Consider the following 72,089-nt stretch of genomic DNA (forward strand, 5'->3'; position numbering starts at 1 on the left):
AAGGGACAAAAAGAAAGTTGTGCCTATTTGTTGGAGATTATATTTATATTAATCTTGATACAGAGGAGATGTAGACACAGAGCCATTGATAACCATATATTCTGCTTTGTGTCCTATAGCAGAATAGAGTGAAGCCCTTTGGTAGAGAGAAAGAAATGCAAGTGGCAAAAATAGAACCTTGACTGTGTTCTGGGGTTGTTATTTATGTGGTGAAGACTGTAATTTGCCTTAATATCCTTTCTCGCATTCTTCCTTTTGGTAACAGAACCCTCCAGTTTTATGCAGTGCATAGCTTACCAGCTAAAGACTGTATTTCCCAGCCTTCCCTATAGCAACATGACTCAGTTCAAACAGACCTGTGAGCAAAAATGCTGGGAAAAACTTCTGTGTCACTTTTTTATAAGGAAAAATAGTTCACTTTCCCCATTTTTGTTCCAATCCTAGGGGTTGGAAATTCCTGACAGGAATTAATCCAGAATAAATTATGCAGAAAGTATAACAAATTTAAGTGTAGTGGAACAACCAGATAGAAGAAAACTTGAACTTTAAATTGTATGAACAAGATGACCTCCTCCCCCTGAACTATCTACTCAGTCGTGTTTTTATGTAAGAGATAAACCTTCAGTCTTGTTTCTATTCTCTAAAAAGAGCTGAACATACTAAGAAAATCCCTGGAGTTTCCCTAATTCCTGCCTTCCAAACCTTGCTTGTTCTTTAGTTATAATAACTCTAAGAATTATATCAGGATTTTAAAAAATAAATCATCAATTTGCTTAATTTATTTTCACTTGATAAAACTCTACTTACAAAAACAGGTCGCATTTAGTGCAAGTGTAGAACATTGCCTGACACATGGGTGCTTAATGAATATGTGTTAATGAATGAATGCTATTCTTACCCAGAACCTGATATTTGCAACCAAAAGGTTATTGAATGATATAACATATAATACTAGTACCCAGTTCTTCTTTCTATAAAGAGATGTTTTCTCTCCATTGTCAGGCTCACAAGTTATTATATCAATGAATGTGGCAATTTACTAACAAATACATTCAACAAAGTAAGAATAACTTTCCAATTCTAATGGAAGACCTTATCTAAGCCAGTGATCTCTTGAGAACAGAGGAGTAAATAATTCTAGAAGTCTATTAAATGAATGTATTTCCTAAAGCAACAATTTTCAAACTATTCGTGGACATTCTTCTAAGTATCTTCAAGGAGTTTCTTTAAATAAAATAAGGCCATGATGGATGTATTTAATTTATGTGCTTCATGACCTTTAGGAAATATCAATCACAAGATTATATTGGTAAATGGAAGTTGTAAACTATACAAACACACATATGCACAGAGAAATGAAAACCAATTGCATGGACTCTTATTTAGTTCCACAAACATTTAACTAATGTTTTATTATATACCTTGACAAAAATAAAAATACAAATAATGCACAATTGTTTCCTGATGGACCATTTGATATTTAGTGCAAAACAAAGCTAAAAACTAATGAAATCCATAATTTTTGATAGGGAAAAAAATAAAGTCAAGAACAAAATAGCTTGAGCCAAAAGTATCAAAGAATGTCAAAGAAAATTTAGAGTGTGTCCAAACACAAAAGAGACAAGCCAAGAGAAAAATGAGTAGTTCTCAATAAACAATAAAGTTAATATTGTTATTAGCAATTAAGCAGAGTATAAAGAAGTCACAGAAATCTAGACATTATGTAGATACCAAGCCCCTTACTTAAATTATGCAAACTCTACTCTCCCCAATACCGAGAGAGAGAGATAAAATGGACTTGAACAATTAGAAAACTATCATAATTCAAGTGAATTCATAAAATTAAATCAGGAAAATTCTTATAACAATTATAAGTTGATGATTTAGCAAATCCTGATGATATATAGATTGTCTTGAGACAAGAATTTACTTTATTATCAGTACATCCACATCATGTAGCACAATGCCTATGCCTGATGCATTCTAGGTGCTAAATCCATGAATAAGTGATTTATTAATAAATAATATGATTCTAGACCCTGCCCAGGTAGCTCAGTTTGTTAGAATGTCATTATAATATGCCAAGGTTGAGGGTATAATATGCCTGGTCAGGGCACATGCAAGAATCAACCAATGAATACATAAATAAGTAGAACAACAAATCAATTTCTCTTTCTCTCTCTTTCTTTTCCTCTCTCTTTCTCAAATCAATAAATATTTTAAAGAATATTAATAATACAATTCTAGAAAGTAATTATGCATGTAAAATTTTTACTAGTATCTTACAACTTTTCTTTTTTAAGCCCTTTCTTTTATATTCAACATCCCATGCTTTATATATGAGTTAAATAGACCTGTGAGATATATAGACCAAAATTTTTATTGCCAATGATATTTTAAAAAGAAAAAAGCAAGTAAGACCAGGCAGCACCAGACATAAAAATCCAAGTTTCCTGACTCCTGGCTTATCACTATGAACTAATCAGATAATATAAAGTATCCGTTTTGTTCATAGATGGTATCATCCTTATATTCTGCCATTCCCTAAATTTGGGAAATAAAACAAGGTTTCCTTCTTTTAAAAAGTTCCTCATAAAGCACATAAAAAAATAACTAAAACATAAAAAGAAAGTAGTCCAGCAGACAACATCTATAGATGAGAAAAACTAAGAGTTAGAAACAATTAGAGGGCTTTTTTTTAATGACAACAATATGTTGCCAATACAGCAAGCAAATTTTCTTCTGAAGAAAATAAAGAAAAAATAATGAGGAACCTTTCCCTTTCTATATAACTCTACTGAGAATGGATATGAAATAATGCTTTTTACCATTGTCAATTCTTTTCTTGTAAACAAAATGAGAGACCAGCATCTGTGTCTTGAATTTTATATGCTTAACCCACTACTTCCCTCTCTCACAGCTTCTCTATTAAAGTTGCAGTACAAGTCTTCTATAGATGAGGGGCACAGTTCAAGGAAGAAAGGAAGATTGGAGGGGGGAAGAAAAGGATGAAAGAAAGGAGGAAGAGAGAGGAAGAGAGAGGGAGAGAGGGGAGGGGAGACAATAAAGGAAAAGAAGTTTACTGGTTTTCTAGATCTCAATACTTATTTTTATAGAAATACTAGAACTTGTTTAATTTTAATATGTTTTTGATGGGGGAATCAGGAATTAGCCCATCTTCTTCATGTGAACTTGCTGTTGCTATCATATAAGACAACCAGGATAGACAAGTTAATTTTTGTGTATTCTAGTTGCCCTCTGTCTAGAGACAAAATAAAAAGTGCTGTATTGCCAAACCAGTCAATACTCATGCCAGAAAAACACTGACTTTTAACCAACTGACTGCCAGTAGCATGAAATTGAGTTAGAGAAGGTTCAAAAGATAATACAATTGATTTTAATATTGATTTAAGGGAATAAAGAAGCAAAGTTTTCCTTACTACAGCACAAATAGGTTTCAAATAGAGGACTATAAACCTTAATAAGCAATTGCTCCCACAACCACTCAATGCTCATAATGTGTTTGGAAAGATCCCCTAGGGAGGCTAACAACCTAAAGGGAGTAAGGCATTAGAGGGAAAGAGATTTATTTCAGGGTTAGGAAGCTTAGTAACAAGGTAAGGCCATCATTAAGATGACTATGTCAGGACAGCTATGAACGTAGAATGGGTATGATGGCAAGGCCCAGGAAAACATGAAGTTTTGATTGAGATGTCATGCAAAAACCAACAAGGGATCAGAAATTTTTATTAGCAATTTTTGTCATGTTCAAGACCAAATTAATCTAATTGAGATAATTGTGTCACTCTTATATTTTTATATTTATATTTTTGTGTGTGTGGGATGATAGAAGCTTATGAGAACCAACAAGGATAAGCTTGATTAGCATTTTTGAAACATGTTTTATGAGACATCAGCTCTGTAAATACACCACGGTGACGAAGAAGGGCCTAATTAAAGTCAAATTCAGGAAACACTCTGTATAATATGCCCCTATTCGTAACCTATAGTCCACAAAAGTATACTAAAGATTCTGAGAAGTCCTGCAGTAAAAACCTTATTTAAATATGTTTGGTCTAACACATGCTGGATATTTTTGACACAGAACCTCTTTTGTATATGAAACTTACATCCTATGGATCTAGTATTCCACAGCACACAGTTTGAGAAATATTGAACTAAAGGGTTTTGAGATACAGAGCTTGCCAGTGTTTGCAAGGGAAAATTTGTTTTTTGCTCTTTCTGGTTTCATGATTTTTATGGTTTGATAGGCTTGAAAAAATTAATGTCAATGTAATCAATTGCAAGGCATGTTAGGAGCAAATTGTAACCTTTTTAATGCCCCCTAGATAATGTTAACTTGATTATAAAGCAATACAGCATTATAATATGAGAAAATGTAAGCTTATTTTATTATGTTTGAAACACACTACAGGAAATTTAGACTTTTACATAAACTATGTTTGTTAATATGAAAGTTTTGTCAGAAGAAAGTAAAGTAACAGCACTTGTTTCATCATTTATTAGTCCTGAGTCAATAGCATTTGAGGCCTCATTCATTAATGAGAAAATGACAATGAATTCATCACCATATTTCTAAACTCTCAATTGCTCACTAGCCTCCTGTGGTTGTATTACAGAACTCAGAAAAATCCAGAAGGTCCATAAAACCTAACAGGAGTTGTAAGCCACTACGCCTGGAAATCTATGTGGCAAGGTAGTGATTCTGTCTGGAGGAGTAGGTGATTGTATGAGGGCCAACATTGGTACAATTAGCTGACAATCTGGGAGAAAATGAAGCTGAAACACAAATCTGTGTCATGTGCAGAAACAAAATCTTAATACAGTAAGCATCTAAATCTAAAAATGAAACAATAAAAAGTTTAGAAGAAATTTTAGGATAATACCTGAATAATCTTGGAGTAGGGAAGAATTTCTTAAGTCAAAGAGGAAACCTGGTAGTCATAGAGGAAAATTTAAAACACTTGACTACATAAAGAATTTAGAATTTTATGTGAAAAAACAAATAGACCAAAAGGAAAATGAAAAGACAAGTAATAAATGAAGGAAAATATTGGCAACACAAAGAGGACACATAGGGCTAGTATCTCTTATTCATAAATTTTTATATTATATAATACACACACACACACACACACACACATGCACACACATATGTCCAGTAAAAAAAGCAAAAAAAAAGTCTGAGAAGTCTAGGGAAATATAAATGGCTAATAAAAAAAAAGTTCTCGAGCCTGGCTGGTTGGCTCAGCAGTAGAGCATTGGCCTGGTGTGTAGAAGTCCTGGGTTTGATTTCCAGCCAGGACACACAGGAGAAGCACCCATCTGCTTCTCCACCCTTCTCCCTCTTCTTTCTCTCTATCTCTCTCTTCCCTTCCTACAGCCAAGGCTTCACTGGAGCAAAGTTGGCCCCAGCGCTGAGAATGGTTACATGGCCTCTGCCCCAGGTGCTAGAGTGGCTCCAGTTGCAACAGCACAATGACCCAGATGGACAGAACATCGCCCCTTGGTGGGCATGCCAAGTGGATCCTGGTCAGGCGCATGTGGGAGTCTGTCTCTCTGCTTCCCAGCTTCTCACTCCTGAAAAATATATAAAGAAGAAGAAGAAGAAGAAGAAGAAGAAGAAGAAGAAGAAGAAGAAGAAGAAGAAGAGCTCCATCTCACTAGTAATTAGGAAAATGAAAATTATATTCAAAATAGCACTTCTTTTTTTCACAAGTAGCAAATTGTGAAAAAAAAGATGGCTACTATGCAGGATGAAAGAAAGCAAACACTCTTCTACACTTTTGGTGAATATGTGGATGGTGCAAACTTTGCACCTAAGGATGCTACAATCTTTGGAAAATTATTTACAATGTTCATTCAAATTAAAAGTGTGTGTTTATTTTCCCCACATATTCCAGTTTTGAAAAATCTATCCTATTGAAGAAAAAAAGCATTGATGCATTAGAGTACATATGAGGATGCTTCATATAGCATTTTTGGCAATAGCAATAAAATGGAAAATACATAAATGTTTATCAATAAAAAAATTACATAATTATGAGGCTATTTACTAAATTATCTGGTTCTGTGTCTATTGCCCTGAGGAAGATCCATGAGTTACTAATATGTATGAGGGCAGGTAGTTATTCATCTTTCTGACAGTCGTATTCTCTGGGTCCAGAACATTGCCTGGCACATAGAGATATGCAATGGCTACTATTGAACAGATATATTTCAAACAAAAAAAAGGGACTTTGAAAAAGAAAATATACTACTCCGATGTTTTAAAAATATTAAAACATGAATATACATGCATATGTTTGTGTATGTGTTTATATATGTATGTATGTGTCTCTGGAATGCAAACACATATCTCTAGCTGTTAACATTGTCATTCTATTTAAGAAGAAAGGAAACACAGAGAATTATTAAATTTTCCTTTACAAAATGTTTTTTACACATTATAACAGTGCATTTATAATATAAAGTTTTTTCCAATATAAAAAGACTATAAAAGTTTTTAAGTCTAGAAGATTTATTAAAAACAAGTAATAAGACATGATACACAAAGGACAGTTCAAATTATATTCTTCATGGCTTCTTTTACTAGCGCCTGTTAGATCTAACAGCACCACACTCATTAATTTAAATAAAGAATGATCTACACCACAGAGGTGATTAGCAAATGTCTGCTTGCAACTATAATATACATATATCAGGACACCCTAATAAGGTAAACAAATGAGCAGGGAAATAAATATATGGATTATTCATTCTAGATAATACACACAGAGAGCCACCAAGGCTGTGCAAATGAATTCTTGTTCTATGTATTCATCGTTGCTGTTAATCACATGGCTGAAGGTTGGAAATGAGTTACTGGTGTCTCATCTGCTAGCAGTACTCCAGCCACTGTGGAGAAAGGAAACACAACATGCTGGGCCCACCTTAGCACAGAGAAAGGGGATAGGATGAGGAGACACTTTTGGTTGGTAATTTGTTGCTCATTGCAGAGACAAAAGACATGTGTTTGGAAGAAAGTCAAAGAAAGAGAGAAAAAATAGGCAACTCAGACACTGAAACCCCTTACCAAAGGAGGAGCTTGATAACACTGCTCTTAGAATAGCAATTAAATAGGGAAATGTTACCTGTCCCATAGAATACTGAATCATTTTAAGCAGCACTAAACGTAATACAATGTATCCATCTCAGAAAGAATGCAGACAGACTTTCAAGCATTTAAGAGACAATACCTTTGGGAGTCCAACTTTTTGTCTTCTTAATGCCAAAGGGATAGAATTAATCTGTTCTAATTAAAGATCTCCTCAAAAAAATCATCACCACTTTACTCCAAATTTTTACAAATTTGTCACAAAAAATACATATTGCATAACAAGCTGGAGAGCATTGTTTCCTTATAATTTTTTTTATTTTATCAATAAATTAATATTGTTAATGTCATTCATTTTCCAAGAAGGTGACATGAGGATTTATGCTACACTTTGAAACATTCTGCTTTCATCTCAGGAGGAACCCAGTTTAAGCTTTGAAATACATAGGCTTGATCATGGGCTTCTAGCCAACGTGCACCTAATTAATTGGAAGATCAAATGTGTGCTCAGTGGGAGGCACAACTACAAAACCACAGGTGGTAGCCAACGGTTCCATTTAATAAAGGTTGACAAACAGAGTGCTGTGCTGGGGCTCCTGTCACTGTGTGCAGTCTTTTGCCATTTTGTCATTGACATGAGAACGGTTACTGTGCTATGAAAAGACCCTGAGCTTCTTGTTCCACTGAAGTTTAATTCTTTACTCTTAAGAGCAATTCCGTAACATGCAGAGAATATAAAATCCATTTGTTTTGTTCTTTGTTGTGGTTGCTATTATTGAATTTATTACCTGTTAATCCTAAGAACATAAAAACCTATAATTCTACTGACTAGACAGGCAGGGTTGGTAGTTAAGTACAAATTTTAGAGTGAGATGAAACTGGAGTCCATAGTAATAAATTAGCTTTGCTCATTAGTAGCCATGTGGTATTAGAGAACTTAGTCACTTTAAGAGTCTCTTTGTTCATCTACAAAAAGGGGGGAATAAGATCTACCTTGTAGGCTGCCGAAAGGATTACATGTATAGCATATAGAAAGTAATTGTGTACAGAAAGCATTTAACAAATGGTAATGAAAAAATTGGAAATGAGGCAGTAGAGGGAAGAGACATAAATTTTCTCTCTAGATGAAGGTTAAGAAAGTACCAGCACTGTAAACAGATTTTTACTGTTGGTTAATTTCCTAGGACCATAATCCCATAAGAGTCCCAAAAGATCTACTTTTCAATCCTAAATCCTAAATGCATGCAAAGTTTTGACAGATCTTGAAAAATAAGCAAGTACTTTTGAATGATTACTCTTTCAATTGTTTCCTTTGTTGTATACTTATTTAATATCTATTTTCATTCAATCAGGAAAAAGTACAGTGATAAAAGAAAGAAAAATGAAAGAATGCATCATCTTTTATTGAAACCTGGTAAAAATCTAATTGCTATCAAAAAGAGAACAATAAATTCTATATGAGTCACTGGACTAAAAAAAAAGGGGGGGGTACTAAAACAAAACTTGTTCTTGATTGTCACAATACTCTCCTTTTTTGCTCTATGTATTATGGAGTCAGTATAAGAAATACCCAGGATCAGACTCTGACTCCTTGAATAACTGTAGTCAAGCCATTTAACCTTTCTGTCCCAGTTTCCATATTGTGGAAGCAAAGCTACCTACCTCATTTGAGTGGGCCATGGAATCTGCAAGTTTAGTGATCTTCTGCACAATTTTTATGCACATTAAAGTTTAAAAAACACTGTTCCTAAGTAATGCTTTTAAGAATAGCAATAAATCAGCAAATAAAGTATTCCTAATACCTGAAATAAGTGATTTAATGTGCCTTTAGTGAGTCATTACCCTGGGTACACTTAACAGCTAGACCCTTTATCATAAATAGGAGAGCTTGGCATATACAACACACTTCATAGGTGTGTGTGTGTGTGTGTGTGCGTGCGCACACGCTCAATAAGATGAAAGAAGAAAACAGGGAGAAAAGAAAAAAAAACAACCACAAGATTCAAAGTGGATTTTTCCATTAAGTGACTTGGGCTGTAACTGCATGATAACACTTGTGAATATGATACTAATGACACAGTTCCCTAATGGGCTCAACACAAATAATGCAGAAAATTACAAATAATGCACACTCAACTACCACTGCATGCAGGCAAAAGGCAGTAGAAGATGTAACATCTTTCCTTCTATGTTATGCCAATTTCTTCTACTCGGTGAAGATAGGCTCAGAACTAGAAAAAAATCCCTTTTCGATTTTTCATGTCCTTTCAAAGGCATATCTCTCCCCCAGAGTCTTTGACTCCTCCTAATAGCAAGGCCAAAAGTTATTTGTCTAACATTTGTATAGCCCAATCCCTATCATAAAAGAGACAAGGACAATCATACTGGTTTGGGGGGAGGGAATTAACCTGTCCTGAATGCTTATTAGAGCTGAAACTCGGTGATAGGCATTTTTTTTCTACAGATTAACTCAGTGTATCTTTAGGACTACTCTATAAAATAAGTCATATTATCTCCATTGAAGATGAGAAGCTGGAAGCTCAAAGAGTTTTAGAAATCTAAACAAGTTACTTAGGCTGGTAAATGACACAGTGGGATTCAAACCAGATTTATCTGATTTCTAAAATTTATGTATTTTTGACCATTGGGTCTATTAAAATGTCAAAAGTTCTTAGTTCCAAGCAACAAAAACCAGACTCAGTAGATATAGCTGACCAGGACTATACAAAAAGACTACCGGGCAATTCACAGAATGATTGGGAGGGCAGGAGAGCCACACTGGAATTTCCCAGACAGGGGCAATGCCTCCTCATACCACAGAACTCATCCAGTGAGGGGACAGCCACCACTGGAGCTGGCATGGCCACTAGGGGCTGGGCTGACATCTTTCCTACAGATGTGCTAAGAACTAAGGCTTGCTGCTTTCAATATCAATCCCAAAGAACATTCCCCACAATCCCTGCTTATCTGCATGACTAAAGTCCCAATTATTTAGTCCTTGATTTACACATTGTATCATTTAAAGTATTTTGTATGCATTATTTTATTTATTTATTTATTTTTATTTATTGTGTTTACATAGATTCTAGTGTCTCCCTGAATGCATCCCCCCACCCCTGTATTCCCCTCAACATCCCCCTTACCTCCTTCCAACAGCTCCCTCCCCCCCTTCCCTTCAGGTTTAATTCCATTCCTCAGTTCACATTGTTCCTTGGATTCCTCAATTGAGTGAGGTCATATGATATTTTTCTTTCTCTGCCTGGCTTATTTCACTTAACATAATAGTTTCCAGGTCTATTCATATTGTTGCAAAAGGTAATATTTCCTTCTTTTTCATGGCCCCATAGTATTCCATTGTATATATGTAGCACTGCTTTTTAATCCACTCGTCCCCTGATGGACACTTAGGTTGTCTCCAGATCTTGGTTATTGTGAACAATGCTGCCATAAACATAGGGGTGCATTTCTTTTTCTGAGTCAGTGATATGGTGTTCTTGGGATATATTCCTAAAAGTGGGATGGCTGGGTCAAAAGGCAGTTCGATTTTCAGTTTTTTGAGGAATCTCCATACTGCTTTCCACAGTGGCTGCACCAGTCTGCATTCCCACCAGCAGCGCAGGAGGGTTCCCCTTTCTCCACATCCTCGCCAGCACCTATCGTGTGTTATTTTGTTAATAAGCGCTATTGTGTCTGGTGTGAGGTGGTATCTCATTGTGGTTTTAATTTGCATTTCTCTAATGATTAGTGATGTTGAACATTTTTTCATCTGTCTATATGTAACCATCTGTATGTGCTCTTTGGAGAAGTGTCTATTCATTTCTTTTGCCCATTTTTTGATTGGATTGTTAGTCTTCCTGGTGTTCAGTTTTACAAGTTCTTTATAAATTTTGGTTATAAACCCCTTATAAGACATATTGTCAAATATGTTCTCCCATTGTGTGGTTTGTCTTTTTATTCTGTTCATATTGTCTTTAATATATTTGCTGATTTATCTCCATGGGCAAGTGAAATAAAAGACAGGATAAACAAATGGGACTATATCAAACTAAAAAGCTTTTATACAGCTAAAGACAATATATACACATTATTATATTTATTCCTTACAGGGGCACCTTACAGGTACACTCTTATTATCCTCAATTTTCAAACAAGAAGCTGAGGATGCAGACAGATTAAGGAAGTGACATGCCCAAGATCAAAAAGCCAGTAGGTGGTAAAGCCACTCAATTCCCATTTGTTAGTGACATGCCTTAAAGAGATGCCACAGGTTTGGAATCACAAAAATCTAAGTTTGTATCCTATCTCTTCAAATCCTCACTCTAAGAAAAAAAATGAATAAATAAAAAACCTAACACTCTTGGTGCCTAGGTCAAAATATCGGTTAGAGATGCTTGGGAGAGCTATTATCTGGTATTTTCATCTTCTTGGTGAGAGACTAGCTCTGCTTCTCAATTATGCCCAGGGGAATTACAAACATAGAAAGTGCATTCAGATGTGGACAACCAAAAAAAATAGTAGATGTCTATCACAATCCACCTTTTTTGGTGCCCCAACACCAATATATAACCTTCTTTCTATATTTATATATCCACCTCCTAAAAATTTCCTCTCTAACATACTGTATTTATTATAGAACCAAAAAATACACCCCTCATCTATCTAAACCAGCAATATCAATTACTATATCTAGTGTCAAGTGCAGAATCACTGGGTGACATCCACTCCTCATCTAGGTATATTTGGTCCAATTCTATTATTCTATAACCCATGGGCTTGATTGCATAGTTAACCACTACCAAAATTCTCTTTGTAGAAGTTTGAGAGAAAAGGAGTGAGAATGACAGAAAGTTCTGTTAATATTAGTAAAAATATACTCTATAAGCCAGGATAGCCTAAGATTCACTATAGTAACAATTCCAAAACCTCAGTTGTTCCAACAACAAAGATTTAGTTCTCACTCATTGCCTGTCATTTGTGGGTTCGATGCAACTCTCCCCACATAGTCTATATTCTGAAACTCATGTTAATGGAGGACCCTCTGTCTGAAATATTGCTGATGTTCTGGCTAAATGAATAGAAAATACAAAGAACTATTAACTAACACTGACTTAAATTTCCTCTAGTATTTATCTACATCACTTCTGTGCACTTTTCACTGGTCAAAGATATTAGTAGTTACATCTAAATTTAGTGGAGTGGAAAACATATTTTCTTTCCTTAGGGACAAGTAGCAAGTATTTGAAAACAATAATACTGTCTACGGCCATACCACCCTCAACGCGCCCGATCTCATCTGATGAAAACAATAATACAATCCACCATACCTACAGTTTTAAATCCTGGTCACAGCAAGGAAATTGCATGAGTGTTTCTGCATATGATCATAAGATCAGAGTTTATATTTGTTGATTTTACCACTCCTTATTCCAATATTGCTTTGCCCACAGCCAACACTTCATATTGTTGGGAATCTTTAAATGGTAGGCATTAAATGAAAATAATGGGAATAACCACAGCAGAAAGCCTAGGCTTCTCTATTCTTTCCTTACTTCCAAATCTCCTTGACACCAGTCCTCCAACTTCATTCCTTCCATTGGGTAGATTTAAATTTAACAATCAGAATCAGTCATCATAGCCAACACTATACCCCTTTTCTATCTATTCACCAGTAGAATCAGTGGCTAATGTCTTAGGTTCCAAATTATTGAAACTATACTAGTAACCTCAAGTGGGAAGAGTCCCTGCATAGGTAGAAAGTCTCTAAACCTACAAAACTAGAGTCTTGGGGACAATTAGGATATTGCTTATAAAAGGATCAATAGCCATAACAGACACCATCTCCTCCCTCTTTTACTCTTTGGTCTAGATCTGGATATTTTGGCTACTGAAGAAGCAATTCTATGATTTGGTAGATTTGGTGGACAAAACACAATCTGTAGAGTACATTAAATTTATGTTTTCTCCTAAATGATGATTTAGCTGAGTGTCTAATAGCCTATTTCATGGTTCTAGATAATTGGGAAAAATACAAAGACTAATGAGTATCACAGGCATTAGCCTATTGTTATATTTATTTCACTATTAATAATACTGAAAAGAGCATGACTTTGTTCTTTCACTGTGATGGAGTTCCCTAGTAAGAAGCATTATTATTTATTATAATAATGCTGTTTACAGATTTAAAAAGTCTATGGGTACTTGTTGGAAAAATATGTCATAATAGGAAGAAAAATAAAAACCTACAATATGTGTCTATTCCAAAAGGATATATCACTTCTTCTTAATAATATAGTAGGGCCACTGGGGTAGATCTTTTCAAGGACTAAGAATTGAACTCTGACACTAGCAGTAAAAGTAGCCAAGTCAGATTTGATGAAGAGCAATCAATCTTGTTGATATTATGCATAGCCACTATCTTCTTCACTCATGGCACCTTTTTTCAAGAGCCCATTAGAAAAGTATATCAAAGCATCTAGGCAAGAAGGCAGATGACTGGCACAAGGTTAATAATCTTGTCCAGATTATTAAGAGCCTTCTTTTCAATGAGGGTTTTTTATGAGCATTCACATGAGAAATTAGATAGATAAAATATAGATAGTGAAGATAGATGATAGATAGATAGATAGATAGACAGATAAATGATAGATAGATAGATAGATAGATATTATGAACCAATTCCAAACAGTTCAACTACATACCTTTTCAAATCTCCTTGTCACCAATCCTCCAATTCTATTTCTTCCAAACCTCTGATCATCTGATCAAATCATTTGTTACTGTCTATGAATATATATATAATATATATAATATTTGTTACTGTCTAAGAATATATATAATATATATTATATATATATATATGTATTAATCTCAGGTCATTTTCCCTTTCAGATAAATTAGATAATGGTGTGCATTATTAAAGTCTGTTCCCTAAGAAATTTCCCCTTTTCAATGTCTTTCAAAGCCACCACTGATAACATGACCAGGCAGTGGCGCAGTGGATAGAGCATCAGCCTGGGAAACTGAGGATCCAAGTTTAAAACTCCAACATTGTTGGCTTGATTGTAGGCTCATCAGCTTGAGCATGGGATCACCAGCTTGTGCACTGGATCACCAGCTTGTGCATGGGATCATAAAGATGACTCCATGGTCTCTGGCTTGAGCCGAAAGGTCGCTGGCTTTAAGCCCAAGGTCACTGGCTTAAACTCAAGGTCGCTAGCTTGTGCAAGGGGTCACTGGCTGTGGTGGAACCCCCTGGTCAAGGCACATATGAGAAAGCAATGAACAACTAAGGTGCTGCAACTATGAATTGATGCTTTTCATCTCTCCTTTTCTGTCTGTCTGTCTCTCTCTCTCAAAAAAAAAAGGCACCACTGCATGAGACATAACTAATGCCAGCATATTGATTTGTCATCTATAAAATAGGCTCAAATATTTCCTTTCTCAGTCAATTGATCAGAGGAATCCACAATGATGCTATGAATATAGATTGAAGAAAAGGAGACTGAGGGACTAACACACTGAAAGTGTGATCTACCTGATTATGCCTCTTAGTTTGCCTTCACTACTTTTTGAGGTCCAGTTCTCTAGGTAGTCCAAATTTATGGTTTGTGATTCATGAAACAAATAATTCAAACTGGGCAGTTTGTATGGCTTGGTCAACTTGTGTCTTTGGTCAGAATTTAGTTTGTATCAGGGTCCATAGCAAGACAAGATCTGTTTTTCAAAGAGAGAATTTGGAGTATGGCTTTGTTCCAAAATCCCAAATATTTCCACTCTGATTCTCCTATCTGCCAAAGGCTCTAATAAACATTTCAATTTTTTTTCAGACAATTTGGCTGCTACTGATTGGATTCACCAGCTAGTAAAAATCAAAAGAGTTGCTTTCACTGCAGTTAAGACCAGATGGGGAAGCATCTTTTGCTCTATATACTACCAAAAAGCTAGCAAGTTTTTTAAATGGGCATATATTGTATTGATTCCAATATGCAAAAATGTCCTTCAAGCATTACCTCTGCATTATTGATAGGGAAAAGTTGAGCATTGTGTCTTTCCAATTTGAAATCATTTCCAGACATTTCTCAGACCACTGGACCTTTGAAAACTTCCCTGAAATTATAGACTCTTTCATTTTGAGAGATTTGTCTCCACCTTTTGGCAATTACATATCTTCTCAAGGCATCTGCTCTCCGGGTCCTACCAGCATCATTCCATCAATACAGCACCCCAACATGATTCCTGTGGGATAGCACAACGATTAAAGTCCCTGCAAGGTAAACTGTGGCACAGAGCTGGAAAGCTGATATAACTCTAAAGTAAAGGTGATGACAGCATGTAGTTTTTCCTACATGTAGGTAAAAGCAAACTGCTCTTGGGTACTAATTGTGTATTGAGATAAACAGTCCAGGTAAAAGCTTCCAACTCTTGCCATCCTCTCATGCAAACCAGACACCTGGTGTAAAGCACCTAAAGTGGGGAGAAAAGTCATCTTTTGATCATTCACTTTTTTAACTCTAGCAGGACTTGGAGGACTGATGGAAACACAACAACTTCTAAGTCTTCCTCCCTCCTCTAGGTCTGATCTCTCACATGGCTGAAGCAGGAAGAATGGCTGAGTGTAAAAAGGAAATTCTCCCACACTTAATTTCCTGTAATTAAAGTTTTTTTCCTTGGTATCAGAGCTTTCCTTCGTCAAGAACTCCATGTAATAGATATCCAGACACCAGTTCACTCATGGGACACATGTATACATTCTTCAGTGAGTCACACAGGGCTGGCTGCTCCACCTTATAGTTCCCTAGCTTGAGAGACCAGGGTCCAGCTTAATCTCTTCTCTTCAACCTTAGTGTCTTCCATTTGTGATACAGTCCATCCTCACTTGCTTCTGGCCTCCATTAAATATGCTTCAAGTGGTTCAAGCTCAGCATTCTCCGTTGTGATATACTTGGTACATGGGAAACTAGAGTGGCACTGCAACACCAAATCTGTGGAATGCAGTCCTCCTCAAAGTGCCTGTGGGAACTCTGCCAAGTTCCTTAATGCAGGTGTCCTCAAATTCTGCAAGTGACTCTCTTGGACTCCCTTCACTTGACTTTGGGCAGATCTAAGTACTCTGTCCTCCTCTCATATTGCAAACCCTATTACTAGGCTGACGCTGAAGGCTCTTTATCCCCTCCCCAATCTTTTCATATGGGCGGAGAAAGGGGTGATTGGAATGGTGGCTCATGATAATTCTATACCCCTTATCAAACCCTGCAGACAGAAGTCTGTCTAGCCCCAATGCGATGGGGTTTTGTTTCAACGTGGAATGCCTAATACCTACTATTTTCATCTATGGGCCTTAATGCAAATTTCTGGGCAGCAAGAAATACCTCCTTATAGAGAAAGACAGAAAAACTGGCATACATAAAAAAAGAAGAAAAAACTGTAAAGGTTTTATTGCAAAATACTGGCTAACTCCAACATAATACCTAGATAAAAGTTTAAAAGGTAATTGTTTGAATTTTTTTAAATTTTACTTAGAAATTAAATTTAATGGGTGACATTGATCAATAAGGAAACATAAGGTTCCAGATAAAATCTCTACAGCATTTGAACTATTGATTGTGTTGTGTGCCCATTACCCAGTCAAATCATTTTCTGTCACTGTGTATTTATCCCTCTTCATTCTCCTCTCCTCACCCCCCCAATCCCTTCTCCCTGGTAATCACTTTGCTTTTATCTATGCCCATAGTCTCAGTTTTATATTATTTTAGCACTTTTATTAACCAACATTTAACTTGTTCCAGACAATATTCTAAGCTCTTTAGTACATCATTTCACTCCATCCAATTACACGCCATTAATTTTACTACTTCCATTTTACAGATGAGAAAACTGAGACTTGGAGAAATTAATTTGCCAAGGTCAGACAGCTTTCTTCCTAACACCAAATCACTACATGGTGTCTAAATCACTCCATTATATTACCTATCAATTATCTTTTTTTTCTAATAATTCTTTTATTTGTTTACTAACATAGATATATTTTAACACCAAAATGCAAAATGCCACAGAAGCACTGGAGAGATAGGTTTCTCAGCAATCCCCAACTTTTTGCTTATTACACTCTATATTTTGAATAAATATTTTTTCTTCTCCATTCCTAAACAAAAATACACATAGCTGCACATTTATAGAATAAGAAAGAACTGAAAAGTTTTGACACACAGACATACTGTGGACATATTTTCTTCCTCTTTATTTTCAGGCATTAATAAATCTGACCACACTGACTTAATTGCCTCTCTCTACCAAGTGGAGAAAGGGAGAGAGAGGAACGAAGTGTTTTTGTATCCAGAACTCCTGTCTCCTTAACCAATAGTCTGAGATGAAGGGCTAAATAAACTTGACCTGATTTCCCTGGGGTCGTCAGTTTCCCCCATGGCCTTCCTGAGTGAGAGAGGAGGATGGCAGCGGCAAGCTCAATGACATGACACTTGGTACACGTTCCAAAAACTCTTTGATTGCCCAAGGGCAGACAGCAAGGCCTTGAATAAATGCAGACTGAACTAAGGATTATACTTTCTTAGCTCCTTGCCAAAATTTGCTGTCTTTGGGAAAAGATTGTAAATGTAGGAACTTGCAGTTCCTATTACCATTAAATCTTCCGCAAAGAGTACCTCTAACGGGACGGCTTGCTGAGGATTTCATTTCAAAATAGTCTGGTTGCCAATTTTGAAGGAGGAAAGAGGAAAAGTAGAATTGGGAATTGATAAAAAGATTCTGAGTAGAGAAAGCAAGAGAGGAGGAGGAGGAGAACCTTGATGAGTAATGACATAATTAAAATGTCAGCTTTTGTGTTCTCCAGTGAAGAGTCTATGTTCTCCATTGTTTATCTCTGGGCATAATTTTAATTAAATGGAGCATAGTCTTTAACTATTCTAAGCATTGCAATGAGCGTAATTCTGCCCTCAAAGTTCACACAGTGCAGGCAGCTGGATACTACTTTGAAAGTCATAAAAAAAAATCTGGAAAATAAAATACTTAAAACCATCTATTTTGTTGATTCAGGCTTATTCAACCTTTTGCTAGTGGGAGCTTTTACTGTACACTTGAGTTGCTTGCTTGATAGTATTTGCCTCCAGTGAAATCCTGTTTGGGAACTCATATTCTTTTATATGCTGAGATCCAAACTGTTTTGTACAGGGCTACTAGCTTCATTAAAATGATTTCCTACCGTCACACTGTGACCTAAATGACAATTGACTTCTGCCTTCCATTAGCAGAATGCATTCAGATTTCATTTTCATGTATGAATGGAATTCGTGCTTCACATCATGTTATTTTAAACAATACCACAATGTAGATTTATGAACAGTGCTTTAAAATCTATTTCCAATGTTGGTATTTTTAAAGGATAAACTGTAAGAAGTTCTATGCCCTTATATGTTCTAATTAGGTGGGGGGAAAAAACCAAAAGAACAAAACATTGCAGCATTTAAAGATTAGCCTTATACTCTCTTACTGCACCATAAGCTTCTATTGGAATGTGTTATACAATCAAGAACAAAGGCTTTCTCCCTCTCTGCTACTGCCAGGCATTATACCACACACAGGAACAAGAGTTAAACTGGCATTAAAATGTGTTTCAAACAGCAACTCTTTAAAAGTGTTTCCCAATATCATTACACATTTTGGTTTACCCTATCTCCTACACTAATTAATAACCACAACAAACTGCTCATATCAGCCAGATGGATGACTCTAAGATTAGTCTGAAGTTTAACCTCAATTATAGAACTAGAAGATGGATTTTGGAAATAAATAAGAAACATTCCTTGAGTCTCCAGGTCCTTCATTTCTTCCCTTGTTTTTTAGTTCAGAGCTTATTTCTTCCCAACTTTAGAACAGAATATATGACTGCTTCTGAAATCTTAATGAATACAAAAAAGAAAAAGGAAAAACCCACAATGGGTGTTTATTTGATCTAACAAGTGATTAATGTGGTGAATTGCATGTAGTCCCAACCTTTAAATCTCTCTGAAGAATTACATTTCTGTCCACAGGCATGTCACTGTTAAAAAATGAGCCACCTAATAAAATCACACACAGTATATTGATATGTAATTTCTTTCCCAGTATGAATGCTAATTACTGACAGTGCAGACCTTATGCTTGCTCCTTGATATGGATTGGCTTTCCAGCTCTCTTGGTCTGTGTCATCGCTCTTTCCACTCTCATTCACCCACATTTTCATTTTAAAGGCTCCTCAAGAGAGACTTCCACTCTCATTCACCCACATTTTCATTTTAAAGGCTCCTCAAGAGAGGCTTCCACTCTCATTCACACACATTTTCATTTTAAAGGCTCCTCAAGAGAGGCAGGGAGGCTGTTTAGTGTTTTTTTCTAGATCAAACCCAATTTAGCTTGAAAACTTGTAAAAGGGGAAGGGATGAGTGTATCCTAATATACTTTCAGAAATTAATTTGGTTTGCATGAAAAAAAATGTCGTTATGTTAAATAATTCCCCTCTTGAAAGTACTTTCTCAGTTGTTTTCTGGCAGTCTTATTAACCTGTAAAGATAACTCAGTTGCCTAATGTTCTTTTTTTCTTGTTAGCTTCCAATTGAGTATTATGTAAATGTGAAGTTTCTACAAATTATAGATGCTTCAAATGTTCATTTTAGTAGTTGTATTTGGTTTTGTTTTGTTTTTAAGTACCAGAGTCTTGTGGGAGGAAACGATTCTCACAAGAGATATACACAGCCTTTTTCTCTGACCTACCTTTATCTCTCTCTTCTTCATCAAATCCTTATATTTACTCCACAGTCTGTATCCCACAAATTCTCCTGTCTCACTGGGAAGAGCTTTTCCCAAGATATTAAACTTCAAAAGACAAACTCTTGGCCACTTACTAGTTTTTTAAACTATGATATCAAAAAAATATATTCAAAGTTCTTTGAGGACTCACTTTGTTATAAGCGAGTTAAATTCATTTTTACTCCTCCAGTGCCTAGCATGGTGTCTGATATATATATAAAAGCTGTAATTATCTTGGCCTCCATCTCATTCAGCACTGAACTCTGAAATATTCAGAAATACTTATGATCAAGTACATGACCATCAATTTAATAGATACTCAAGTTAAGCCAGTTGTCCATTGTAAGTGGTTTAAAAATCAAACTTTAGACTGCTTTGACTAACATGTACCTTTGAGGGCAGAGAATGAAGCTGACCTCATCTATTTCTAAGATTAAAAAAAAGTGATGACTATAACACCTTGACCTTTCAAAACTAAAATGTTAAGTTAATGGGATCAGAGTTCAGCAAATTATATCAGGGTTTTCTTTAAGGGTCAGAAAAAGTAGAAAACCCATTACGGGGATGTCCATAATTTAAAGCAATACTGGTGAAGACTAAAAAGATACACATGGTGCCTGGAAGCTGAGAAGCCATCCACGGTGCCTGTGTAAGGACACTCAACAGCAATACTTGACAAACAATCATACAATGAGAACAGAAAAAGTATGTAAATTAAAGAAACTTGCCTTCGCCTGACCAGGCGGTGGTGTAGTGGATAGAGCATCAGACTGGGATGCAAAGGACCCAGGTTCGAGACCCTGAGGTCACCAGCTTGAGCGCGGGCTCATCTGGTTTGAGCAAAAAGCTCACCAGCTTCAACCCAATGTCGCTGGCTCGAGCAAGGGGTTACTCGGTCTGCTGAAGGCCCACGGTCAAGGCACATATGAGAAAGCAATCAATGAACAACTAAGGTGATGCAACGCACAATGAAAAACTAATGATTGATGCTCCTCAACTCTCCATTCCTGTCTATCTGTCCCTGTCTATCCCTCTCTCTGACTCTCTCTCTGTCTCTGTAAAAAAAAAAAGAAACTTGCCCTCAAGTAATTTCATTTTTCAAATAAGCAAGTAAGGAACTAAGCCCCTGAAATTGGCCATAGAAAGAGATAACAAAAGTATGTATTAATTGAAGTTACCTTCTGTGATTTGTTTATCTCTGCCTAATGTCCTCCACCCAAGGTGCAGGACTCCACCCCCAGGATGCAGCACAGTATCTAACGCATAGTAAACAAATCCATAATGATGTGTTGTTGAATAAATGTGTCTGTTCTTGTGCAACTAAACTTGCACTTGTCTTCTGTTAGCTTAAATAACAATGTGCAAATCGTAGCCCTTAAAATATTAAAGGCTAGTAGTCTTACTTTGATTAGTAACTGTGATAAGAAAGAACTCAAATGTGGATATAGTCTACCAGAAGTTAATAGACTGGTTTCAGGGTTGGTTATTTATTTGTTTTGTCTTAATCCTCAGTCAGTAGTTTAACTTCCAAGGGTGCTCTTAGCCTGCAAGCTTTCTTGCTCTCTGTGTTCCTGTTTTTCCTGTGAGGACAGGTTGTGAGGATCCCCTAGGCCTCCGTGAGCCCTCACATCATGGCTAAAACTCCTGCCAGACTTATCCTCACTGGGTCCTATAATAACTACCACCTCCCTCCTTCTCTTCACAGTTATTTAAGTGACTCTATTCCTTGAAACCCTAAGTTCCTAACCAACATACATAGAGAATGCTTTATATTTTAAATTCAGATAGGCTAAAAATATAAGATGGTGTTTCAGACTGATCATTAGTGTTCTGCCAAACATTGTCAGCCAAAAATACTTAATCCCTAAACTTCTACCAAGTAATAAGCATGTACTAATCCATTTTAAAGTATTGTCACATGTGCATAATATAATAAACCCCCCAAAAAAATCTGCTTGATATAATGTCTTACTAATTAGCCTTGCAAACTCCCCTCGAACAACACATTTTAAAGAGCCAAATCACTCTGTACTATCCAACACAGACCTACCTTGACCCCCAGATTGGTCCAATTCCATTAGCCCTTTTGTTTTATACTTAAAGGAATATTGTAGAAAGCAATAGCTAATGATCTCTAACTCTGCAGCATAAAATCATGAGAAAATGGGAAAAGGAAGGGGGGACAAATTTGGAAATGGGTAGAAAAATGCATCTGAACCAAAACTGGGTATTTTGTAAGAGCTGGCTCCATTTCATCATTTTGCCGTCCTATCTCCTTTCCCCATACCAGGCTATCCACGTTTTCTCACAATTTTTACAAGGCATGCATGGTTATCTGCACATTCAGAAAGAAAATATTATACCTGCAAGGGTGTCCAAGTTGTCTCCCAAGACCTGGGTTTGTTTGTGTTTATTCTGTCAGCTATAAAAGAGATCATGTAGAGCATCAGTGAGTCATTGGTCTCCTAATGTCTCTCTGTTGTTGTTTTTTTTTAGTTTGTGGCTGAAATATTTCCCTTTACTACTGCTTGGATGTAGAATTAAAAAATGTGTAGTCTACAGATAGATTTTTTTATTTAATTATTTTACTTGCTGATTGTTTGATTAATGTCTAGTAGTTCTGGCCTAAAAGTACTTCTTATAGTGTATTTTTTTATCTCGATAAAGCTAATTTTATATATATATCTTTGCCTGCTTTGAAGTAACATTCTGGTAATTTTTTTTAAATAAATTTTTATTAATGGTAATGGGATGACATTAATAAATCAGGGTACATATATTCCAAGAAAACATGTCTAGGTTATTTTGTCATTAAATTATGTTGCATACCCCTCGCCCAAAGTCAGATTGTCCTCCGCCACCCTCTATCTAGTTCTCTGTGCCCCTCCCCCTCCCCCTAACTCTCTCCCTCCCTCCCTCCCATGTCCTCCCTCCCCCCACCCCTGGTAACCACCATACTCTTGTCCATGTCTCTTAGTCTCATTTTTATGTTCCACCAATGTATGGAATCATGTAGTTCTTGTTTTTTTCTGATTTACTTATTTCACTCCTTATAATGTTATCAAGTTCCCACCATTTTGCTGTAAATGATCTGATGTCATCATTTCTTATGGCTGAGTAGTATTCCATAGTGTATATGTGCCACATCTTCTTTATCCAGTCTTCTATTGAAGGGCTTTTTGGTTGTTTCCATGTCTTGGCCACTGTGAACAGTGCTGCAATGAACATGGGGCTACATGTGTCTTCACGTATCAATGTTTCTGAGGTTTTGGGGTATATACCCAGTAGAGGGATTGCTGGGTCATAAGGTAGTTCTATTTGCAGTTTTTTGAGGAACCACCATACTTTCCTCCATAATGGTTGTACTACTTTACAGTCCCACCAACAGTGAATGAGGGTTCCTTTTTCTCCACAGCCTCTCCAACATTTGCTATTACCCGTCTTGTTGATAATAGCTAATCTAACAGGGGTGAGGTGGTATCTCATTGTAGTTTTGATTTGCATTTCTCTAATAACTAATGAAGCTGAGCATCTTTTCATATATCTGTTGGCCATTTGTATCTCTTCCTGGGAGAAGTGTCTGTTCATGTCCTCTTCCCATTTTTTTATTGGATTGTTTGTTTGTTTGTTGTTGAGTTTTATGAGTTCTTTGTAAATTTTGGATATTAGGCCCTTATCTGAGCTGTCGTTTGAAAATATCAGTTCCCATTTAGTTGGCTGTCTGTTTATTTTGATATCAGTTTCTCTTGCTGAGCAAAAACTTTTAATTCTGATGTAGTCCCATTCATTTATCTTTGCCTTCACTTCTCTTGCCATTGGAGTCAAGTTCATAAAATGTTCTTTAAAACCCAGGTCCATGATTTTAGTACCTATGTCTTCTTCTATGTACTTTATTGTTTCAGGTCTTATATTTAGGTCTTTGATCCATTTTGAATTAATTTTAGTACATGGGGACAGGCTGTAGTCGAGTTTCATTCTTTTGCATGTGGCTTTCCAGTTTTCCCAACACCATTTGTTGAAGAGGCTTTCTTTTCTCCATTGTGTGTTGTTGGCCCCTTTATCAAAGATTATTTGACCATATATATGTGGTTTTATTTCTGGGCTTTCTATTCTGTTCCATTGGTCTGAGTGTCTATTTTTCTGCCAATACCATGCTGTTTTGATTATCGTGGCCCTATAATATAGTTTAAAGTCAGGTATTGTAATGCCCCCAGCTTCATTCTTTTTCCTTAGGATTGTTTTGGCTATTCAGGGTTTTTTATAGTTCCATATAAATCTGATGATTTTTTGTTCCATTTCTTTAAAAAATCTCATAGGAATTTTGATGGGAATTGCATTAAATTTGTATATTGCTTTGGGTAATATGGCCATTTTGATTATATTTATTCTTCCTATCCAAGAACAAGGAATATTTTTCCATCTCATTCTGGTAATTTTTAAAGATTATCATGCCTAACCAGGTGGTGGTGCAGTGAATAGAGCATCGGACTGGGGTGTGGAGGACCCAGGTTCGAGACCCCGAGGTCGCCAGCTTGAGTGTGGGCTCATCTGGTTCTAGCAAAAGCTCACAAGCTTGGACCCAAGGTCGCTGGCTTGAGCAAGGGGTTACTTGGTCTGCTGAATGCCCACGGTCAAGGCACATATGAGAAAGCAATCAATGAACAACTAAGGTGTCGCAACGAAAAACTGACGATTAATGCTTCTCATCTATTTCTGTTCCTGTCTATCTGTCCCTATCTATCCCTCTCTCTGACTCTGTCTCTGTTAAAAAAAAAAAAAAATTTTTTTAGCCCGACCTGTGGTGGCGCAGTGGATAAAGCATCGACCTGGAAATGCTGAGGTCGCCGGTTCGAAATCCTGGGCTTGCCTGGCCAAGGCACATAGGGGAGTTGATGCTTCCAGCTCCTCCCCCTTCTCTCTCTCTCTCTCTCTCTCTTCTCCCTCTCCCTCTCTGTCTCTCTCTCTCCCTTTCTCTCTCCTCTCTAAAAGAAAAAAAAAAGAAAGAAAAAAGATTATCATAACCACATACAAACATACATATATATGTATGTATGTATCCATGTATATATGCATATACATATTCATTGAAGTTACTTTCTGTGATTTGTTCAATACTGCCCAAAGGGTGTGTATGTGTTCCTTGATTTCACCTATTTGACTTGCCCTGTCTCTTAAACTCTGCCCATTTTATGGGCTCTCCATGTCACATTATTTCAAATAAAGTCAAGATTTTTTTTTTTTTTGTATTTTTCTGAAGCCGGAAATGGGGAGAGACAGTCAGACAGACTCTCACATGTGCCCCACCGGGATCCACCCGGCACGCCCACCAGGGGCGATGCTCTACCCACCAGGGGGCGATCCTCTGCCCCTCCGGGGCGTCGCTCTGCCACGACCAGAGCCACTCTAGCGCCTGGGGCAGAGGCCAAGGAGCCATCCCCAGCACCCGGGCCATCTTTGCTCCAATGGAGCCTTGGCTGCGGGAGGGGAAGAGAGAGACAGAGAGGAAGGGGGGGTGGAGAAGCAAATGGGTGTTTCTCCTATGTGCCCTGGCCAGGAATCGAACCCAGGTTTCCCGCACGCTAGGCCGATGCTCTACCACTGAGCCAACCAGCCAGGGCCAAAGTCAAGATTTTTTTTAAAAGAACTTAGTATACTCAAGTGTTGGTTATTTAGTAACAGATTAACCTTATCTGTTAGGATGTGTTAATGTGAAACATGGAAGGAAATCCACACACTCAGTTTAAATCTTTATATTTGAAAACATTAAAAGATCATTCTATCCCTTCAGTGAAGAGAACAGGTACAGTCACCAAAGTGCATTGGCAGCGCACTTGTGTCCTGGGAGGCATTCCCAGTGATGGCATTATGTGCTGCCTTTTGTGGGTAGAATATGTAGACATGACTGGACTCTAAGTGCAGAGAAGCCTATTGTAGCAACTGTTATCAGGCAACCTGTCTACAGACCATGACCGTCACCCTGGAGTATGGGCATCCCGGCCCTGGGCTCTGGCTGGTGACTTAATGGCCATAGCACGTCCAGTAGCAACCACCTGGAGGTCATCAAAGCACATTTAGAGAGCAGAAGATATTTGTGTTGCTTGATTCTCTTTAGCTGTTATTAGTGTGTTCTCTCTTTTAACATTTTTAATGAATCATTTCAGCTTACTAAATTATCCTGATTCTCTAAAAATAAAAAATGCCTGTTTTATGCCATTTAATCTCTGAAACATTAGTGCAATCTCTCCTTTTAAAAATTTTTTAAGTGAGAGGAAGGGAGATATTGAGACACTCCCACATGGGCCCCAATCAGGATCCCTCTGGCAACCCCTGTTTGGGGCCAATGCTCCAATCAACCCATGTATTTTCAGGGCCTGAGAACACTCGAATCAATCTAGCCACTGTGAGAGAGGGAGAGGGAGAGGGAGGGTCAGAGAAGCAGATGGTTGCTTCTCTTATGTGCTCTGACCAGGAATCAAATTGGGGATGTCTGCATTCCGAGCTAATGCTCTATCCACTGAGCAAACTGGCCAGGGCTGTGACCTCTCCTTTTAATGGTGTTTATTCTCTTGTTTGGAGCCCTAAAGTATCCAGTTGATGAAAATTCAACATTTAAAAGAAAGGGATAAAACTAGGTTTATTAGTTTGTCACACTATTACCTACACTTTCTCAGTGCTTTATAAATAATACATGTTTAACACAGAATGCTTCCCTAGACCTATGAAATTAAACCTATTAAAATAGGGGGAAAAAAAACATTATTTCAGATTTTGTAGTAGGACATATCTTTTTGTTCCTTTTCAGCAACTGCTTTATTCCATTATACAGAAGTGAATACCAAGTCTGTCTCTTTTCTTTGGTGCTAGGAAACTCAGAGCCAAATTTGCAGCAACCTCAAGTGAATAGTTTGGATTTCAGACCACTTCTTATTATATTCTTTCTCCAGGGCTTTACCTTTATTTTTCTACCACTATTTTTTCTTCATTCTGACTTTAATTTTATTCTCCCATGTAGATAAACTCTTGTGGTCCTAATACTCAAGCATTTTAAGTTTGGCTTTTTGTAATGAGATAAATTATGCTTTTTGTAATGAGATAATTATAAATTATATATATATATATATATGCATATACATGTTGGGGAAAATTGCTCAGAGTATAATGGCACTTTTCTTCTAATGTCCCTTTATAATATGATAGCACTCAAGTATGGACAGACTCACAAAACCAAAACAAGATTGTGTCTTCACAGCGGCAGGTAACATTACTGTGTGAGATAACGTGGAGAATTTCTGCATGGGATCTGACCTGCAGGGATATCCACTGCCTGTTGTTGGGTTATCACTGTTCATTTGGTCACTACAACCTTGAGATATTTCAGATGTTCCCAAATAAGCAGTACTCCTAATTTAAAAAATGGATTAAAAGGAGAGATAAATGGGGAAGAGGTGCCAAGACTAACAAGCATAAGCACCAATTGCCCAAATACTGACTTCCTATTGACTAACGTAATGATAACTGAACTTTTCACTTCTCTAGTGTTTCTGCATGAGCCGCCCCCCCCACAAAGGTATATGTTTCCATGAAGTCTCTCTTAAAAGGAGTGAAGAGGATTTGGGGTTTGGAGCTTTAGCATAATTTTTGTCTTCTCTCTGCTGGTATAATATCCTCTTTTTTCCCTTGAGCGACAGTGACTAATTCATCTGGCCCTCAAGCCATTATTAAAACAAATCACCCAGCGTCACCAGTTCAGGAAGCATATTCCAGCCACCTTCTTAGGGGGTTAATGCAGCTGGAAGCGGGTCTACAAATTGAGGTGATTGTCCCTGGAAAACACTGAAGGACTGAACAGAGTCATGGCCATTAGCATCACTTCCTTGACAGTAGTAATTTCTACTTTGATTCTGCATGTCAGCTAGTGTGCCCGGCAACCACACGACAATGAAATAATGAGATGGCAACTGCTCCTCTGTCCAACCCATGGCCCAAGCCCTGTCTCCGGGAATCCTGCCAGCTACCTTTACTTAACAGTGGCCTGCTTCATGCCAAGGAGGAGGGAGAAATATTTGTCCTTTTACTACAAGATGCAGGCACTTGTCTTTGCAAGCACTGGTTGGGAAGGCTTTGTTGAAAATGGTACAATATCCCATGGGATTTGCCACATGACTTCAGTGAAACTTCAAATGAGGAACTTCCTCTTATGCATTCTCCATGATAAGAGAATAAATATTTTCAAGACTTTTGCTACCCTAATAGTTTAAATATGTGTTCTAAGTGAGGCAGGACAAGTAAATGATGGAGAATTTTCTTGATATATCAATACATAAAGAAGCAGTTTACAGATTGGCAAACATTTATTCTCCCAGATTTTCAATGACTCCAAAATTGTGACAATGAACCTGGTTTAAGTACTGAAAACAATATCTCTCCTTTTATATAGTCAAAACTGAGTCCAATATCCCTTCAGTTAAAGTGTATTCAGAATCACATTTCAGCTTCCTGGAGAAACTAACCCATCAAGAACCAGCCATCCTTCTGAGAAGGCAGTAGAGGAAGAATTGAATCACATACATCATTCTAAAAGACAAACGGAAATTAGCAGATGAGGAAAAGTAAGAGCTGGCACTGGAATACTTAAAAGAACATCAGCTTCTGACTTTGAGTATAGAGTAATATTTCCAGAGTATTAGACTTCCTTGGTAATTATGACCGACCCTGTAGCTTGGGCTCACTCGGTATATTTTCTCTTGTCTGTCTCTTCATTGCATATCTATAAAAGCTAAATATTTACTCCTCCAGCCTCAGTGACAGATAAAAATGATCACTGGACACAGTTTAGCCAATGAAACATAAGCAAAAGCAAAAATAAAACAAAACAAAAAACTTGAGAGGAAGTTGGGGAGGGGGCAGGCAGGGGGTGACTCTAGAAGAGAAATTGTTTCTTTTCTAATAAAAGAGGGCTGACACCACTGGCCTAGTTCACTTTCTCCATATCCCCTTCTTCCTGCATCAAATAAAATTTCCACATATGAAGCTGTGGCAACCACCTTGCAACCATGAAGCAGCAAGCATGGGACTAAAGCCAGCACACTAGGGATGTTAGAGTGCAAAGATAGAAAACGAAGACCTGCATTACTCACCGTATCACTGAGCTGCTAAACCAGTCCAGAAACTATACAATCCTACAGTTTTTGTCATGGTACGATAATAAATACTATTTGCCTAAGCCACCCTTAGTTGGGTATGCTGTTAGCTGTAGGTAAATACATTCTTAATTAATCCCATACACTTGACCACAGGATTGTACATTTGCAAACACCAATTTCACTGCAGATAAATTAGTGTATGCTCATATATAATTCTGGAGTCTGGAACTTGAGGAATAAATAAACTCTGTTCTGCCCAGTTCTCATCACATCAAAGACTCCGAATTAGAAAGGTAGGGCAGAATGTGAACAGCTCACTCTCTCCATTATTTACATCCTTCCTTTTGCAAAAGCATCAGTGGTTCTTCAGATCAGGGACAGAAAACCAAAAATTACTCAGGAAATAGCCCTCTTAGACTGACAAATTCTCTACTAGATATCTGAGGCCAGAATGTCTTCCTTGAACTTAAGATCCTAATAACCTGAGATTCCACTAAACACCCCCCGCAATACTTATCCATTCTTAGAAGGACTGTACATTGTGAGCTGTCATGCTATATGATTAAAAATAAGCTCCTTGCTTTGGATTTTTTTTTCTTTGGCCCAAGGGATATGGTACATATGAGAAAGAGAAAATCTGGCATTTAGCAGCACAAGTCGATAATGATTTTTTCATTTGGTTGTGGTGGAAAGAAAATTCACCACCACTGGCTATTAAATCCCAACGTAGAAGAGTTAACATGCTTTAGTAGTTGACAGATACATTTATTTTTGTCTTCATAAAAGAAAACAAGCTCTGGCTAGCTAGCTCATTCAGTTAAAAGTGTCATCCCAAAACAACAAGGTTGTGGGTTCAATCCTTGGTCAGGGCACATATGGGAAGCAACCAATGAATGCATTTTCTGAGTGGAATAACAAATGGATGCTTCCTTTCCCTCTCCCCTCTCTCTCCTTCTCTCTGTCTCTATTAATGAATAAGAAAATTAAACCCTGGATGGATAGCTCAGTTGGTTGGAGTGTTGTCCTGGAAGGTTGTTGGTTCAATTCCCTGGTCGGGCACATACAGAAGCAGCTCACTGTTCCTGTCTCTCTTTCTGCATCTCAAAAGAAAGAAGGAAGGAAGGAAGGAAGGAAGGAAGGAAGGAAGGAAGGAAGGAAGGAAGGAAGGAAGGAAAGAAGGAAGGAAGGAAGGAAGGAAGGAAGGAAGGAAGGAAGGAAGGAAGAAGGAAGGATAAAAGGAAGGATAAAAGGAAGGAAAGAAGGAAGGAAGGAAGGAAGGAGAAGAAAGGAAGGAAGGAAGGAAGGAAGGAAGGAAGGAAGGAAGGAAGGAAGGAAGGAAGGAAAGAAGGAAGGAAGGAAGGAAGGAAAAGGGAAGGGAAGAAAAGACAAGGTAGTAGGTACAGAAAGTTCAGGAATGACCAAATCTAATTCTTCTTGACATCCATGGCTAGTGCTCGACTTATGACCATGATTGGTTCCAACAAACTGGTTGTAACATGATTTGGTCATGAGTTGAGTAGGCTATATGTACAGTACTGTGAAATGATGTTATAAAAATTTTAAGTCATATTTTATCATAATTTTCTTTCATTATTGTTATATATCATCATTTTCTTCATTCATTCTATGCCATTTGTACCATCTCTACACCATTTTGTTTCTTATTTTTACATTCGTCAGGTTTAAGTAAAACACTGCATTACCAGTACAACTGGTTTAATATTTGCAAAGACAATTTTCTCTTGGTAGACATCTTGGGAGGGGTTTGATGAAAAATATCCAAGACACAAAACACAAATTGCTGTACCGAGTCTGGGATAACAGTTGAAGTGGTGCATGCGGAGATGGTAGTGCTGCCGGAAGCTGGTCCGCACTGTCTACACCCTGCTGGGCAACGCTTACGCTGCCAGATGCGGAGCAGTTGTGGCTAGTGATTGTGGTCGTAAAGTCGAGTGGTTGTAAGTTCCATAGGTCATAAGTTGATCAATATTTGTAAAGTTTGGAGCAAATATACATATTAACTCCTAAGAAGCACAGATTTCAAAGAATAAAAGAAAGTCAAAAGTGCTGAAAGAAGCCCTATAAAACTATACATTCACCCTCTTTTCATTTCATTCCAACTTCTCTGCCTTTCACCTTTGCCAAGTCTTATCAGATGAGTGCTATAAGCAATGTAATTTATGTAAATAGAATCCATTATGCAAATGATTCCAACTTGCTTGCTACTTAGAAATTTTGTTCTTTTATGTTTAAGAAACATAGCCTTTATCCCCCAGAATAGACAGATTGGTTATGTTTATGTTCTTAAAGCCTTCTGCTACTGTTCTGAGCTTTGAGGAAAAGTCACTTTTTTATTTTAAAAAATGTTTTGTCTTATTTCCCACCCCCTTCTGTAAAAAATAGCCTCTTTGTTCAATTTGATGGTTTGCACACTAGCTTCATGCTGCAGTGATTTAATAGAACTTTAGCAAGAAGGGTAGTATATAGAAATGAATGCATAGATCATACCCCCTACCCCACAGGGAATCTGTTGTTTCCCAGGGATGTATGAAACTGAATCATTCAGTTAATTCAGAGATCTCTGTAAGCTTTATTCCCTGATTTATTTCAGTTATTGTTCCAAACAGAAACTCAATGTAATTCTTGTTTGAGCCATAAATAAGAAGGGGAAAAAATATATATATTCATAGTTTCTCACACTTAAAATTACAAGCGAAATTATAATAAAATGTAAGAAAGCATGCTCCACTCTAAACATAAAAATAGACAAATTGTTTCTTCTACAAACTGCATTTCATAATTTCTTATTTATACATATGCACATACATGTATAAAGCATAAAAAAGACAGGAAAGGGGTATAATGTCACAAAAGGAAGGCATGTAAGAGATTATGACTGTGCTTTAATAAATGAGCATTGCAAGCAATGAATTATAAATTTAAAACTCTCCTCCGACCCTGAAGAAACACAGTTTTCAAGTTGACAAGTCATTTTAACAGAATTGTAAGCTTCAAGTCATTTAAAAATAACTGTTGTTTTCATTAAAAAAAAAAGAATATGACAGACTAAAACCTCCAATCTGACTGATGTTTATTTTGCTACTTGATCACTAACCCAATCCAACAGCCATGATTTAAGCCCATTCACTCTTGGACTGTTCAAAAAATAAATCCTGCCTGTTTTATTAGAACTAATCATTTCATCAGAATATCTTGCTTTCAGACAATGCACTGTGTTTTATTCATTGTTTTTAAATGATATTTGATGACTTGTTCTCATACTTTGTGGCTGTGTGAATGAAGCTGCTATAACTTCTGGTACTTTTCTTCAAACTCAAGAAATATTTATTGAGCTCTAAATAACAGGCATTGTTCTAGGCTCTGGGATTGCAGCAATAACCAGGAAAGCCAAGGTCCCTGTTCCCATAAAGCATATGGTCAGGTGGGAAAAGACAAACAATAAACAAAATAAATTAGTGAATAAGATGATTTCAGACAGGGATATTGCTCTGAAAATAAAGTTGACAATGAGGTAGAATGAGTGGGAGATAGGGGTGGAGGTGGGGTGTTGAGTCAGAGAAAACCACTCTGAGGAGGGGTTACTGAACTAAAACATCAGTCCTAAGAAAGAGGTAGTCACATGAAGACCTAAAGGAGGGGTCTTCTGGGTAGGGCAGACAACTGGGACAAAGGCCTTGAACTAGAGATAAACTTGTCCTGTTTAGATACAAAGGGAGAAAAGCTACTGTGGTCTAAATGCAGGGGTAATCATGGAGGGTGGGTGATAGCAGAAGGGGAAATCTGCAGGAAAATCTGGGACAAATCACTTAGGGCCTTTTGGGTCTTGGAAAGGACTTTGGATTCATCTTAATTGGATTTGGGAGCCATTGAGGGTTTTAAGGAGGAGTGATGTGACTTGAATTATCTTTGAGCCCATTATTCTGGCTGCTGAATAAAGAATAGGGTGGGGGGGTAGAAATGTGGAAGCAGGAAGAATAATTAGAAGACTGCTATAGTATTCTAGGTAAGAAGCTACATTGTTTTCAGCTAATGTTCAAATTAGGGATTTGATGAGGAATAGGAAAATACAAGACATATTTTGAAAGTAGGACTTAACAGATTTGGAGATTGAGAAGATGTAGGTAACATAAAAAGGGTAACATCTTCCATGAAGGCATTTCTTTCCTCAGCAATATGTCCTCTCATCCAACCACATGGGTCTTTACAAACCAAGTCAACATAAAACTACATGTCCTGATTTAAGTTTCTGTTTTTCATTAATCAACCCATAAGATCATTAGTGGAAAAACAATAAGCTCATTTTAATAAGGAATATTTTTTAAAGCGTATGGTTTATAGATGGGCAGTCTTAGTAAAAACAGTGATTTGGGGTGAATAGTAGAATCACTGTAGAAGCAGTGGCAAAAATTCTGATGTTAGATACCCTCTGCCTGACTTGCTTTCAAGCCAATTGCAAGCACATCAGAGGGTAAGTAATAATTTAAAACTTGCTGATAATTTACCTCAGAATTAGAGTTTATCAGATCTTTGTCTGTGAATATATATTTCTTTTTTTTTTAAGAGAGGGAAATGAGAGAGAGAATGGATCCAGGACTCCTGACGGTAAGATAGGAAATGCCTATCATGGGGTAAAGTGCAAAAACCAGAGCAGAGCCTTAAATTTCAAACATGAAGTTCACCTGCAATGTCCCCCTCTGGCCCTATCCACAGCAAAGAGAAAGGGAGAAGGTAAGCTGTATGGTAAGGGATCCTCTAAAATATCAATAGATGAGATTTTCATTCACTGTTTTACATTCTTTTACACACTCAGGAGTTAAGCATGGGGGATGGAAGGAACAGCTTTGCTGAGAATCAGATCTGGGCTCCAAGGAGAGGTGCTAGGGGTCTAGCATTGGCTCTGGAGCTGCTGTGAATGTTCAATTAGCAGCAACAGCAGCAGCAGCTCAAGATCAGAACACAGGCTGGGTCTCCTATATATGGATCCCCAAAAGTGACCCATCCACTTGCATTGGCACCAATGGTGACAGTGAAGAAAATGATCTCAAACACTCTCATTATGCCCCCCCGTGGATCTGAGCTTAAAAGAGATGCAAAGATAATATGCCTCTGAAACATTATTCCTTTTTAATATTTTGCTGGTAGCATCTTGTCTCTTGCCCTAACTCTTCTAATTTTACACTTAAAAGCAATTATCTCCACATTCCTCTTCAGTGAGCGCCCTAGTTTCCAGTTTATATGACATTCCTATTTGTGTATCGGATCATTATGAAGCTCTTTGTTCAGCTAATTTGGTTTCTTCTCACCCTTCTTATTTTTCTTATTGAAAAAGGTTATACTCTCTTTTCTCAGGCTAATTTTCAACTACAGTATTATTCTTCCTTTGTGTTGAATTATTAAAACACTTGCTGGAATTTCTATACAGTTTGAGAAATATTAACATGGAAAAAGAAATGCAGAACACAAATCTAAGGCAGTTTCTGCAACAGGAAACAGAGGCACAGAGAAAGGCTCTGGGGGCTGATCCAGTCTGCAACTATTATTTTTAAAGCAAACAACTGCTGATTGCCTTATTTCTGGACCTTTCCTTCTGAATTTTAAATATGAAAGGAGTCTAACCATATTGTACTAGCTGTGGGGAAAAGGGAGAGGAGAAAATCACCTGTAATTTTATGACCCAAAATAACCGTTGCTGTTTTGGGGTATTTTGTTCTTTTACTTCTTAATGTTTTAGCTCTTGTTCTTATTATTTTGAATATAATATGGTTAAAAGTGAATTCAACTATATAGGCTTCACTGAGGAGGGTTTTCAAACCTGTTTATGTATGGTCTCAGAAAATATGTTCAGTAGTGGAAGTAAATTATCTAACCATTATTACATGCCAGAATGTAGTGAGACGATATAAAGGACATTAAGGTAGCCAGAAGCATCTTTATCCAGTCAGCGGCTAGCTTAAATTAAACTAACAAATCAGAAAGTAAAAAAATACGGGGAAAATAAATGCTATATATAGTGGATAAGAAAAAAGTGTATGTCATAGTCAGCCTTTTCCAAAGCAATACAAAAAATAATTTCCAGGGTAGAAATGGTTTGAAAATAAACACCAAAGCACACAAGAGAAAAAGAACTTGACAAGTTTGCCCACGAGACATGAACAAAGATATATTATTCATGCATAATGTAAATACTTCATTTTTTCAATACTTGTTCAGTTGTCTGCATGTCTTTTTTTATAACCATCTGTGTCACATGTCATCTATCTTGGATGGTTAGTTCTTAAAGCAGTGATCTCCAGTCTTCAGTAAACTGAATATCCCAAATGTTTGTTATAAGACAACTGTTCTATCCCAACTTCTCCTCCCATAAAAAAATAAATAAATAATAATAATAATAATTGGAAAGAGGACTTAGGAATTTAAAATCACATGAGCTTTCATTTTTCTTAAATTAAAACTATTCTGATTTAGAGGAATTTTACAATTCCAGCTGGGATAATCAAGGAGTTCACTTCACTATCTTCCCACTAAATGTTATAACATCCAGGCTGCAAGCCACTGTATCAGGAGAGAAGTTGTATCTAACAAAAACTTTCTGTATTTTACATATAAAAAGAGTCTAAACATATTAAAGTAGTTGCAGGGGAAAAAAATCACCCAAAATCTTATGACCTACAATAAAAAGTATTGTTTTTTAGTATTTTGCTCTCTTTGTAATGTTTTAGCTTTTGTTCTGACATTATTTTGAATATTATACAAGTAATACATTATTATAAGCCCATTGTTGTTTTTTATTTCAATAGAGTACTGTCTAGAAAGTAATAAATGAAAGCTCCCATCATTCCCATTCCTCAGTCCCATTGTCATACCCTCCCAGAGTTCAGAACTGTTAACATCTCAGTATGTGTTATTCCAAAATTTCTTCTATGGATTTATATATAGCCATGTGTTTGAACTATACATGTATAGCTTCATTTTAATAAAATCGTACCATACTGTATATATTATTTGGCAACTGAATTTTTTTAACTTAACATATTTTAGAGATTTTTCCAGGCTGGCACATCACTCTTTTGATTAGCTACATAACATTCCATCACACTAAGATAAAAATTTAATTCAACCACACCCTTACTGGTAGATACTTAAGTTGTTGCTACTTTTTTGCTGTAAAACCAATACTCCTACAAGCAGCATTTATGTTGTACATACATCTTGGTGCATGTGCTCCATAGAACAGATATCTGGAAGTGAACTCAGTGGGCCAAGAGATCTTACAAATATGGTAAATACTGCCACATTACCTTTTAAAGCTAAGATCTTTTCTTCTTATATTATGTTAACTTGTAACTATGTACCCTGCCTTTTTCATAGTTGCATAATAATGGGCATATAGATAACAAATACTTTATTTTACTATTTTTTATATTAAATTTTAAGTGGCTTCTAGTTTTACAAGAAAAAAGTGCTATGTGTTAAAATTCTCTAGGTCTATGGGTTTTTAATGTTTTAAATGACTATTTCTTAGCATGATTTATCATTTGTACATATTTCTGAACTCTTTTCCAATTTTACTGTAGTATTAACAATTATATTTTCATTTGTCTTATTAATTAGACTTAATAGATAGATCTAGGGATGTTGAATATTTTTCCTATATGTGTTTTCTAGAGTATCTTCTTTTGTACATTATGTTTATGGGTCTTTTGCCTGTTTATTAATAATATAAACTCTTCAATAAAACTATTAACTTCATAATTTGTCATATTTCCTGTTTAAGAAAATTTTTTTGGCACTGGCTGGTTGGCTCAGCAGTAGAGCGTCAGCCCAGCCTGTGAAGTCCAGGGTTTGATTCCCAGTCAGCGCACACAGGAGAAGCACCCATCTGTTTTTCCACCCCTCCCTTATCTCTCTCTCTCTCTCTCTCTCTCTCTCTTTCCCTCCTGCAATCATGACTCAAATGGTTTCAAACAAAGATGGCCCCAGGCACAAGCATCATCTGGTAGGGACTTATTGGGTGGAACCCAGTTGGAGCACATGCAGGAGTCTGTCTCTGCCTCCCTACCTCTCACTTAAAAAAAAAAAAAAGAAATTTCTCTAGATTGATCTTTTAATTTTTATTTTGGTTATAAAATATAATACAAGTGTAATGCAGCATATCATTGGTTCCTTTCATAAAAACCTGTGGAGCCTACAATAAGAAAGACACTACTGTAGATGCTGGGTTGTCAGTGGCCACTAAACAAGCAGTCTCTGAGCTCTGGAACCTGTGCTATGGTGGGGAGCCCTGTGTGTTTCTCAAATAAATTATAACTACTAATTCTAAGTACTCTGGAGGAAAAATACAGGGTAGAGGGGACAGAGGAATCAAAGAAGGTGTCCCTAAAGAATGGCATTTGAAATGAGATCGAAAGCATGAGGGCTGACTAGGTGAGAAGGAAGATGGGTCAACAACTAAAAGAACGTTTATACAAAAGCCTCTTTTTAGTTCAGACGCACATCTTTCAAATGATCATTACACTGCCTCCAAAAAAGGCAAGAAAAAGTAATGGAGAAGTGTGGGAGGGGTGGTGAGTGGGAAGGAATAAGGATACAACTCTGCAATATCAAAGTAATTAACTGAAAAGAGTTTAATTTATTACTAGGTGTTCTAACCAAAGGACACCAAATAACTGATTTTTCTGTTTTTATTCTTAAGAGGCTGCCCCAATCCTTGTCATTGGTAGCTTCAGCCAATCTGGAATCCCAGCTACCTGGGATTAAAAAATTATTAAAAAATCTTTTGTATTAGAGAAATCTTTTTTTTTTAATAATTTAAAAAAAAAAATTTCCCAATAATTAGCATACCTTATTGACCCCAAGATGCCTGCTAGCCACATGGGTGTGGGTAACACAATGTCTTAAACCCAGTAAGAAGCGCCATATTTCCCCATGTATAAGACACACTTTAATTTTGGGGCCCAAAATTTGGGGAAAAAATATATTACATAAAGTTTTATTCATCATAAAATTCATACAACTCCTCATCACTGTCAAAACTCCCATTCATTAGCTTGTCCTCATCTGTGTCTGATGACGAATCACTGTTTTCAACAATGAGCGCAAAAACAAGTGCAAGAAAGCAAGAAATGCAAGTAAATAAACTACAACCACTGTATAAGACGCACCCAGTTTTTAGACCCCAAATTTTTCGAAAAAGGATCCATCTTATACATGGGGTAAATACAGTATATGTCCTCACAGAGTTGTAGAGATAAAAACTCTTTCTCATATTTCCTCAATTCCTTGCCCAGTCAACGCTTCCCTCTGTGACCACAATGACACATATTCAAAACAAATGGGGAAAGTATTTTTTTTGTTGTTGTTTTTCACCTAGGAAAGGGGGGAAATGGGCTAGAAGAATATTACCTTTACCCCACGTGGAGGATTCTTATCTTCAGAAGTGATGCTTCTATCCCTTTCATTGCCTCATACGCTCTGCGCATGTCTGACAAGTGGCAGTGCCTACACGGGAGCACCACAAAAGTTGGGGTGGATTCAGGAGCTCCTGAGATGTTGCTATCCTTCCATTTCAAGTGTTCTTCCCAATATCCAGTATCAGTCAACAAAAAAAGGAAATGTAAATTATCTAGAATACAGTTAGCCCCAGGTATCTTTCTTTTTTTTTTTAATTTTTTTTTAAGATTTTGTTTATTCATTATAGAGAGGGGAGAGAGAGAGAGAGAGAGAGAGAGAGAGAGAGAAGGGGGGGGGGAGGAGCAGGAAGCATCAACTCCCATATGTGCCTTGACCAGGCAAGCCCAGGGTTTTGAACTGGCAACCTCAGCGCTTCCAGGTTGACGCTTTATCCACTGAGCCACCACAGGTCAGGCAGTATCTTTCTTTAGAGATGAGAAGATAGAGGACATTATTAAGAATTTACAACGTTGACCAGGGAGAAAAGTAGAGAAGAAAATATAGGCCAGGGCAGGCTGAAGCCATATCTCTGCTCCATTTAATTATCTTCCTTTTCAAACCTACTCTCAATAATGGTTTGGATGAAGGATGGTTATTTTCATTGCATTCACTGCTTTCGTTTATCAAAGTCCAAAATAAAATGATCTTTCAAAGTGTCTGTTATATGTAACACCCAAGTTGCATCCCTTGTGAAAATCAAGGCAACTCTCCTATGCCCGTTTCCCAGCTATAAGAGAGAGTCTTTTTTTTTTTCTTTAGTGAAAATATGTATGGAAATACTTCACACTGAGGTGATGCACCATCAAGCAGGCACACTCTCACTGGAGTGGCATCTTTAGTCCCCAGCGGGGTGCTCAGTGTTAGAGGCTCCAGGCTTGATCAACATCCTACACATTTTTTTGACAGATGGATGTCTTTGGCACCTCAGCTAGTAAACAACAGCACCAGTGCCCATGATTACTTCCACATCTCTCCTGCCAAGCTATAAGAAAGAGACTTCTTTGACCTTAAAAAATGTTTAAACATCATTTCCTATTTTTAATGTTGTTCTAGAAGAGATATAAAGAGACCATATTCAAGTTTTAATTCTTACTGTATTTGCTTTAAACATTGTGTAGAAAACACCTATAAAGACTCAGCATCCACTGAGAAGAAAATAACATTGTTACAGACTCATAAATTGTGACAATCACTAAGTACAATTGATGCCTGCCCCTCTCCAGTCTGGGGAGCAGAAGCAGCAGAATGCCAGCATCTCTGCTTTTGAGGCTCTCCAGAATCAGAGGTCAAGAGTCTCACTTAGAGAAGGGCCTTGTGATATCAGACAAATAAATAGACTTTCTTTACCTCAGTCCTTCATCTGCAAAATGAAACACCGCTATTTATGGGGTGATCTTATGGAGCTATCATAAGATTAAATTAGATTTACATTATACCTGGTATATTATAAGTACTCCACAGTGCCATTTGTCTACCTATCACAGAGAATAAGAAAACACAGGTGTCAGACACAACTGACTATTCTTACTAGTAGACTGAGTTAACATTATCTTTCTCTTACAATGTTATGGCATTTGACACAACAAATACATCCTTTTTTACTTATATGTCAGTTTTACCTTTTATTTTAGGAAAAAATGTGCAGTAAAAAATAAATGAAGAGATTATAAGGTAAAGAGAAGCAGGAAGATGAAGAGAATTAAATTATCCTGGGCTAAGCTGGGCTGGATGCTTTGCAGATATTTGTATACTCTATCCATCTTCTAATGAAAGATAAGTCTTGTTATCCTTGGTTTAGATATAAAGAACCTGAGAATCAAAGGGGTTAAGTGACAGACCCAGTTCAGATCTGGACCATGTCAGAACCAGTCCTCCTCCTTCCAGATCCTGTCATCACCTCTCCATCACAGCACAATGCCTTGTCCCTCCCTCTTCCTCCTATAACCCTTCACGGTTGGTGGTGGCTGTTGTTTGTTTGTTTCCTGCCTGCATTCAACTGATATCAACAATATATTTCTAAAATAACCTAAAAAACATTTGCATTGCTTGAAATAAAAACCCCTGTAAGCCGAAAGCAAGGCTTCACCTGTAGATAATGAATTAATAATTAATATTGTTGCTAACGCCTCAGGGGACTGAGGGTACAGAGCAGGAATTGGGAACCTATGGCTCGCGAGCCAAATGTGGCTCTTTTGATGGCTGCATCTGGCTCACAGACAAATCTCTAAAAAATAATAATAATAACGTTAAAAATATAAAACATTCTCATGTACTACAATCCATTCATTTCCTACCTCTCATGTTCATGGTTGCAGGTGGATGGAGCCAATCACAGCTGTCCTCCGGGACAACACCAAATTTTTATTGGATAATGCATAACCTACACGGGTTGTTGTGAGGTCAGGAAGTAAACTTCCCTCCTTTTAATCAAGTAGTCAGCTAGCTAATTGCAGAAACCCTTTTGACGAAGAAGATAGCTTAAAAAAAAAGGAAGATGAGGAGTATTGTATTTTTCAGCAGGAATTCGCCTTTGTGGAGAGAGCAGGTTCTGCAGTGTGTCTAATATGCAATGATAAAATTGCATTGATGAAATGGTCAAATATAAACCGGCACTTCGACACACACCATACTACATTTGCATCGAAATATCCAGCAGAGGACAGCAGGAAGAAAGCATGTCAAGAGCTACTGTGCAGAGTGCAAGCTAGTCAGCAGCAACTCCGTGTTTCAACCCAACAAGGTGACTGGAATTCAGCTAGCTTTGCTGGTGCTTTAGCAATTGTGAGAAACAGAAAGCCATTCACAGATGGGGAGTATGCCAAAACATTCATGCTTGATGTTGCCAATGAACTTTTTGACGATTTTTCAGATAAAGACAAGATAATCAAACGAATAAAAGACATGCCTCTGTCAGCAAGAACTGTTCACGATCGTACCATCATGATGGCAAATCAAACTGAGGCAACACAAGTGAAGGATATAAATGCAGCATCATTCTTTTCTTTCTCTTTGGATGAGTCAACAGATGTAAGCCATTTATCCCAGTTCAGCACGATTGCAAGGTATGCTGTCGGTGACACACTACATGAGGAAAGTCTTGCTGTTTTGCCTATGAAAGAGACAACAAGAGAGGAGGATTTATTCAAGTCTTTCACTGAGTTCACTAAAGAAAAAATCTACCAATGGATAAACTTATTTCAGTGTGTAATGATGGTGCTCCGTGCATGGTGGGGAAAAACAGAGGATTCGTAGCGCTTCTTTGTGAACATGAAAAGAGACCCATCCTAACTTTTCACTGCATCCTACATCAGGAGGCACTTTGTGCTCAGATGTGTGGCAAGCAGCTTGGTGAGGTGATGTCGCTGGTCATTCGGGTGGTCAACTTTATTGTTGCCCGAGCTTCAAATGATCGCCAGTTTAAAACACTGCTGGATGAAGTTGGCAATAATTATCCTGGTCTGCTTCTGTTCAGCAGTGTATGTTGGTTGTCAAGAGGGAAGGTACTCAGCCATTTCACGGCTTGTCTGAGCGAAATCCGGACTTTTCTTTTTTTTTGTATTGTATTTTTCTGAAGCTGGAAACGGGGAAAGACAGTCAGACAGACTCCAGCATGCGCCCGACCGGGATCCACCCGGCACGCCCACCAGGGGATGACGCTCTGCCCACCAGGGGGCGATGCTCTGCCCCTCTGGGGCGTCGCTCTGTCGCTACCAGAGCCACTCTAGTGCCTGGGGCAGAGGCCAAGGAGCCATCCCCAGCGCCTGGGCCATCTTTGCTCCAATGGAGCCTCGCTGTGGGAGGGGAAGAGAGAGAGAGAGAGGAAGGAGAGGGGGAGGGGTGGAGAAGCAGATGGGCGCTTCTCCTGTGTGCCCTGGCCGGAAATCGAACCCGGGACTCCTGCACGCCAGGCCGACGCTCTACCACTGAGCCAACCGGCCAGGGCCGGACTTTTCTTGAAATGAAAAACATCAAGCATCCTGAATTAGCTAATACTGAGTGGCTCCTGAAGTTCTACTATCCCGTGAACATGACTGAACCAGCTCAATGTGAAAATGCAAGGCGTTGGAAATATAGTCTTGTCCCTTCAACAAGCAGTGTGCATTTGAAAACAAGCTGGAACTCTTCATCGTTGACATTGAAACAGGTCGTTTACTTAACAGTGGTCCCCAATCCCCAGGCCACAGACTGGTACCGGTCCGTGGGCCATTTGGTACCGGTCCACAGAGAAAGAATAAATAACTTATATTATTTCCATTTTATTTATATTTAAGTCTGAACGATGTTTTATTTTTAAAAAATAACCAGATTTCCTGTTACATCCGTCTAAGACTGACTCTTGATGCTTGTCTCGGTCACATGATACATTTATCCGTCCTACCCTAAAGGCCGGTCAGTGAAAATATTTTCTGACATTAAACCTGTCCGTGGCTCAAAAAAGGTTGGGGACCACTGGTTTACTACACTTTGAAAAACTGAGAGAGTTTAAAGATGCATGCACAGCAAGTGACCCTGCTGAACATCTTGATCTCCAGCAGCTAGCAGGTTTCACATCTAATCTCCTGCAGTCATTCAAAGCGCGCTTTGGAGAATTTCGTGAGTGTGCTCGTCCTTTTAATTTCATCACCCATCCACACGAGTGTGCAGTGGACAGCGCCGACCTGAGTTACATCCCCAGTGTCTCTGTCAGAGATTTAGAGCTACAAGCTGCTGACCTGAAGGCCTCAGACATGTGGGTAAATAAGTTCAAGTCACTGAATGAAGATTTGGAAAGACTTGCACGATAGCAAGCAGAGTTGGCGAGCAAACACAAGTGGGGAGAAATGAAAAAACTTCAACCCGCGGACCAGCTGATTGTCAAAACTTGGAACGCACTTTCTGTCACATACCACACACTGCAGCATGTGAGTATTGCTGTACTGACAGTGTTTGGCTCTATGTATGCATGTAAGCAGCCTTTCTAAAGATATTAAGACCAACATCTAAAGAATGTTAAGATCAACCTACGATCATGTTTAACAGATGGAAATCTCAATGCCTGCATGAAGCTCACTTAACCTCACCATGTATCAACCAGACTACAAAGCCATCAGCAAAACCATGCAGTACCAGAAGTTGCATTAATGGTAAGAAGTACTTTATTCATCATTGGTTAGTAACAGCATAACAACGTTATTAAAAAGAATTCAGAGACTTATTGTACTTTAAAAGTGTTGGTCTTACATAAAATGCACACATTTACTTGTATTTAGTGTTAAACATATTGTATAGCTCTCATGGAATTACATTTTAAAATACGTGGCATTCATGGCTCTCTCAGCCAAAAAGGTTCCCGACTCCTGGTACAGAGAGTTATAGAAAATTAATCAACAGTGAGTGTAACAAGTGTTATTTTGCCTGTCAACTATTAATAAGGTATATGGAAATCCATTCTAATAAAACTATTTTCTTTCAGTGGATTATTGATGTGATCCAAATATTGAAAATCAATGTTACATATGTCTATACTTTCAAAATATTTGATTCACTAGCCCATTAGCACATTTAGTACATGATGCTTGACAGAATGATTGATCACTTGTAATACATGTGAATATATAAAATTATAGTAAAACATAAGCCTTTAGACTAACTGATAAATTTACTTCTGAAGGGTTCTTTAAATATTCTTGTCATAATCTTTATGAAAAAGCCTATAAGAAAAAATCATATGGCCTTTGATGTGTAAATATCCTTTTGCTTTTCACAAAATTTCAAGAAGCTTCTAGAATAAGCCTTCAGTATCAGAGAAGGGCCAGATAAAATTTCAGAGACAAGGAATTTCATGGACAAGGTCTACAGCTCACTAAGGCACCCAGAAATGCCTGGAAGCTCAGTCCTCAATCTCTCAATCCAGTCCTTATAGGGTATGCTCTGTAGTAGAGGCACCATCTCCAGGGTAGAATTTCTCCCCTGAGCATGGACAGCTTTTTGAGCATGTCTGATTAGCCAGAATACAGAAAAAAATAGGCAAATGCTTGAAAGAATAAAACCCAATTTCCTAAAGTTATTGGTTTCCCACACTAAACAGCTCTAAGAATTATTCCTTATCAACACCACAGTGAGTAACATAGTAATACATGTGTTTCCCTTGCTCAAATTCATCTTCTAATGCAACAACTGGATGAAAGAAAGATTTATTATTACAATGGGACATGACCTTACCTCTTTAGCTTCACCTCCCTGGAGGATTATAGGTTTATTCCTAAATGTGCTAAGTACTAGGATGGGAAAAAAACTAAAAAAGCATGTACACAGAACACTAATGCACAGTATTTGAACCACATTAAAACCATATTTGAATAAAATTATGATATAAAAAATAGAATCCCATATTCCAGATTAGTCTAATTAGCTTTATCATAACCTCATTCAAACTGTTCTCACTGATTAATTATCTGTATATCAGACAAATAAATAGCCTTTCTTTACCTCAGTCCCTCATCTACAAAATTCAACACTGCTATCTTATGGGGTGATCATGAGATTAAATTAGATGTGCACTGTACTTAGTATATCATTAGTACTCCACAAATGCCATTTGTCTACCTATCTTAGAAAATATAGAAACACGAGTGTCAAACACAACTGACTGCTTCTTCTTGCTAGTAGAGTGAATTAACATTTTCATTTTCTTAAAATGTTGCATTATTTGACACAAATACATCTATTCTCAGGGCTCTCCATATATAGAAATCTTATTGACTTACATCGAAGTCCAACTAAAAATGTTACTTTTATTCTCAAAGTCTTTCTCTACCATCTGGTGCCATTTTTTCCCCATTTAATAAATGTACTCATTTATTAAACAAGTATTAAATTTCTACTGTGTTTCCAAATGATAAGTTACTCCTATAAACTCCAATTTGTCATTGATTCATTTAAAAAACATTTAATTCACAACTATATGTGTAGCCACTGTGGCATATGTAGGAAGTACAAATATAAATTGAGTGTCACGATCTCAAGGTTTTAAATTTTAACAGAATCAATTAGATTCGTAATTATACTACAATGAGCTGAATTATAGACTATGGGTTTACAGATATATGAGTTTCCAGAACATACTGTCTAACTTATATGTGCAACACTAATTTGGCCTCAAGGGATGAGGTCTAGTGACTCTTAATTTATAGGTTTTCTCCTTTTGAGTTTACATAGTAAATAAAGCTACTAGTTGTTTTCATATGTGGTTTCATATTTCCCAACTAAATTTAAAGTTTATTCCCAAGGTCGCTGGCTCCAGCAAGGGGCTACTCGCCTGCCCATGGTCAAGGCACATATGAGAAAGCAATCAATGAACAACTAAGGTGTTGCAACACGCAATGAAAAACTAATGACTGATGCTTCTCATCTCTCTCCATCCCTGTCTATCCCTCTCTCTCTGACTCACTCTCTGACTCTGTAAAAATAAAAAAAATAAAAAAAATAAAAAAGCTGAGATAAATTTAAAGTTTATTGTGGGCCAAAACATACCATTAATTTCTATAGGTTCCTTTAAGTATCCTAAATAATGTTTGATACACATATACACAAAGTAGCCCCAAGATTATGGCAGGTAGGTTGTTTAGTTTGTGTATCTGATAAATATAAATAAATTTCTGGAATTTTTAAAGCTAGATGTTGCAGAATTTAAGGCCAGTCTAAAAGAGTGCTTTGCTTGTTTTTATATTTGTTATACGAAGTTAAAGCCATGACCATTAATTCAGATTTGATATATTTCACATAAAAATCCAGAATTCTGTATTGCCTTAAAAAATCAGACAATCTGGTAGAACTCATACATATTCTCTCCTGGCAACAAATGACTGGATTTGACAAAGGGCTAACATGTCAGCTCTTATTCATTCATTGTTAAAGTCACCAATCTCTACCCAGACACTTTTACTCATTTGCATTACCTGTGTGGTCTCTGCATGTATGAGTTTGCAGCCTGTTTTAAGCATTAAGCTCTTGGTATCTTTAAGCTCTGTGTCATCTTCAAATTCCCATATGTCCCCAGTTGGACACATATTTGCATTCTGCAAATCTGAAGATGCTGCAATGGGCTTCATCATTTATGGGAGGATAAGAAAGAGGGAAGACAGACTATAAAGACAGGCAGTAAGTCCTGAGGGCACTCATGACTTAGGAAGAAATTGTTTCTTATTTTATTCTCCAAATGAGCACTATGTTCTCAGAGGAAAACAATCCCTAATCTAATTAGCAGCTATTACATTGAAAGCTTGACCTCATCTTGGGGCTCAAATATTTTATGGACTGTGCTGAAATTTTTCATGAGAGGAAAACAAAGTATGTTAACCTAGCCTTTTGTTATTAATGAAAAGTGGTATTACTAAACAATACTCATCCTTTAATCCTCAAAGAATCATGTTGCCCATTAAACTATAGTAACAGGAAGATATTTCTCTACTAAGGTCATAGATGTCTAATTTATCATCGACCATAAAAAATATTTATCCTGTTGGATAACTGAAAGGATAGTAAACCGAAAGTTGAGAGACTAAGAAGGCACTCATTTCTCTGGGCCTCAAGTTTCTTATCCATTAAATAAAAAGAATTGGATGATCTCTGAGGTTCCTTCCAACTCAAAGACTTAGAATTTTTTCAAGCCTTTGTCTTAGATGCTACAGATGAAAAGCAAAATAGGTATTTCCCTATCCTTCATGAGTTTTGTTGAAAAAAGGAGATACATAGAGAAAAAAGAATAAATCACATTACAAGTAGGATGTATTCTACTTCCAAGGAGAGAACAGACAATAAGGAGAATTTCAAAGGAAGAGGCAATGTCTGGGAGTGACGAAAAGAGGGTCCACAAAGGAGGCAGGATTTGGGCTTGGCATTGAAATATGGTTTTATACCGACAGGCACAAATGGGAGGAGGGGGCAGGCCTCTTAATTAAGGATCTCTTCCTTGCTGTGACTGCCACCTCAGAAGAGATAACGCTTCTTCTGAAAGCCCTGCTCTTTTCCATCCCCTCACATCCATTTCCCACACTGCTGATCCTTCTAAAAGCTAAAGCCATCTGATTTATCTGTTTAAACCCTCAGCGACTTTTACCTACAGATATATTACATACTCCCAAAAATAGCACCAGAGAGCTTCTGGGATCAGACCCAGGCCAAGCATTCCTGCCCGTGTCCTGCACCTCTCCCTGACCTGTTTTCACACTCCAGTGACACACAAACACCAAAGCCCCCAAAGGGATCCCATGTATTTTTGCTGAACAAATTCAGTACCAATTGTCTTGCTGAAGCTGCCCTCAACCCTCCCGATGCCTCCTCTATCCTCTTCATCTGGCTAATTTCCACTCATGTGATAAGGCTCAGTTTACCCCCTCTTGCTTCCCAAACTTCATTTACTGTATTTGTAATTGCTTTCTTAGTGTCTGTTTTCTCCACTAGACAGTAAAGTCAGAGACTAAATCTATCCTCCTTGCCCCTGTATCTCCAGCACCTATTAAAATGCCTAGCACAGTCCTGGCCGGTTGGCTCAGTGGTAGAGCATCGGCCTGGCGTGCAGAAGTCCCAGGTTCGATTCCTGGCCAGGGCACATAGGAGAAGCGCCCATCTGCTTCTCCACTCCTCCCCCTCTCCTTCCTCTCTGTCTCTCTCTTTCCCTACCGCAGCGAGGCTCCATTGGAGCAAAGATGGTCCGGCCCGGGCGCTGGGGATGGCTCCTTGGCCTCTGCCCCAGGCGCTAGAGTGGCTCTGGTGGCAACAGAGCGATGCCCCGGAGGGGCAGAGCATCGCCCCCTGGTCGGCGTGCCGGGTGGATCCCGGTCGGGCGCATGCGGGAGTCTGTCTGACGGTCTCTCCCCATTTCCAGCTTCAGAAAAATACAAAAAAAAAAAAAAAAATGCCTAGCACATAGCTGTCTCTTAAGACATATACTGCTCACAAAAATTAGGGCATATTGCATAGCTTCATATTCATTTTGAAATATCTCCTAATTTTTGTGAGCAGTATGTTTGTTTATTCCAAGAACGAATAAATGAGTTAGGAAATAGCAAGACAAACAACAAACAGGACAGTAGAGCAAAGAGCACATCCAGTACTCAGACTCGGAGATCCGATAACTGTGAGCACCTTAAATTGTCGCTACCTAACTTGAAAGAGTACAGGTGCATTAGGCAACTATACATAACTCCTCCGATAGCTGAGACACAGAAGTCAGGAAGGCTCAAACGCTGTGTCGTATCAGAGTGCACTCACTCTTCCGACAGCATTAGAGCTGCATCGCTCAGGCACTTCAACATTAGCTTCAGACTTCACTATAAAGCCCAACAATGTTGCTATGGGAAAACAAGATTCACCTTTGCTCTTACCATGTAAAACTTAGAGTCTATCATTGCGATATTTTAGCTATAATGGAAAATCAGGCTTAGACAAATAACTCATAATTATGGCAGGGGCACTGACAATGAGCTAAAAATTCAGTATTTTAAGTGCCAGCACATCTCTTATTCTATCATATATCATTGTCAATTCTGTTTTTAAAGAAAAATGAGAGCATCTTCCAAGTGATGGGCACTTACAGAGAGAATGCAGATGGCCTTAAATATTGTAGACTGGCTGACTTAACATGTTTTTGACTTTTGTTTTCTCCTTTTCTTGGTGGAAGTAGAATATAGGCTCAAAATTCTCTCTAATGTCCAACAGCTGCTGCTTTGCTTTGTTTCAGTTAAAACTGAATGTGGCTGCCCCAGGTGCCCTGCCCATGTTGAGCTGCATAAGATGTCACTGAACATCACCACGGAGCCCTGGAAAATGGTGTTATGCACGCATATTAATGAGCCACAGGGTGTTTGAGAAGGGAAGGAGAAGATGGGGGATGCTGACGTTTTTTTATACTACAGCACTATGTACAATAGTTCCCCCCTCCCCTTATCTGGTTTTCGCTTTTTAGTTTTAGTTACCCATGGTCAGCCACGGTCCAGAAATAAACAACTCGTAAGTATTAAATTATATGTCATTCTGAGTAGCGTGATGAAATTTCTCATATCGTTGGCACCACCCCGCCCCGATAGGAGCCACCCCTGCCTGAGAGTCGCTTAGACTCTGTCTCAGTTATCAGATAGAGTGTGCAGTATCAGAGTGCTTGTGTTTAGATAACTCTTATTTTACTTGAAAACGCCACATTCATGAGGCTTTTATCACAGTATATTGTTATAACTGGTCTTTATTATTAGTTAATATTAATTGTGTACTGTACTTAATTTATAAACTAAACTTTATCACAGGTATGTATACATAGAAGAAAACATAGTATATACAGGATTTGGTGCTATCCTCAGTTTCAGGCATCCACTGGCCATCTCAAAATGTATTCCCCGGTGGGGGGAGTGCTACAAGGCAATCAGCATGTTAAATCTTCACCTTTGTGGCTCGAAATTAAATATTTAGAGTTAAAACAACTTAGAAATCACCTAATCAGATCCTTTTTCATGATTAAAAAAACCTGGGACCTAGAGAATCTTACTGACTTACCAAAGTTACATATCTGGTCTGTGACAAGGCTTCACTCTTTTTATTTTTTTCATTTTTATGTATTGATTTTAGCGAGAGAGAAATGGAAAGAGAGAGACTGGAACATTGATCTATACCTGGATGTGCCCTGACGACTTCACTCTTCTCCCTTGACAATGCGCCAAGCACCGGGCATCACAAAAGCACATTTTTAACATTTTAACTTTTATTCAGTTGTCACTACCTGAGAACAAAGTCAACAGCGACTTACACTTGCTCTCTCTTTCTCTCTCTTTCTCTGCACTGCTTTTCCCCTCAACCAGAAATTTGACTTTGATATTGGGAAATGGTTTTTACATCTTAAAAAAAAAAAAAAAAAAAAAAAAAAAAACAGGCAAAAGCAACAATGGTAATTTTCACTGATGGGAATAATTTTGTCAGTTTCATTCCAGGCACAAAGGGAAACCATCTCAATGAACTTGAAAAGAAAATCTTAATATTATGAATACTGTCAGCTGAGAAAACATGGTCATGAAATATCTTAAGTATTCTTTTATGCCTCTTTCTGCCTTTCCTAAATCTTGATTTCTTCATGAAACCCGGTAGGCATCTTGTTACTGACAAAGACATAATATTTGGATAGGTAAGACTTAGAGGCATTTTCATGAAAATTCTAGTTCATGGTAATAGAATATGTGTAATAATTAGGGTAGGCTAGCTGTTATAATAGATAGGTTCCAGAATGCATATTAATTCTAATGTAACAAAAGTTTATTTCTTACTTAATAGTACCAGGCAATAAATAAATCAGTAGCTGGACTTCTTCTAAATAGTTCTTCAGTGGCCTGACCTGTGGTGGCGCAGTGGATAAAGCGTCGACCTGGAAATGCTGAGGTCACCGGTTCGAAACCCTGGGCTTGCCTGGTCAAGGCACATATGGGAGTTGATGCTTCCAGCTCCTCCCCCCTTCTCTCTGTCTCTCCTCTCTCTCTCTCTCTCTCTCTGTCTGTCTCTCCCTCTCCTCTCTAAAAATGAATAAATAAAAAATTTAAAAAAATAAATTAAAAAAAATAAAAATAAAAAAAGGCAAATGTATGTTTTAAATAGTTCTTCAGTGAACAGGCTGACATCTTTGACTTAATCTTATTTTTACTCAAATTCTCACATGGCTTTAAAATTGGAAACTCAGAGAACCACACTGCTTCTTTCAGGCCAGTTAAGGATTTCTAAGATTAAAAGATGTGGCTAGGCCCTGGCCGGTTGGCTCAGTGGTAGAGCGTCGGCCTGGTGTGCAGGAGTACCAGGTTCGATTCCTGGCCAGGGCACACAGGAGAAGCGCTCATCTGCTTCTCCACCCCTCCCCCTCTCCTTCCTCTGTGTCTCTCTCTTACCCTCCTGCAGCCAAGGCTCCACTGGAGCAAAGCTTGCCCGGGTGCTGAGGATAGCTCTGTGGCCTCTGCCTCAGGTGCTGGAATGGCTCTGATTGTGGCAGAGCATCGCCCCCTGGTGGGCATGCCGGGTGGATCCCAGTCGGGCGCATGCGGGAGTCTGTGTGACTGCCTCCCCATTTCCAGCTTCGGAAAAATACAAAAAAAAAAAAAAAAAAGATGTGGCTAATGCCATAAATTAATAAATGAGAAATGTCACCAATAACCAAGTATTTGTAGTGAATATTATAGCTCATGGTGGCAAATCACTGCTTTGCCTGATATTCTTCCAGGAAAATTATATATCTATACATATGAAATCAGGCTTTTAATCAAAATTTTAGGTTAGTTTAGCTTTAAAACTAAACATATTTGTATAGAGCAAGAGCAGAGCAGACTTTTTGGATACTTTTGACAATTCAATATGGAGTCACTGTCAGCCATGACAGTTATGCCAAGTGCTATATCAAGACTGAGGTGATGAGGTATAACAAGAATGCCCCTAAGAGGCACCCAAAGTGCCCAAACCACACATCTGGACACTTGGATAAGGACTCCATCTGGACACAAATAAAGTGGGACTTCCACCCCTTGTGGGCTAAGAACTCTGAGCTCCAACCACCTAATGCTCAAGCTTGGCTATACCACAGGTCACCATGCAGCCATGCTGGACTCCCACTCCACCTGACACATAGCACCACTCTAATCAATGGCTTGAGATCAACACTTCCCTCTCTACCTGTGGACATCACCAATCACAGGGATTTTGCACTGGATGCTTGCTCTGCTCACTTCTGTTGCATAAGCTCCTCTTTTCTGTGTGTGGCCTGCATGTGACGCTATTGACTTACTGGGGAAGTCTCCTCTAATAAACCTGGCATTATGAAAAGACACAAATGTGTTTGAGGACTCTTCAAATATGCTGCCTTGTTTGCGACAATATTCAGTTAGTCATTGAAACCATCCTATTTGATTGAATTGACCACTTCCCTAGAGGCTTCCATCTACCAAGCAACCACCCTCTCCATCATACACAAACCCTATGGGACATGATACCTCCTGCCTTATTATGCCATTTTGAAGATGGGAAACAGGGTCTAAAAGATTAATAATTTGTTGAAGTAAGTTACAAGGTTGAGAGCAAACCCAGGTCCACCCAACTCAAAAGCTCCAGGATTTCCATTGTGATGCACTCTTCCCCAATCAGTTCTTTCAGCTGCTTAGAGGAAATACACGTACAGTGAGCCTTTTGAGTATTGAGAGATTCTGAATATGAGCTTGAAAGGGTTTGCCTGGGCTTAAGTGTAAATAGCACTGTCATGACCTGATTTCTCTTTATGCCCACCCACTACTTAGCAATAAGGGGAAAGACAAGGCATAAGGAGAAATCTTTCTTGATGTGTTATTCCTGACAGTCTACTTTTCATCCAGCTTTAGGCCTTTCCAGCCTCTGCTTTGGGGAAATGCAGACTGGGAAGACAGGATCAAGCTTACTCAGAAATACAAGTCAAGGTATTATCCTATTAAGTCCCTAAAGCAACTGTAAACATTGTTTGCCTATGTCTTAAGTGCCTCTGCCTAGCAGTGTATAATACAAAGTTCAAAGGTTTGCTCATTACTATAATGGGATAAAGCCTTTGCTGTTGGCTGTGGAATAATGAAGATAATTTCTGTGGGTTGTTCATTCAATCTGTGTTTATTTAAGTTAAAGAAGATTAGTGTGTAGCTGGGTTTTTTTTCTTTTTTCTTTTTTTTTTTTAATTTCTTTGGAAAACTTGTCCTTTCTATGATCAGTTATAATATTCATCAAGTTCCTTCATAAAGGGCAGAAGATTCTAAATTGAGTTTTTCCATCCACAAAATAACCTTATTCCTTAACTTTTCATGGTCAATTTTACTTTAGTACAGTGGTACCTTGAGATACGAGCAGACGAACATACAAATTTTTAAGACACGAGCTGCGACTCGGTCCATATATTTGTTTGAGATCCAAGCGAAATTCCGAGATACAAGTCGTGATTCTGGAAGCTGCTGCTAGTTGGCACATTGGCGCATGGGCCCAGTATTGGCAGTTTGATATACAAGTTGACTGATTTACAAGCTCGGTTACAGAATGAATTAAATTTGTATCTCAAGGTACCACTGTATTTCCATATTTGCCAATAATGAGAGACTTGCTGGCCTGACAAAGGCAGATTTAATTAAAACAGACACAACAAATGTGTTCACAATATTGCAAAAAAAATTGGCAGAAAACAAATGAGAACATATTGAAAAAAACTGAACATCTCTTTCTCCTACATGATAACTAGCTACAACTGTGATGGCAAACACACGCAGCAAACTATAATAAGGGTTTTCCATCAGTGCATTCTTTAGGGTTAACTTTTGACCATAAATTAACTTTCTCTGCTTGACGTGTATACTCAGACTGAAAGCCAGACTCAAAGCCTATACAGCATTTAATATTTTTAATTATTTATGCCACATACTCATTCCAGAGATACCAAAAAGTGGCAATGCTTCTACTTTGGGAACACTGACCTAGAGAGAGGTATTAGGGGATGTAAATCGTATTGTTTCTTGGTTGGGGGCATACTTGGGGCCATTGCCAGTTCATAGATCACTTCTAAGCTAACAGCAAGGACTTGCTCCGGAACTCTTCCTAGGAATCGCCAGAGTTGGATGATGAGGTGAGGAGAGATGAAGAAGAGAAAGGAGAACGAGGGTAGATGCAGTCTGCCTTACAGCCCTGCTCCTCCTGTCTTCCTGTGAAATGACTGGGAAGCATTACAGTGGTGACATGTTCCTGAGCACCATCTACCTCAGTGGTCCCCAACCCCCGGGCCACAGACCGGTAGCGGTCTGTGGGCCATTTGGTACCGGTCTGCAGACAAAGAATAAATAACTTACATTATTTCCATTTTATTTAAGTCTGAGCGATGTTTTATTTTTAAAAAATGACCAGATTCCCTCTGTTATATCCGTCTAAGACTCACTCTTGACGCTTGTCTCGGTCACGTGATACATTTATCTGTCTCACCCTAAAGGCCAGTCCATGAAAATATTTTCTGACATTAAACTGGTCCGTGGCCTAGAAAAGGTTGGGGACCACTGATCTATCTACCTCACTTGTTCAAGTTCACATGACTCAATGGAAATACACAGAGTCCTTATTTGCTTTCTCTCCAAAGCACAAGATGATTTGGGAGGAACAGATGATCTTTCCTTTATCTTAGCTTCATCACTCTGTGCTCCTAGGAAGAAGGCTTACTGTCTCTGACTTCTGAAAAAAAACACTATAATTCATGAATGTTCACCATCTTTCAAACTCTTCTTTCTCTCAAGTAGTCCCTCACTTCATCAAGACAGCCCGTGACCTTGCTCACTTCCTCAGGAAGCTTTACTATGTCTCTGGAAAAATGAGACTTCTTGCCAGTTTCTTGTGTGGCTTAAACACTGGGGTTCTCGGCATACTTGATGCTTAGTGAGCTGCTCAGTTGCAAACTCCAAAAAGGAGATCTAGTTCCACTAAAAGCCAAGATTGTTGCTCTAATTCTGCTTCCTTTACTCCATCATTTTTTCATTAATTTACCTAAGAAACAAGCAGTGTCAAAGTAAGCACTAGTGATTCCCTGAGGACACTCAAATCAATCATTTATGAAGAAAAGACATCCCTCCTGTCACCATGACTTAAGGTGCTGCCCTTTGTGAAACAAGAATCCTAATATCTCAGGACTAGACATTTTAGCTCTTTCTTGAGCCAACCTTCCCTTACAAGAAGTCATTGTTGTAATTGGGGTAAGCTCTTTGTTTGCAGTCCAAGAGGAGTGGTATCAAGTCCAATAATTCTCCTCACCAATACCAAAGTCCTAAGAGAGGACATTTCTTTCTGTCACTGATGTAAAATGTCCTCCTTGATGATACAGATGAGAAGATAAAGAACAGATCTGTTATCCAAGCAATTACCAGTCTGATAGGACCATGTTGATTATACTGATAATATAATACAATATAATATACATATTTTATTATATAATATGACATGATATAATATAAACATAATATGTGGTATATTATATTATATGATATAAATATAATTATAATATAATATAATATAGCCCCAAAATGTAGTAGCATTAATCAATAAATATTTATTGTATTATTATGTCAAGATCTGGGTATAACTCAGTTGGGTACATCTGCATCAAGGTCTTTATGAGGTTGCAGTCAAGCTATCAGCTGGGACTATAGTCTCATCTGAAATGTCAAGTGATGGGAAGCCATTCACCTGGAACTCACTCACATGGACCTTGGTCCCTTCCCAATTGGACCTCTCTTTATGGCAGCTTGCTTTTTCCAGAGCAAGAAATCCAGAAGAGAATAAAAGAGAATGTTTAAAACAGAAACCAAAATCTTTTTATTAGCCAGTATCAGTAATGACATCTCATCACTACTGCCATATTCTATTTATTAGGAGAAAATCAATAAACCCAGCCCAAGTGCAAAGAGAGAGAGCTATACAAAGGTATGGATACTAGGAGGTAAAGATGATTGAGCACCACCTTAGAGGCTGCCTAAGACAAAGACACAAAAATAAGCACAAAAGCAACTATACAATTTATCTCAAGTGAGAAGTATGAGTTTTAAGGAGGGAGAGATCACCCTTGTTAGAAAAATGAAAGGAGGTTTCATCATCACAAAAGAGATAGCATTTAAGCTGTCCCTTAACCAAAGGCAGTGCTCTAAGTGCAGATGATTAAAAAGGCAAGGGAGTATGGAATGCGCAGGAACTGAAAGCCAAATCTGACTAACATTTGGATCTAAAGAGATGAGTAGTGGACTTGCTTTGTGACTTCTATTTTTATGTTGCTGTTGAATTTATTGGAGTGACATTGCTTAATAAAATCGTACAGATGCACAACTCTATAATACATCATATGTATATTGCATTGTGTGTTCACCATCCCAAGTCAGATCTCTGTGCATCCCGTCTATCCCCCCCACCTTCCTTTACCTTTCCCCTACTCTCTTCCCCTTCTGCAATCCCACTGCAACCAAAAAGCAACATGAGGGAAAAGAAAGATGGACTTGGACCCAGTGATATCTGAGTTCAAATCCCAGCTCCTTCATTTAACTTTCTATGTGACTTTAAACACATTATATAAATTCTCTGAGCGTCCTTATCTGAGAAATTTTAAGAATCCTGCTTTGCAGAGTGGGTATAAGAATTAAATGTATAGAACTCATCTAGCATAGCCCTTGGCACATGGTCAGCAAGGAATTGTCAGATGCCTCTTAAAGGAAAGAGTTGTCTTTTATTCTCTATCTATTCTAGTATCTTCCACACATCAGGGCCTCTGAAAACATTTATGAAAAAAAATTAATTAGTGCAAGCATGCATTAATAAATAGATCCATCTCTCAGGCAAATGATGAATTTTAGCATTATACTGTTACTCCTGGACATTCATCCCCTGCTGGAACAACAATGTATGTTTTATCTACATGACAAAAAAAGGAATGGGAATTAATGAGTGATATTCAAATAAGTGATCTATATATACTAGCATTTTTATTTGCTAAAAGTAGCTAATACTGAAAGATGGCAAGTAATAATAAACTAGGTTCATATGTCAGCTCTATTTTATTTATGTATCAATACCCTTACCTCAAACTTCAGGCAGATTACAAAAATAAGAATAATACTTCAAGACTGCTCCAAAGATAAATACACCAGAACTAAACACAAATGAGTGTCCATAAAGGCGAAAAGAATTAATGCACAGAAATACAGGCCATAGGAGTCTGCTTTTATTAGGAACATTGCATGGCTTTGAAATATATTATATAGTAAATCTTTCTCCTCCTCTTTTATTATCCTTTGTCTTTTCTCTCCTTCCATTTTCTGATTTTTCTCCCTCTTTGACTTTTTATCTACCCACTATTTTCTTCTTTGTCAAAACCCTACCCTTCCAAATAAAAACCTATTGCTGCTATTCTGCTGCTTCTCAGCCTAATCATATCTTTGCCACCAGCAAGAGGGACAAAAAGCCATTATCTCCTCAAATCAATGAAAGACAGTAAGCATATTGGCTAACCCAGGTCAAATTTTACCACAGGACCAGTCCAACTCAGGTATGTTCTTACCTGCTTTGCCAACTGGCTCCCAATAAGAAAACTAGGTATCCCAGAGCCTGTATATCTGAAATACCTTCCTATAATATATTCCAGGTATCCTGATTTGGGACCACTTTAGAGGAAATGTATAACACTTTGTCTTGTCCCCAGGAAAAGTCCACTTTGTCAAAGTAGACAAACACTCTGTAAAAATAATCTAACCCACTGAAAGCAGGAGGTACCACTATCCATAATTATCAAAGTTTTAAAAATTGGCTTGAGTCTTAGAAGAGAGTTAAATAATCAATCATTTGAATTTTCCACTAGTAGTACCACTGGAAGAATATTCCTGCAAATGTGCTTCGTTATCAATGCAGGAGATGTAGTAAGGATTCTAGCTGTTCACAAAAATCCTTTGTCTCTGCTTCATGGGTACAACTGGGCTATACTTCCTAGATTCTGTTGCAAACATTACTTTTGAGTGACTGAGCTCAATTGAATGTGGGAAGAGATAATAGTACCATTTTCAGGTCCAATTCTTAAAAGCGTCCTTCATGCTCTTTTCCCTTCCTGACTGTGGTGTTGACTTCTAGGATAACATTGAAAGCCATATATGAAGATGGCAGAGACACAGAAGTCCTGATTCCTTGGTGACTGCCACTGACCAAGAACACTGCCTTGGATTATTATGTGAAAAAGAGATAAACTTCTAATGTACATGACATTTATTTGACCCTATATATCTTTTGGAGGTCTATTTGTCACAGCAACTAGTGATGTGTTAACTAATACAGAGGTAATTGTTCGATGAGGGACCTGGAAACTCTCATGGAGTTTTGATCATAGGAGTTGAAAAGCTTTAGCTCAATTGTTTCAAGGCCACTAATTTTCATTGAAAAAAATCTGATGAAAGCTAAAGTCACTCTTCCCTTAGCCCAGACACACACACACACACACACACACACACACACACATCAATTGAATAAAATCTGAAATATTTCCCATGAACAATAAATAGGACCCTTAATTGAAAGTGATTAAATAACTTTACTAACCACTATGTACCAGGGTTAAACAGTGAACTAGGCCAGCACTCCAGCCCTCATGGAACTCACAGTCTACTGGATCTAAACAATGAGTTTGTTATGGCCTATACTCTGTCCATGTCATTTGATCCCTTTAAGAACTACAAGTAATTTAACTGCAAATCCCCATCAAGCCCTATTGCCCTCCAAACTCACCAGGGGTACTTCTCTTTGCCTACAGATCTTCTCTTTCCACCTTCAATGCTGACACACCCCTCCCACTGGAGCCAGTTGCCTCCCTCTGCCCACCCCCATCCCTGGCTTCTCTCATGAATTACTGCCTCGGGAAATGCAGGAGGAAGGCACTGTGAGGCTGGGCCTCTGTTGCCCTCTGGTAGTCCCATCCAGCATTGGCCTGAAAAAAAACACCATCCTGGAAGCCCTACAGCCTCCTTGCTTATATAAAATTTACTCTCCAGTGCCCTGCACAGCCCCAGAAGAAGGTTGGAAGGAAATGTGATCGATGTTGCAGAAGAGGAGCAGACCAGGAAACAGCAGACGTGCTCCTCCTCTTCACAGCCCTGGAACCTTCCCCACCTCTTTCCTACATACTTTCCTTCCTCCTCTTCCTTCCTTTATCTTTAATTACTTTTGTTTTTTGCATTTCCTTACCTATGTCTTAAACCTAACCCTGAGCACTATTTAAAAACACAAATTCAGCTTTATTTATAAAGTTGAGTGAGCCACCACCTAAGCTGTGTGACTTCAGGGGTTCTGGGAAACAATACACCCCAATTATGCATTCCTCTATCCCAAGAAATTTCTCCCAAACTACCTATGGATGACTGAAATTGCTTTAATTGAATCAATAAAGACATATTAATTATCTACTATGTAAAAGGCACAGTTCTAGGCACTAGGGACAGAATAATGAACCAAACATAAACATATGCAGCAAATATTTTTATTTCACAATTAAAACTCCCTTTAAATGCAAATATTGCTGAGAAGTAACACATGGATTTACTTAAACACTGAATTATTCATGAATGTCATTAAAGTTCTCTGTCAAAGTCATGCATCAGTAGACAGAGGGGGGGGAACCTATTTAAGGAGTAGTGGCCTCTTTCTGTTTCTCTTATGATCAACTCACAAAAGCTTTATGACAACATAATTTTGTAGAAAGAAGGCACAGTTTGCAGTTGTATAGACTCAGTTAAATTGTGGCTTCATTATTTGCAAGCTGTGTGTTCTTCAGCCAGATAATTAACCTCTCTGTATTCCTTCATCTGCAGAAATAAGGAAATCCATCTCAATTTGTTGTTATCGAGGTGCAAGCTCACATAGGCACCCCAGAGCGAGATCTGGATAGAATAAACCTCATAAACGTTAGCTTCTTTGTCATTCTCAAAGTGGCCCAGTTTATAGCCGGAGACCATTGAGCTAGGGTGACTCTAATGACACGGGCACATAATGGCTGAAATTGCTTTAATAAGCAATCAAGACTTTGATTTCACAATTGGAGTTGTTACTGTAATTAGCAAAATTGCTACCCCTCATTTGAGGTCTGACTGTACCTATTCCTTTTGAGCTCACAGGCCGCCTTGACAACTCATGACACCAAACCTAGGAAGTGAGGCTCTCTGGGTCCTGGCACTGGTTCAGGGTATTGGTCTTTTCCTGAATGGTGGAGAACCAAGGCCTGCCAGGGAGTGTGTGAGGGGGAAGGGTTGTCAGATCTCAGGGACTCCAGGCAGGGGAAGATGAAAAACACATCGCTAGTGTTAACTTCCCTCCTTTGATCTTATTTTGTGTCATTTTATTTACTGCCTTCAGTGAATCAACTAAAACAGTGCTAATTTATGGCTCTTAATAAATAAGGTATTATGCAAACTGTTTGTAAATGTGGCAGGCTTCTTGGATGGAGAACACTCAAAAGCACAATTGCCTGATGTGACCTTCTCTTACAGCCCTCCCTTCCAGGTTCCAAAACGGCACAGGAATGAACCTGACTCCATTCTTCCGTTTCGGGAGCATATTACATACATATGTCTCTACCCATTGGGCAATCCCAGCATTTGGTTGAATTTCAAGCTGAACATTGAAACAGTAGACTAAACTATTTATCTACTCTCTATAAAAAAATGTTCCCTTGAGCAGAACATTTCATGCTACTGTACAGACTAATTTTTTACTTCCAGAGGCAGGGTGGTGTGTGGCCAGGAGCCTACTCGATAGCCAGGCTGCTGGGTCCAAGTCCTACTTCAGTTTCTTGCTTACTATATGACCCTGCAAAATTTACTCAGTCACTCTGTGCTTCGGCTGGCTGTTCTATGAAGTGGGAATAATCATAGTTTCTCCCTTCCAGGTGTGCTGTAATTGGTAGAACATGAGGCTTATGAGAATCTCAGGGCCAGAGTCAGCACTACATCAGTTTCCATCACAGTTCCTTTTGTGGCTCCTCCTTCTCATCACTCTTCCTCCCTTTCATCTCCACGTTCAAATCCAGTGGTATTGTCCTTTCTCTTTTCTCTTTCTTCTTTTTGGCACATGTGAGCTACAGTAGGACAATGAGGGGCACATTCCTCAGAATGTCAAGATTCCAAACTGGGTGGTAAAATTCCATTTACAAGATGGAAATTTGAGTATAGCAGAAATGTCTCGTTGAGATACATTCTGGGTGGTGTTGATAAATGAGCTGTAGACAATGCTTCCAAAATTAAAGTTTCGCCTATCTGATCTATATATGGGCCAGAAATCACTCTCCTTGTTCTGTTAGGAGTTTACAGTGAGGCACATCCCAGATAGCTTCCTTGACAGAAAGAGGGTAATACTTCTAGTCTAGAGCTTAGGGTCCTGTTTACTAAGACTCTGGCTCACACCCCATTTATGAGAAGCCTACAGAGGGGCTTTGCAATCACCTCCTTCAGTGTGGCTCTGGGGTGGGGAGATGGCACTGCTGACTTATCTGGTCCCCCGCCAGACCATGAGGCACTAGATGGCAAGACCATGTCTTATGAATCTCCAGATCCTCAGAACTGAGCTTAGTGCTGGCATGGAGTAGACACACAATCAGTCTTTGAGTATTTAATTAACTTAAAGGTAAGGGCTTGGCTCTTTGAAGCACTTCAGCAGCCCCAGGGACAGGTGAAGACGGGCAGTTTAGTTTCTGATGATGAACTAGTAACACAATGTGCATTGTGATCATTGGCACACGTCAAGATTGTCCTGGCAAGACGAGATGACCTGGCTGGGAGATGCAGCCAATAACACCAGTGCTTACTGCTATCTGTAGCAGTCACTCCATTTTACCTTTCAATTCAGACCGTTCTGGAGACACTGAGGCAGTGCAACAGTCTGATACCTTCTTAACAGTAAACTTTCCTCTCTGTTCATAGCAAGTGAGCTTACTACTGTCTCTGGAAAATAGAGTATGGTGCTGAGAGGCAGGGAAGCAGGCCAGAAGCCCATGTTGGAAACTCAGCCCAACTCTGCCAATCACTGGGCATATTACCTTGCAAATGGTATTTAACCTCTCTGTGTCTCCATATCCTGGTCTAAAAACTGATGTTTGCAACAGGACGTTCCTCAAAGGAGTGCTGGGAGATGAGGAATAAGTGAACTAATACATGCACAGCACACTTGGCACTAGGCTGTGTTGGGGGAGTGATACCAGTATTACCCAGGTATGATAATGCACAGGAGAATAAACCAGCTGTGAGTACCACTCTCACTGATGAAGAAAGTTCCCTGTCTCTGGCCATTGTGAGCAAGGCCTGGCCAGGAACAGTAATGACTATAATTAAAAACAAGTTTCAATGTCTGAGAGACCTAGATAGAAAGGAACCACTTGTCAGCCTCTGACTTGAGAAAGAGCAGAGCTGTAATAGGCCATAAAACTGCTCTAACTTCCTTTCCCTAAAGGTGTCACATGCCACCAGATGGATGCCTCCCTGGCAGCAGGAGGTGCTGGTCATTTGGGAGCACTGTCAGCCGCACCTCTCAGCTGCTGCATCCGAGCCAAGAACAGCTCAGGGGACTGAAAAAAAGACCTAAGTACCAGGGGGCAAACAACAGGGGCTGAAATGACAGGCTGGGGGCAAAGGAGCTGAGAGGAAAGGAAGAGGAAAAGCCAACCTGGTCGGAAGAGTGCCAATCTTGTTTTCACATCCCTCTGACCCCAGGGAGAGAGATGGCAGTGGAAAGCTTGTTAATAGCAACAGGACACAAAGCCAATTCTTTCTCTCCTTTAATTTCCACAAGACCCTGGTGACACTGAAACCTGATTTGTGTTCTCTGTGCTCCCTGGTATTTAGCCTACAGGTCTCTGCATTTTCTCTCCAACCTTTCAAAGCATAATAACTGCTCTGGCCTTCCTGCAGCATGTGTTGGAGACAAAGAACACAGGAATATGTCATTGCCTATAAAGGCCAGGAAGGGTGTTGTGACCAGCGAAGTGCTAAAATGACATTTGCACTTAGGTGACAAACAAGCCCATTCCACTCCAAGTAAAGGCCAGGGCTTTTTCCAGCAAAAGTAAAACACGGGAAAGCAAAGGCTGCCCTCTGCAGGGCTCTGTGGGAATGACAACTGCTCAAGGCACACTCAGGTTGAAGGATCAGAGTTGGAAAGTCACCTCTGCTTTCAGGTAGACAACCACCTTGAGACCTTGACCTTGACCAATATTCTTCCAGGCGCTGCACACTGGAAAAAAGTACCCAATCAGAAGAGAGCATCCTTGTTTATTCTGGTAATCTCTACTGCCTCCTCACGTAAACAAAGTCTTTTTAAAAATATGATTTCAAACAAATTGAACTTAAGCTTTTTAACACTAAAACAATTTTTAAATAGATGCATTAGACTGATACAAAAACCATGGCTGCTTTCAATGCATTACAGGACCGGAGAGACAGCAGCTAATTTTCATAGTGCTAGAGAAGAGAAATATAAAGGTGACCATCAAAAGGCATGAAGACACTCCAAGCTCCGTCACAAGATCAGCTGCCTGAAATTGGGCAGCACATGCTCCACTCTTGGACTGTTTCTTCATCCATAAAATGAGGTGTGTGCACAGAAGGATGCCTGAGATTCCTTCCAGCTGAGACATGTTATGATCCATGACTTTTATTTTGTACTCTAAGCCAGCACCAGCAACCTAAGTTATCCAAAAGAAATAAATAGAGCAAAGGAAAAAATAAAATAAAGATGTCATACTAGTCTATCCATGTTCTACAATCCATGGGTTCACCCCATCTGAAGGTCCTTAGATTTAGGGCAAAAGGCTTTTCAGTCCTGCCTCATGCATCTCTGTACCATTTTTAATTGCTGGCCTGATTTTTTTAAATTATTTACCAACATACTAGAGTCGGGGTATCCTTTTGTATTTTCTTGGTGAACAGAGACCAGAAATGCAATCGTTAACAAGTAAAGACTGAGGGAAAGTTTCTACTTAAAAAAGGAAAAATTCTTAACTTTTTAAGGATTAAGAATTTGGAATCTCTGCTCTATAGTTCAAGAATTCCAAAATCCCAACCAATAAATGTCTCAGGTGAAAGCATTTCTCTCTCTCTCTCTCTCTCTCTCTCTCTCACACACACACACACACACACACACACACACACACACACCAACTCTATCTGAAGTTCATTATGAAAAGCAAGCAGCAATAAATGCAGAACAAAAACCTGTACAATGGGTTGCAGAGACAAGCCAGCTGACACTTAGGACATCTCTAATTGCTGAGGAGGAAAACTCATAACCACGATAAGCCACTCTTGTTGGATAAGCTCCTGAGATATTGAAGGGTCACCATTGAGCCTATGTCCTTGCCTGAACACCACCCAATGTCTTCCTCTCCCTCACACACTTGTCTTACTTGTGTGAAGTACGTATTTTTAAAACAGCAAAGTTCTCTACCTTTAATCAGCTCATAAGGTGGCTCAGTCAACTCCAAAACTCCTTCCTCCGCTTCTGCTCTGAGAGCGGTTAGGGAGAAGAACCACAGCTCCAGACTAGTGCTTGCTTTAAAAAAAAAGGTTGGGGCAGCCGCCCTCATTCTACGGGACAAAAAACATGGAGTCAGATGACTGTTAGGAGTGAGTCCTGCCAGCGGTGCAGAACCGCCACCCTCCTGCAAGCAAGAAAATTTCACCAGGCAGCATGCACCTGGTCCCTGCTTGGCTCACACCTGCTACGGCGGGAGCAATGGGACAATCCCGCGGAGCTCCCCGGAAAAGCACAAAATGGAAGCCCCTCATGTCTTTGCCAATTCTTCCTTTTATCCTTCCCATGGACACATAAAGAGATCGTTTTAGTGAGAGAAAATAAAGCCCAAAAGTCTGCTAATCTGAATAACTGGGTGTCAGCATCCGTGTTCTATCCACATCGGTTCTGGATCTAATCAAACAATTGCTGTAACATTAGAAAAGTCCTAGCTCCTCGCAAAGCACATTACACTCAACTCCAAAAACTGATGCTCAACAATCTCTCTGGCTGTACTAAACATATCACAATATAAGAGAAAGTTCCTTGTGTGGTATGACAGAAAGCTATTAGAGCCAAAGTGATGCTCTCGCTGTCAGAAATAAAACAGAAGAGGGAGAGAGGGAGGAAGGGAAGGCAATGAGTTCTGTGATCCAGGAAAGTTCATGTTTTGAGGCACAAAAGTGTCTGTTGACTGAGGAGGGCAGACCAGCACACAACACCCGTGGGCAGAGATAAAAATATGTGCCTTTGATATCTCAGAAGAGCAGAGAGGAGGTGAGAATAGTTACACAGGGCTTCAAATCAGCAGCAGCCACACTGAGGAAGCCTGAAAGGAAATGTGTCCTGTGGTCATCCTTCAAAAGCTAGCTGCTGAAGTCTCCATTCAAACCTCTTTCCCATTTTTCACTGGGTTGTTTTTTCCTTATTGAGTTGTGTGAGTTCATTATATATTCCAAATATAAGTCTTTTATTGGATACATTCTTTGCAAATATTTTCTCCAAGTCTGTGGTTTGCCTTTTCATTTTCTTAATTGTGTCTTTGAAGAGCAGACGCTTTTCAGTTTGTGAAGTCCAATTTAGGAGTTTTTTTTCTTTTATGGTTCATGCTTTTTAGTTCTATGTAAGAATACTTTGTTTAACCTACCATCGCACAGATGTTCTCCTATGTTTTCTTCTTGCATTTGTATAGTTTTAGGTTGTATACTTTAGGTCGATAAAACATTTTGAGCTGATTTTTGTATGTGGTATTAGGCATGTGGCTCATTTCTTTCTCCTTTTTGTTTTTATGCCAATGTTCAGTCGTCTCGGCACCATTTGTTAAATAAATAATTAAAAAAAAACACTTTCTCCATTGAATTACCTTGGCACCTTTGTAGAAAATCAATTGACCATATAAGTGTGGGCTATTTCTGGACTCACTCTTTATTCCATTGATCTTTATGCTTGTTCTTTCACCAATGCCAAAGTTAACTTCTCCAAAGAAAAAGTATGAATGAAAATTAACCACAAGAAAATACATTCAACATTATTACTCATTAGGGAAACAAATCTATAATATGATATTACTACATACCTATTACAATGACTAAAATAAAAACACTGAAAATACAATGTGCTGCTGAGAATATGAAACACTGAGAACCCCCTCCCCCACATTGCTGGAAGGAGTGCTAAAGGGGACCACCACTTGCAAAAAGTGTTTGAAGTTTCCTATAAATGTAAACATATACTGGCCCATATGACCCAACAATCCTGCTTCTAGATCATCAATAAAAGAAGATGCATATGTTCACACAAAAATCCACAGGCAAAATTTTAGAGCAATTGTCATAATCAGATTCTAGACACAGCCCAAGTGTTGATTAGATAGTAATTGGATAAACAAACTCAAGCACATCCATCCAATGGAAAACTATTCAGCAGTAAAGAAACAAAATGATACATTCAATAACATAGATGAATCTGGAAAGCAGATTATGCTCAGTGGAAGACTTCACATGCAAAAGGCATTAAGGAAACGGCAAAAGTGCTGAAAAGCAAAACTACAGTGATGAGAACAGGGGTAGCCAGAGCCTGGAGTGAGGAGATAGAATTGACTGCAAAGAGACACAAGAAAATTCTGGGGTAATGCAAATACTCTCCATCTTGATCGTGGTAATTACATGACTATACATTTGTCAATACTCATGGGACCATGCTCAAAAAGGGGGAGATTTTACTCTATGTAAATTACACCCTGATAAACTTGACTTAAAAAAAATGCTAGCTGGCAGATCCTCACAAGATTGGCGATTTGGTAGTGTAAGAAAAGTGAAAGCTCTCCAGCCTCAGGTGCCAGCCATTGGATTAATGTTGTTTTATGTTAATTAAATTTATTAATATAACTCTGTGATAAGAGTATCTGTCTTCTAGTTTCAATAGTCCCAAGAGTGATGGGAGCTAGGGAAATATGCCAACCTAGCAATATTCTACGAAATTAATTACCTCAGGAATCTGTGTAAGAATGAGCCGACACAGGTGTTACACTCGAATAACAAATTAAAAACACCAGTCTACAGAGGGATTTTATAATATATATCCACAAGAGTTTGTTGCCTTGCTTGAATCTCAGGGATAACTAGGGTTTGAGGTTATTTTGAATTTTTACCACTTCTATTCATTATCCAGTATCAGAACTGAGTTCTTGCCATCAGCTGCATGTTCTTTTTCTTTTACTAAGCCTTCCTGTGTTTCTTTTGATAAGCTGCCCATGGTTTCAGAGTGGTGACTCAGGTGTCTCCTCAGCAGAACTGACAATGTCCAAGAGAACCGGCCAGCCTAATCAATGGAGCCCACAGGCAGCAAGCACCATCCTGAAGATCCCAGCTACACCTGGCAAGTCCGAGGAAATCCCAAGCTTTGCATCTTTCACTTCTGCCCCAGTCACAAACACACTGACACCTACCATCTAGACCAGTGGTAGTCAACCTGGTCCCTACCACCCACTAGTGGGCGTTCCAGCTTTCATGGTGGGCGGTAGCAGAGCAACCAAAGTATAAATAAAAAGATAGAGTTGTCCTGGCCGGTTAGCTAAGTGGTAGAGCGTCGGCCTGGCATGCAGGAGTCCTGGGTTCGATTCCCAGCCGGGGCACACAGGAGAAGCACCCATCTGCTTCTCCACCCCTCCCCCTCTCCTTCCTCTCTGTCTCTCTCTTCCCCTCCCACAGCCAAGGCTCCACTGGAGCAAAGTTTGCCCGGGCACTGAGGATGGCTCTGTGGCCTCTGCCTCAGGTGCTAGAATGGCTCTGATTGCGGCAGAGCGACACCCCGGAGGGGCAGAGCATCGCCCCCTGGTGGGCATGCTGGGTGGATCCCAGTCTGGTGCATGCAGGAGTCTGTCTGCTTCCCTGTTTCCAACTTCAGAAAAATACAAAAATAATAATAATAATAATAATAATAAATTTAAAAAATAAATAAATAAAAGAGAGTTAACTATAGTAAGTTGTTTTATAAAGATTTATTCTGCCAAACTTAGCAAAAATCCAACATAAAGTACTTGGTAATAATTATTATTATATGCTTTAACTTGCTGTAACTCTGCTTTATAAATTTTATAAAGTAAAGTTACTTCCCTACTTTATAAATCACCATTACTGTGGAACCGGTGGGCGGTTAGAAAATTTTACTACTAACAGAGATACAAAAGTGGGCAGTCGGTATGAAAAGGTTGACTACCCCTGCTCTAGACCGTGCCAGTGCAGGTAGGCCATTCTGGCCTTGCTTTGTCATTACTTTAAAAATGACAAGACGGTTTGAGTACTTCCACTCCTGGGCTCCAGCCTTGCCTTCTAACATTATTTCCTGACTGCCCCTCCCTATCTCACCCCACCCTGTGTCCATTCCCCTGGCCCCACTAGAGACCACCTAGTAACCTCTAGGCACATGAGACTACTGCACTGCCCATAAGCCCATTGAGCATTCCTCATTTATGCTCCTTTATCCATCCACCTTTCTTCAGCTCAAATGCCCTTCCCATGAAAAATCTCCATCTATGGAAAATCATAGTCTTTCCTCAACGCTCAGGACAAAGGCCATCTCCTCTCTAAAGCCCTCCTTACTCCTCAACCAAAACTATTCCTGACCCTGGCCGGTTGGCTCAGTGGTAGAGCATCGGCCTGGCGTGCAGAAGTCCCGGGTTCGATTTCTGGCCAGGGCACACAGGAGAAGCACCCATTTGCTTCTCCACCCCTCCCCCCTCCTTCCTCTCTGTCTCTCTCTTCCCCTCCCGCAGCTGAGGCTCCATTGGAGCAAAGATGGCCCGGGCGCTGGGGATGGCTCCTTGGCCTCTGCCCCAGGCACTAGAGTGGCTCTGGTTGAGGCAGAGCGACGCCCTGGAGGGGCAGAGCATCGCCCCCTGGTGGGCGTGCCGGGTGGATCCCGGTCGGGCACATGCGGGAGTCTGTCTGACTGCTTCCCCGTTTCCAGCTTCAGAAAAATACAAAAGAAAAAAACAAAAAAAAAAAACTATTCCTTATGTCTCCTGTTTCGTCCTGACTGCTCCTCCCCTGATGCCTCTTATCACCCTCAGTGGAAGCCTAACAAGTGCCCTCTACAAAATAAGGGCACAGTCAACCTTTGTTAAAATGAACTAGGATTATCCCTATCACATGGTATCCCTGGCTTCAGCATTCCCTTGAATATTTCCAAGTAAGTAATGCCTTAAGTCTGACTCACAAGACTACAGAAAGTTTTCTGTAAGAAAAATTTCACTCTCGTAATGACACTATGAACACAGACCTCCAAAATAAAGGCTAAAAGAAGTTACTCAATCCATATATCATCTTAGTGAACAATAAAATAATTTCCTTGCTGAATTCAACTGCTTTTTAAAAAACCTATATCTAGAGAGTATTATGTTAAGTGAAATAAGTCAGAGAAAAATGCTGTATGATTTCACATATATGTGCACTCTAAAAAAAAATGACCCAATAGACTCAGATACAGAGAAGTGATGATTGACTTACAGGGAGGAGGTAGGGAGATGGGTGAAAAGGTAAACAGGAGTAACAGGTACAAAGTTTCAGCTACACAGTAAATAAGCCACAGGATGTAGTATACAGCACAGGGAATATAGTCAATAATATTGTAATTAGTATGGTGACACATAGTTACTAGACTTATGATGGTGAGCATATCATAAGAAATATAGTTGTAGAATCACTATGTTATACACCCCAAATTAATATAATAGTGTATGTCAACTATATTTTAATTTTAAAAATATGAAAAAGATTTAGTTCCAAAGTAAGTTTCTTTTTTATGCAAAAATCCCCAGTTTTCAGCAGCCATGTAGACTTAGACTTATGTTGCCATTAGGCATTTCAGGGCATCTTTTCCCATCTTTAATCCATCAATCAATTTTGTGATTAGAACTATGTATCCTGGAAAAGCAACAGGATATGAAAATAAAAGACCTTTTATCAGAGAAAGTATAGTGCCTTTACTTTGTCTATAATCTTGCCTTCCTCCAAACTTCCACCTACTCGTTAGAGAAAAATAAATTAACTAAATGTCTAGTATGGTTTAAATTTAGTTTGATCCAATAATTTAAACAGTTGCTTTAGGGAATACCCAGTCTCTGCTGAATAACGTGTCTCTGTCTTTCACACAGCTTTCGCCTCCCGCTACTTCTCTCCCTATAGTGGTAATGGGGACAGGGGTGAGATGCAGCTCAGTGTCCTGCAGTCGCCACATCAGGCCTTTTGGCTATGAACTCAGCAGCCTCATGAACAGGAAAGGAGAGACTCTCACAGTGCCAATAGCTCCTCTCCTCTCTTAACTGTCCATCCTACATTGGTGTTGGCCCCTCCCAGAGTTTCAGAACAAAACCTATTATCCCTACTGGGTGTCCAATATATCTTCCTATTCCCAAGTAAAAAATAAAAAGTGAGAGAGAGAGAGAGAGAGAGAAAGAGCAAGAGAAATACATGACTGACACCCTCACTTCTTTCTCTCTTCTGTCTCCTTTTCCATTGCTCTGGGACAAGAAAGCCGTAAGTGAACTGTGAAACTAACCCCCCATCGTTAACCTCCATCACGGCAGGCCTCCCTAGCCTACCATGTCTTTATTAACTTTGAGTCATCCTCCTATCAATACAGAAGCCATGTAGTCCTCCCGTGAAAGTTTGGGACTTCACAAGCCCTGAGAGCCTGTGCCTGTCGATCCAGATCTCTGATTAGAAAGAAGCAGCTATTCCTTGAAAAATCACGCCAGCATTGTTTTACTTTGCTGTTGGTTCAAGCTGATTGTGGACAAACACCTCAGCCATGTCTACTGAATATGAATGAATCCTGCCACAACAGAACTACAATGTGTACTGACAAGCTGTCAGTTTTCCCAAGAGAAGCATCAGAGTTATGTGGACAATTTTGTTAAAATGCATTCGAGTCATATGCACATCTAACCTTTCCTCTCCAATCCGATCACAGATTCTACCAGAACTCCCTTCCCCCCTCCGTCTGGGCTTTCTGACCACTGCCTGGCTTTATCTGAACACGATCCCTCTTGACCATCACCTTGACCCTCTGCACTAGAGCACTTAAAGCACTTAGAGTTTTACCTCATTCCCTTTCACCTTCCTACAAATCTCCCCACCACCTCTTATGAAACCATCAGTTTTTTCTCTGTATCTATGACTCTATTTCTGTTTTGTTTTGTTTTGTTTTGTTTTTTAAGATTGCTCATCTATGTGAAATCATACAGCATTTGTTTTTCTCTGACTTATTTTACTTAACATTCTCTAGAATACAGTTTTTTTTTTATAATTTTATTTTTTTAATGGGGTGACATCAATAAATCAGGATACATATATTCAAAGATAACAAGTCCAGGTTATCTTGTTGTTCAATTATGTTGCATACCCACCACCCAAAGTCAGATTGTCCTCCATCACCCTCTATCTTGTTCTCTCTGTGCCCCTCCCCCTCCCCCTTTCCCTCTCCCATTCCCCACTCCCACCCGTAACCACCACACTCTTATCAATGTCTCTTAGTTTCACTATTATGTCCCACCTACGCATGGAATAATACAGTTCTTGTTTTTTTCTGATTTACTTATTTCGCTTCGTATCATGTTATCAAGATCCCACCATTTTGCTGTAAATGTTCCGATGTCATCATTTCTTATGGCTGAGTAGTATTCCATAGTGTATATGTGCCACATCTTCTTTATCCAGTCATCTATTGATGGGCTTTTTGGTTGTTTCCATGTCCTGGCCACTGTGAACAATGCTGCAATAAACATGGGGCTGCATGTGTCTTTACGTATCAATGTTTCTGAGTTTTGGGGATATATACCCAGAAGAGGAATTGCTGGGTCATAAGGTAGTTCTATTTTCAGTTTTTTGAGGAACCACCATACTTTCTTCCATAATGGTTGTACTACTTTACATTCCCACCAACAGTGGATGAGGGTTCCTTTTTCTCCACAGCCTCTCCAACATTTGCTATTACCTGACTTG

The sequence above is a fragment of the Saccopteryx bilineata genome, chromosome 5, assembly GCF_036850765.1.
Source record: "Saccopteryx bilineata isolate mSacBil1 chromosome 5, mSacBil1_pri_phased_curated, whole genome shotgun sequence".
NCBI lineage: Eukaryota > Metazoa > Chordata > Mammalia > Chiroptera > Emballonuridae > Saccopteryx > Saccopteryx bilineata.